Source organism: Staurois parvus, unplaced genomic scaffold, assembly GCF_062004578.1.
Source record: "Staurois parvus isolate SC_StPar_1 unplaced genomic scaffold, SC_StPar_1.0 ptg000415l, whole genome shotgun sequence".
NCBI lineage: Eukaryota > Metazoa > Chordata > Amphibia > Anura > Ranidae > Staurois > Staurois parvus.
The window spans coordinates 4,198,496-4,270,584 of NW_028318211.1; the positions used below are offsets into that span (position 1 = coordinate 4,198,496).

The 72,089-nt window shown below is 43.9% G+C and overlaps 1 protein-coding gene across 1 annotated transcript; it reads left to right on the forward strand.

Moving 5' to 3' along the window:
- Nucleotides 1–31,116: 31,116 nt before the first annotated feature.
- Nucleotides 31,117–48,765, forward strand: LOC149454891 (leukotriene B4 receptor 1-like). The gene is made up of 2 exons (XM_089687052.1): nt 31,117–31,323; nt 43,746–48,765. The coding sequence occupies exons 1-2, from the start codon at nt 31,312–31,314 to the stop codon at nt 44,796–44,798; spliced, it is 1,065 nt and encodes a 354-aa protein (XP_089543178.1). The 5' UTR covers nt 31,117–31,311; the 3' UTR covers nt 44,799–48,765.
- Nucleotides 48,766–72,089: the final 23,324 nt, after the last annotated feature.

The window sequence follows — 72,089 nt, forward strand, 5'->3', positions numbered from 1 at the left end:
CAGTGCTCTCACCTCTTCACAAATTCACTCTCCTTCCCTTAAGCGGCCCCTCCCCCTCCTCTTCAGAACCACCCCCCCCACTGGCACCTCTGTACTAGACCCCCAACCTCACTATAACTTGCTATCTGCACAAACAACCCCCCCACCCTTCCTCTCCACAGTTTTCTCTCACCAGTTTACAGAAGTTTCACAGCAGTGCAGCAGGCACCGTTCCCAGGGGGGAATCTTGGCTACACTCGCTATAACGGGAAACACTGGGCAGGACAAAACACTCAGCCTGACTAGCTGCAGTGCTGACCTGAGCTGGGGAATACACACTGACCTGCTGCACACAAAGCAGGTTGCCAGCTCAGCAACGGCTCTCCAGTGCACTGTCTGCCCACCACTTCCAGATCTCCTAGTTCAGCACCCGTGGCAGGAATGTGGGCCTCCCCTGAATCCCCCAGGAGGATAGGTGGCCGAAGCGCTTGCCGCTGCCCCATCAACCATCGCTCTCTGATCCTGGCCAGCATTAGACCTCTCCGATTTCTGCATGAATTGCATACATGGATGCCATGGCTCACTGCCCTCTCGGGGCTTGCCTAAATCTTCTTTCTGCATATAAGCTGTGGGCACATCCAAGGGACGGACTGAGCCTCTCATGGGGCCCTCTACTGACCCCGGGCCCTCGGGCAGTGCCCGAATGGTCAGTCTGCCCCTGTGCACATCTCTATGTAGGGAAATAATACAATAAATTCAGCCTCTTGTTTAGATGAGTAAATGTTCAAAGGTCAGCGTATCTTTATTCAGATGAAAAGCCATTGAGTAAAAAGCTTTTCATCTGAATGGTGAGTCATTGACCCTTAAGCTTTCACTGATCTAAAGAAGAGACTGAATTTATTGTAGAATTTCCATACATGAGGATGTGTATGGTAAAGTCCAGTAAATCACATTTTTCTGGGTTTACTCATCACTACCACTGATGTTTGCAATATGCTGACTGACTACTTCTGGGTTAATTTATTGAAGAGGGACATCATGTTTCCTCTGCTCTTGATAGCGAACTCATGACTGCACTCCATGAACTTTTAAAATAACCTCTAATTGTTTTAAGCTAGTATAACCTCAAGCCTGCATATACCTGCAGACAAAAAGGAGCAGCGCTCCAGCCTGGTGCATTGTGGAAGCCAACCAACAAACTGTGTATATTTTTAAATCTCACATTTGTTGAAGGTATAAGCCTGTTTCAAACCTTTGATTTCCATGTTTTGGCACCTACATCAGTGGATATTTCAGAGAGGAACAAGCCTAACATAGAAATGTTATTACCAAACAAAGTATTAGAATAGAAAATGTGCATGTTTACAGTCGTTTATGCGCATATGTACGTAAACTATGCCAGTAAGCTTCTCTCTAAACGCAGACTTGGGGTATTGTTTATGCCTCTAAATACTGCTCTAAAATACAAATCTAAACACCACACTGTGCATGGATGCTTTGGATAAAACAGAGTTGCCTTCAGAGGCAAAAGAAAAAAGTAATATGGCTCTAAAAGCGTTTTTTTTTTTTCGGGGGGGAGGGGTATTTTGGATAGCAGGGACATGGATTTGAATGCTTGTCAGTTTTTATTGCTGTCTGTGTCCCTGTTAGGGAGATGTACCCTATTTGTCCTGTTTACCATTATCATTGAAAGTGAAAAAAAAGCCCAACTTTTGGGTCGTCCCCAGAAAAGTAATGAAGGGGAAATCATCCAATGGGGATACTAGTTCTGGTGACCTGGGGGTTCTCAAAAAATTCTCTCAATTTCCCACAATGGGACACAGATGGCAAGAAAAATCAGACAGGGGTTATAACTCTATCCAAAATGAAAAAACCGTTTTGCCTATAGTTCTACTTTAATCATCAGGAGGGATGGACCTAAAACTATAAAGGTCTTTTTCACCATTATCCCCAGATCTCTCATAGAGAGAACATCTGGATAAGAATACCGAGCTAGTTCAAAAAGACTCTTTTCCATCATTAAAACTTCATCTCTATAAATGTTCTCAGTGTGGGAAGAACATAAACATAAAATACAATCCAAATGTATTGTGTAATGCTGCTTTATTAAAAACAAAACAAAAAATATATATATACATGCTTATATTACATAATAAAGTACAGACAAGTACAGAATGAATGTCATTTGTGTAGGGTCCCACAACAAAGCGAAAGCTGCGCCTACTTTACTTTATTATTTGTAAATCCCAGTTTTGTCATTACACTCAAGGTAGGTACCATAAACCACTGTGATGATGTAATCTACTTAATCTTGCTTTATGCATTTTGTAGAATAACTTAATCAGAAGCAAATTCACAAAAATGTATTTTTTTACACTTACTAAATATATATATATATATATATATATATATATATATATATAAAACAAAACTTTTTAGATGGTATATTTGGTGGACAAAAACTGAAAAAATAGAATACAGGCTAAGTTTATTTTCAGATTTTACATAGACTAAAACAAGTTTACTGGAGAGATTTCTCTTTATATTCTCATAGGCATATGTCTTTTCTGCCCTTTTGTTAAACAGCCCTACCTTATGTCTCAGATACATTTTAAGTAACATTTAGTGAATTAGTGAGCCTGCGTGCGATGAAATATCAGTGGTCAGACATTTGTTCTTCCAAAAATGGAAATAAGAAACATGCAATCAAATAGATTAACCAAAGATATTCTCCTGCCTCATGTGAAGTCTTACAGCCACGGTCAAAAAGTAATGATGCTTTTCCACAAATCTGGGCCTACCTCCAATAAAACAGTGTCGGCTCTGTAAATATTTCCAACATTTGTGCAATAAATTGGGAGGAAAATCAAGGACTGCTGCTTGAAATTTGCATTTTATATTTGCAACTGTATTTATTAAACATTATCCATTTTTTCCCAAACATTTTTACTGTTTCTTTTAAATTAAATAGGCTTTTGATAGCAGGTTATTATTTTTGTAATGTTGCACAAAAAAATACTAATAAATGGAGTTACTTATTTTAAAAATCATTAATGCATACAGTAAGTGCAGCCAAAAATGAACACTTCCATCTTCTCCCAGTCTTCCTTCCAGGTTAGCTCTATTTGGCCAGGAAGCAATGGCGTCACTCACATATGCACACAGGAGTCACTTCATCACGGCACATAGCGGTGCCGTAAATGTGCTCTGAGCTGCGCGTGCATGGCTCAGTGTACATTACTGTTGCCAGGGGCATTTGTGACAGAAGAGACCACTAGGGATTGATATATGGATTTGTATTCTGCGGTAAGCTTCTGTTATTATCCCTGGGGCTGTGTGGCCTATCATGCAACAGAATTTGGGATGCAGATACAGTGTTGCATTTGGATGCCTTAGTTCTGATGCCTTCAAAGAGTGTCAACTTATTTTCTTGTATTTATTGTTTATTGTTAGTTATTGTTTGTAATTGGACTTTTGTAATAGCCATTTAAATCCATTCTGGTATGGTCTAATTTTGCTATAGGGAAGACAAAGTGGTATGGATGGATATGGCCTGGTTGGGGTGTTGGCAGACTCCCTCTGAATTATTCTTGACATGTACTAAATAGAATAAAATGTCATCTCACTTCTATTTGGTTGCAATTGGCCCTTATTGTCTTTTTAGAAATGGCATCAGGGGTATTACGGCTTTTTAACCCTAATCTCACTTTCATATAAAGGATATTAAAATTGTTGAATGGTACTTTAAGTGAATTAATGCCAAGCATAATAGGTTTCTTCTTCAGTGATATGGAACTTGGGGAAAATCTTGAAGGCCTCTTCAGTAATAAATCGATTTATTTAACAGATATTTGAATTGATATTCTTCATGCTGGGTTGCACTTTATGGTGTAGAAGACTGCAGTGTTGGAGTAGGCCAGGTTTTTGAGAAACCTGATGGTTTCGATAATGTCACCAACATTGTGGACGGTGAAAAACATGATTTAGGATGGTCAGTTTTATTTGGTTTATGGTTTCCTCATTTTCTTTGAAGGTGACATCTGCCTGTAGTTTCTGGAGAGAAGCTGAGAGGGGAAGGTACAGTCCGTACAGGATTGATGACTGACATTTTGGAGGGAAAGTTGACATCCAATGATGAAATATTTGAAGTAAGGGCTTGTATCAGTTTTATATAAAAGGGCAAGCTGCTACCTACCCACATGACCACCCTGTCATAGTTTATGGGGGTAATATCACACTTTGTGGGTGAATGGTGTTTTACATGATTTATGATGGTCAATTCTGTTTCATTTGCAAGCTTTCAAAAAGTCTGATCCACCAGAAAGTCCATATCATTCCCTCATTCAAGCATGCAGCTAGGAAAGAGGGGAGGGGGGAAAGCGAGCACCCCCACCTCCTGAACCATATGAGACCACATGTCCTCAACATGTGGTGTGCTTTAGAGGAGGGGTGCTCCCTGGCCAAAGAACCGTGTCCCCATGTTGATGGGGACAAGGGCTTCTTCCCCAATACCCTGGGCAGTGGTTATGGGGGTCTGCAGGCGGGGAGCTTATCAGAATTTTGGAAGCCTCCTTTAGCAAGGGGACCCCCAGGTCCCAGCCTCCCCCATGTGAATAGGGTAGGTAGAATAGAGTAGTATCCCTACTCGTTGACCCCAAAAAAATTTCAAAAGTAAATAAAAACACAAACTCAGTTTTGATAACCCCCCCCCCCAAAAAAAAATATTCTCCTCTGAAATAGATTAATGTCATGAAAATCAATCATGATGAACACTGACCTGCACGAAAAAGACCCCACCGCCCACTGAATACGAGGTGTCCCATCTACGGACACTTGCCAAATGATAGGTTTTCTTTTTTCTTTTAAGTTTGACGCGGGGTTCCCCTTAAATCCATACTAGACCTAGGGGTCTGGCATGGATTTTGGGGAGGACCCCCACACCATTTTTTTTTAATTTTGGCATAGGGTTCTCCTCAAAATATATGAATGGATTATCCCCAAAAGATGTATGGGACGTTATAGGCAACTCAACAAGTATATAAAAAAAAAGAATTTTACTGTTACAAATATTTAAAACATTACATTTTGAAGATACAAAAACAAATTAAAACTAGATGTGGTGGCTGAATACATCTTACAGATTGAACATATTGATACATGTACACATGTACTCCCTTGGACAATGAGGAGGTAATATTAATTCAGCAAAATAACCGACGCGTTTCAGAATATCTTTATTCTTTCATCAGGGGTAGGCTGAAGAGAAATGATGACTGGATCACCCTTCTAAAATACAATGTACAACAATAAATTAAAAAACAAAATCCCATACATATATTATAATCCTTACATTGTGTGTATAGTCATTACATACCATCCAGTATGTATATTGATCTGTATGGAGCCACCAAGGAATAAAATTGCCTGAATTGCTATCTCCTGATACCACCAGGTGAGGAAATTGTGCTGGATACCCCAGATGATACAGGTCACAGAAATCTCACACTAGGGTACCCCGCAAATGGCAAACCAGAGGTCCCACCTCAAAATAAAAATTATATTTATATGTACTATAGAGACCAGGAAAGAAAGAAAGAAAGAAAGAAAGAAAGAAAGAAAGAAAGAAAGAAAGAAAGAAAGAAAGAAAGAAAGAAAGAAAAAAAATCAAAATGTACCAAAATAGTAAATCGCCGGGAAATTGTACAATGAACAGATAAATGGCTAAATTGCTCAATATTGGCTGAGAAAAAGATTTTGGGAACAGGGGGAAATGGACTTCGGAGACACAGGTAGTTATATAAGTATACTATAATAATTTGATTTGCTTATATATGTGTGCCCTTTTATATTCACAGGGCCATTTCTAACAACCTGAACAATAGATTTCCACATATATCCTCATCTTTAGCATGATATTATTCCCCTCAGTCTCCCTATTTCTCTTACATTAGCTAAGAACCGGTTCCATCTAGCACTATTCTGATGGTATTGTTTGCCTTTTTTTTCTGACTTTTTTTGCATCGGTACGCCAGGGTATGACGTTGCTTTCTGCTTTTGCCACTAGATGTCATCAGTGTGCTCCCGCTGTCACGGTGCTCTCCACTCGGCGCATGGGGGTACATCCTTTGGCCAGCCCTTATTGTACAGCAGTATGGGGAGGAAGGGCGAAGCCTGCTCGGCCCCTCCCTAAGGTGTCCCCTGGGGGGGGGTTGTTCATCCACACTCCAGTTGGCATGGCCGTGTTGTTGTTTAGGTGACGGTGGTCTGCTATGTGCATGACACTGTTCCTCCCTATTGGCTGCACACTTCTGACCCCAGGGGTTTCCCTGGCAACCTGACCCAGTGCGCTTGTTCTACTGTGCATGCGCTGGTGTCGGACACCATATTTATATCTCACAGCATCGATCTTTGAGTGCATTATCTATTGGCACCACTTACATGGACAGGGGGAATTTCTCTCCCTAGGAACGGGAGGCTTTTTTCCACATTAGATAAGATTTTTATGGTGATGCCAGTTACTGTGACCATATCAATATCCATGCTGATCTTCTTGTATGAACCATTTTTAAAGAGATTTATTTTATACTTGTACAATTTCCATTCTTGGTGCCAAAAGCCTTTTTTTTTTTTTCCCCTTTTTATAGTCTATTAATCTATTTAATTGTATGGGACAGTAGTTGCTGTTTATAGGCGCCTACCATCTACCAGTTAGTATACTTAATATATTTTCTTTCTTTCTTTCTTTCTTTTTCTTTCTTTCTTTCTTTCTTCACTATAGTACATATAAATATAATTTTTATTTTGAGGTGGGACCTCTGGCGTGGTTTGTCAACTGCGGGGGACCCTAGTGTGAGATTTTCGTGAACTGTATCATCTTGGGTATCCAGCATGATTTCCTCACCTGATGGTATCAGTAGATTCAGGCAATTTTATTCCTTGGTGGCTCCATACAGATAAATATACCTCCTGGCTGGTATGTAATGACTATACACACAATGTAAAGATTATAATATATGTACGGTATTTTGTTTTTTCACTTATTGTTGTACATTGTTTTTTAGGCGGGAGATCCAGTCATCATTTCAATGATGAAAGAATTAAAGATGTTCTGAAACAGGTTGGTATTTTGCTGAATTAATATTGCCTCCCCAGTATAAATAGTAAAAAATAGTGTAGCGCTCCTGTGATTATTAATAATATTTACATATAAACTATGTAAACTAAAATCATCAATTATAATAAATGTGAATGTGATTGAAATTAAAATATATCCTTAAATGCGTGATATATCAAAAATAAAACTCAATACTATTTAAATATCAAGAAAAAACCATCAAAAGGTGAAAATTAAATCAATAATAAAAAATCAATATACTGGGAAATTCATATAAAATCAATATAATAGGAAATTCACATAAAAAAATGTGTCTATAAATATATATAAAGAGTCCTCATTAACTGTTATTATAAAGGACCTGCTATAATGGATGGATCAATAATGCTCTTTCTATGCGTTCACCTCCTTTTTAGCCTAATAGATTTTAGGCTAAAATAGCTTTTTGTTCTATATGAACAGATGAAATGCTCCTGCGCCAGAAATCCTTCTCAGATGATATAGCGTTGTAATAATCTTATATTTCCACCTGATGTCTCTCCAATGCACTGATTCCTGTGTTGGTTATGGATGGATGGATTCCTCCTCCTCACCTCCAGGGGTCTAATTCCTCCTTGTATCACTTCCAGTACTTCTTTCTACTCTTGTTCACAGCCACCACCATATCACCTTTATTATGATCATCAAAATTTGGATTGCCGCCAAATGACTGCAGGAGAACAGGGTAACACAGCAGTGCTGACCTGAGTGTAGTAAATACCATAAAAGCATTTATTAAAATATAAGAGCAACTGGACAAAAAAGCTTAACGGCTCACATGTCACATGTAAAAGCCTCCCCTGTAAGTGATATGCTCCGGGACACTGTGGGTGCCGTGATCTGTGGCCCACTCGGCCGTACTGGTGGTTGCCAGGGCTGCAAGACACTGAAGGATCCGAAACCAACAGCCATAACGTTACTGGAAGTCAGGGATCTGGAAGCTGATTGGCGTGTGTTCGGGACATGTGTGCTCCTTCCTCAGGCTAAATATGGCCATATTGGTCAAGGGATTTTTTATACCTCACTTCATGGGCAGACTTGATCGCCCAGCATGCTCAAAACAATTAACATATACATAAAGGGGCTAATGCTAAATTTTTTAGAGAAAACATATATTCATATAATAAACTAATATTATATTTAGAGATGAGCGAAGAAATGAAAAATTCGATTCGACTGATTCGGCGAATTCGTGGACAATATTCGATTCGAGTCGAATAAATTCGCTGTGAATTTAACTTAAAAAAGGGTGTTTCTAGGCTTCAGAGAGACTTAATATTAGTGCAGAACACTGTACCTTTAATTTAAATGCCCTTGGAGTCTGCTGGGGAAGAGAAATAATACTGTCACTCAGTATGACATGCAGATGAGTGCCGTCGATCTTAGAATCACCGCACACTTCACTCATTTGGCCAGTCACGGGGCCAAAACCAGTGTTTGGAGCCACAGTGTGGCGGTGGAGGCAGCAGCAATGGGAGGCCATACAGCAACCTATGACAAAATGGAAACCAGCAGGAGTGTGAGGAGACCTGAAAGTGGCACATGGCAGAGTGGGAGCAATGGGAGGCGGTACAGGGACCCAGGTCACACTGTGGGCCCAGCAGCAGCGTGACCAGGCGGTACGGGGGTCCATGGCAGATTTGGGGCCTGGCAGCACCTATGGGAGGCCTGTAATCTGCCAGCACCCTATGACAAAATGGAACCCTGGGCTGGGGCAGGCAGAACCGCCGTATCTTTATCACGGTTTTCCCAGGCCACCGAATGGCGACGCTGCATATGCTGACGCAACGCTGTAGTCCCAACATGGGCCCCCTGGCCACGCTTGACTTTCTGGCCACATAGTCGACATACGGCTACGTTTACTTCCTCGGGCGGCTTGACGAAAAATTGCCACACCGCAGAGTAGGAAACTTTGCCTCCTCTACTCCTCACTGGCTGACTGCTACTTCCTCCGTGCACACCGGCACCACTACTGGCCGTGGTGGTAGGCTGCAGTGGAGCTGGTGCTCTACTCCGTGGCCGTTTGCCTCCACTGACACTGCTGCGACCCTGCTGCCTCCTGGCAGCAGCAATGGGAGGCCGTACAGGGACCCATGAGAGACTCTGGACTTGGCAGCAGCATGAGGAGGCGGTATATAGGGGCCCATGGCAGATTAGGGGCCTGGCAGCAGCTATGGGAGGCCCGTAATCTGCCAGCACCCTATGTCAAAAAATTCAACACAACAGCAGTGTGTGAGGAGACCTGAAAGTGGCACATGGCAGAGTGTGGCGATGGAGACAGCAGCAATGGGAGGCCGTACAGGGACCCATGAGAGACTCTGGACTTGGCAGCAGCATGAGGAGGCGGTATATAGGGGCCCATGGCAGATTAGGGGCCTGGCAGCAGCTATGGGAAGCCCGTAATCTGCCAGCACCCTATGTCAAAAAATTGAAAACACAAGCAGTGTGAAGAGACCTGAATGTGGCACATGGCAGAGTGTGGCGATGGAGACAGCAGCAATGGGAGGCCGTACAGGGACCCATGAGAGACTCTGGACTTGGCAGCAGCATGAGGAGGCGGTATATAGGGGCCCATGGCAGATTAGGGGCCTGGCAGCAGCTATGGGAAGCCCGTAATCTGCCAGCATCCTATGTCAATAAAATTGAAAACACAAGCAGTGTGAAGAGACCTGAATGTGGCACATGGCAGAGTGTGGCGATGGAGACAGCAGCAATGGGAGGCCGTACAGGGACCCATGAGAGACTCTGGACTTGGCAGCAGCATGAGGAGGCGGTATATAGGGGCCCATGGCAGATTAGGGGCCTGGCAGCAGCTATGGGAGGCCCGTAATCTGCCAGCACCCTATGTCAAAAAATTCAACACAACAGCAGTGTGTGAGGAGACCTGAAAGTGGCACATGGCAGAGTGTGGCGATGGAGACAGCAGCAATGGGAGGCCGTAGAGGGACCCATGAGAGACTCTGGACTTGGCAGCAGCATGAGGAGGCGGTATATAGGGGCCCATGGCAGATTAGGGGCCTGGCAGCAACTATGGGAGGCCCGTAATCTGCCAGCACCCTATGTCAAAAAATTGAAAACACAAGCAGTGTGAAGAGACCTGAATGTGGCACATGGCAGAGTGTGGCGATGGAGACAGCAGCAATGGGAGGCCGTACAGGGACCCATGAGAGACTCTGGACTTGGCAGCAGCATGAGGAGGCGGTATATAGGGGCCCATGGCAGATTAGGGGCCTGGCAGCAGCTATGGGAGGCCCGTAATCTGCCAGCACCCTATGTCAAAAAATTCAACACAACAGCAGTGTGTGAGGAGACCTGAAAGTGGCACATGGCAGAGTGTGGCGATGGAGACAGCAGCAATGGGAGGCCGTAGAGGGACCCATGAGAGACTCTGGACTTGGCAGCAGCATGAGGAGGCGGTATATAGGGGCCCATGGCAGATTAGGGGCCTGGCAGCAGCTATGGGAGGCCCGTAATCTGCCAGCACCCTATGTCAAAAAATTGAAAACACAAGCAGTGTGAAGAGACCTGAATGTGGCACATGGCAGAGTGTGGCGATGGAGACAGCAGCAATGGGAGGCCGTACAGGGACCCATGAGAGACTCTGGACTTGGCAGCAGCATGAGGAGGCGGTATATAGGGGCCCATGGCAGATTAGGGGCCTGGCAGCAGCTATGGGAAGCCCGTAATCTGCCAGCACCCTATGTCAAAAAATTGAAAACACAAGCAGTGTGAAGAGACCTGAATGTGGCACATGGCAGAGTGTGGCGATGGAGACAGCAGCAATGGGAGGCCGTACAGGGACCCATGAGAGACTCTGGACTTGGCAGCAGCATGAGGAGGCGGTATATAGGGGCCCATGGCAGATTAGGGGCCTGGCAGCAGCTATGGGAAGCCCGTAATCTGCCAGCACCCTATGTCAAAAAATTGAAAACACAAGCAGTGTGAAGAGACCTGAATGTGGCACATGGCAGAGTGTGGCGATGGAGACAGCAGCAATGGGAGGCCGTACAGGGACCCATGAGAGACTCTGGACTTGGCAGCAGCATGAGGAGGCGGTATATAGGGGCCCATGGCAGATTAGGGGCCTGGAAGCAGCTATGGGAAGCCCGTAATCTGCCAGCACCCTATGTCAAAAAATTGAAAACACAAGCAGTGTGAAGAGACCTAAATGTGGCACATGGCAGAGTGTGGCGATGGAGACAGCAGCAATGGGAGGCCGTACAGGGACCCATGAGAGACTCTGGACTTGGCAGCAGCATGAGGAGGCGGTATATAGGGGCCCATGGCAGATTAGGGGCCTGGCAGCAGCTATGGGAGGCCCGTAATCTGCCAGCACCCTATGTCAAAAAATTCAACACAACAGCAGTGTGTGAGGAGACCTGAAAGTGGCACATGGCAGAGTGTGGCGATGGAGACAGCAGCAATGGGAGGCCGTACAGGGACCCATGAGAGACTCTGGACTTGGCAGCAGCATGAGGAGGCGGTATATAGGGGCCCATGGCAGATTAGGGGCCTGGCAGCAGCTATGGGAGGCCCGTAATCTGCCAGCACCCTATGTCAAAAAATTGAAAACACAAGCAGTGTGAAGAGACCTGAATGTGGCACATGGCAGAGTGTGGCGATGGAGACAGCAGCAATGGGAGGCCGTACAGGGACCCATGAGAGACTCTGGACTTGGCAGCAGCATGAGGAGGCGGTATATAGGGGCCCATGGCAGATTAGGGGCCTGGCAGCAGCTATGGGAAGCCCGTAATCTGCCAGCACCCTATGTCAAAAAATTGAAAACACAAGCAGTGTGAAGAGACCTGAATGTGGCACATGGCAGAGAGTGGCGATGGAGACAGCAGCAATGGGAGGCCGTACAGGGACCCATGAGAGACTCTGGACTTGGCAGTAGCATGATGAGGCGGTATATAGGGGCCCATGGCAGATTAGGGGCCTGGCAGCAGCTATGGGAGGCCCGTAATCTGGCAGCACCCTATGTCAAAAAATTGAAAACACAAGCAGTGTGAAGAGACCTGAATGTGGCACATGGCAGAGTGTGGCGATGGAGACAGCAGCAATGGGAGACAGTACAGGGACCCATGAGAGACTCTGGACTTGGCAGCAGCATGAGGAGGTGGTATATAGGGGCCCATGGCAGATTAGGGGCCTGGCAGCAGCTATGGGAAGCCCGTAATCTGCCAGCACCCTATGTCAAAAAATTGAAAACACAAGCAGTGTGAAGAGACCTGAATGTGGCACATGGCAGAGTGTGGCGATGGAGACAGCAGCAATGGGAGGCCGTACAGGGACCCATGAGAGACTCTGGACTTGGCAGCAGCATGAGGAGGCGGTATATAGGGGCCCATGGCAGATTAGGGGCCTGGCAGCAGCTATGGGAGGCCCGTAATCTGCCAGCACCCTATGACAAAAAATGTAACACACCAGCAGTGTGAGGAGACCTGAAAGTGGCACATGGCAGAGTGTGGCGATGGAGACAGCAGCAATGGGAGGCCGTACAGGGACCCATGAGAGACTCTGGAACTGGCAGCAGCATGAGGAGGCGGTATATAGGGGCCCATGGCAGATTAGGGGCCTGGCAGCAGCTATAGGGGGCCCATAATCTGGCAGCACCCTATGTCAAAAAATTCAACACACCAGCAGTGTGTGAGGAGACCTGAAAGTGGCACATGGCAGAGTGTGGCGATGGAGACAGCAGCAATGGGAGGCCGTATAGGGATCCATGAGAGACTCTGGACTTGGCAGCAGCATGAGGAGGTGGTATATAGGGGCCCATGGCAGATTAGGGGCCTGGCAGCAGCTATGGGAGGTCCGTAATCTGCCAGCACCCTATGTCAAAAAATTCTACACACCAGCAGTGTGTGAGGAGACCTGAAAGTGGCACATGGCAGAGTGTGGCGATGGAGACAGCAGCAATGGGAGGCCGTACAGGGACCCATGAGAGACTCTGGAACTGGCAGCAGCATGAGGAGGCGGTATATAGGGGCCCATGGCAGATTAGGGGCCTGGCAGCAGCTATAGGGGGCCCGTAATCTGGCAGCACCCTATGTCAAAAAATTCTACACACCAGCAGTGTGTGAGGAGACCTGAAAGTGGCACATGGCAGAGTGTGGCGATGGAGACAGCAGCAATGGGAGGCCGTACAGGGACCCATGAGAGACTCTGGACCTGGCAGCAGCATGAGGAGGCGGTATATAGGGGCCTATGGCAGATTAGGGGCCTGGCAGCAGCTATAGGGGGCCCGTAATCTGCCAGCACCCTATGTCAAAAAATTCAACACACCAGCAGTGTGTGAGGAGACCTGAAAGTGGCACATGGCAGAGTGTGGCGATGGAGACAGCAGCAATGGGAGGCCGTACAGGGACCCATGAGAGACTCTGGAACTGGCAGCAGCATGAGGAGGCGGTATATAGGGGCCCATGGCAGATTAGGGGCCTGGCAGCAGCTATAGGGGGCCCGTAATCTGGCAGCACCCTATGTCAAAAAATTCTACACACCAGCAGTGTGTGAGGAGACCTGAAGGTGGCACATGGCAGAGTGTGGCGATGGAGACAGCAGCAATGGGAGGCCATACAGGGACCCATGAGAGACTCTGGACCTGGCAGCAGCATGAGGAGGCGGTATATAGGGGCCTATGGCAGATTAGGGGCCTGGCAGCAGCTATAGGAGGCCCGTAATCTGCCAGCACCCTATGTCAAAAAATTCTACACACCAGCAGTGTGTGAGGAGACCTGAAAGTGGCACATGGCAGAGTGTGGCGATGGAGACAGCAGCAATGGGAGGCCGTACAGGGACCCATGAGAGACTCTGGAACTGGCAGCAGCATGAGGAGGCGGTATATAGGGGCCCATGGCAGATTAGGGGCCTGGCAGCAGCTATAGGGGGCCCGTAATCTGCCAGCACCCTATGTCAAAAAATTCAACACACCAGCAGTGTGTGAGGAGACCTGAAAGTGGCACATGGCAGAGTGTGGCGATGGAGACAGATGCAATGGGAGACAGTACAGGGACCCATGAGAGACTCTGGAACTGGCAGCAGCATGAGGAGGCGGTATATAGGGGCCCATGGCAGATTAGGGGCCTGGCAGCAGCTATAGGAGGCCCGTAATCTGCCAGCACCCTATGTCAAAAAATTCTACACACCAGCAGTGTGAGGAGACCTGAAAGTGGCACATGGCAGAGTGTGGCGATGGAGACAGCAGCAATGGGAGGCCGTACAGGGACCCATGAGAGACTCTGGACCTAGCAGCAGCATGAGGAGGCGGTATATAGGGGCCCATGGCAGATTAGGGGCCTGGCAGCAGCTATGGGAGGTCCGTAATCTGCCAGCACCCTATGTCACTCTCCTCGCCAGTACTTCTTCGCCTGGCTGCTGAAAAGGCCGATGTCTCCCCCCGTTCCTGACCGCCCTCTGTTAGCTCTTCCTCACTGTACAGTGGGGCTGAGCCCACAGCATGCAATACTTCGCTTGGTGAGGGAACAGCAAAGGACAGGGGCAGGTAGAGGACATGTGATTTCAGTGGGCTTGCTCCCGGGCCATGCCAACTAACGGTTGTGTCTGACGTACCCACCGACCGTTGGCTGTAGGTGTCAGAGGTGACCTGGGAAGAGGAAGACGACCGAGCCAACCAATCAATGACGGCAGGGTTGTCGGTGGAGACACGACCGCTGGATGACACCGGGAGCACTGGCCTCTGGCTGCGAATAGTGCTGCCTCGACCCCTTCCTCTGCTGCAACGTCTGCTCGCTCCTAAAAAATTGCCTCCTCTGCCACTCCTCTGCATGTTGTCTGACATACTCTTTAATTCAACGATTATGTGTCCCTGAGTAACAATTCTCTGGCACTCAGTAACAATTCTGTCTGTCCCTGAGTAAAAATTCTGTGGCCCTAAGTAAAGTTTCTGTGGCCCTGAGTAACAATTCTCTGGCACTCAGTAACAATTCTGTCTGTCCCTGAGTAACAATTCTCTGGCACTCAGTAACAATTCTGTCTGTCCCTGAGTAAAAATTCTGTGGCCCTAAGTAAAGTTTCTGTGGCCCTGAGTAACAATTCTCTGGCACTCCGTAACAATTCTGTCTGTCCCTGAGTAACAATTCTCTGGCACTCAGTAACAATTCTGTCTGTCCCTGAGTAAAAATTCTGTGGCCCTAATTAAAGTTTCTGTGGCCCTGAGTAACAATTCTCTGGCACTCCGTAACAATTCTGTCTGTCCCTGAGTATGAATTCTGTGGCCCTAACTAGCGTTTCTTTGTCCCTAAGTAACAGTTCTGTGGCCCTGAGTAACAATTCTGTGTCTGTGCGAGTAACAATTCTGTGGCCCTAAGTAAAGTTTCTGTGGCCCTGAGTAACAATTCTCTGGCACTCAGTAACAATTCTGTCTGTCCCTGAGTAACAATTCTCTGGCACTCCGTAACAATTCTGTCTGTCCCTGAGTATGAATTCTGTGGCCCTAACTAGCGTTTCTTTGTCCCTAAGTAACAGTTCTGTGGCCCTGAGTAACAATTCTGTGTCTGTGCGAGTAACAATTCTGTGGCCCTAAGTAAAGTTTCTGTGGCCCTGAGTAACAATTCTCTGGCACTCAGTAACAATTCTGTCTGTCCCTGAGTAACAATTCTCTGGCACTCAGTAACAATTCTGTCTGTCCCTGAGTAAAAATTCTGTGGCCCTAAGTAAAGTTTCTGGGGCCCTGAGTAACAATTCTCTGGCACTCAGTAACAATTCTGTCTGTCCCTGAGTAACAATTCTCTGGCACTCAGTAACAATTCTGTCTGTCCCTGAGTAAAACTTCTGTGGCCCTAAGTAAAGTTTCTGTGGCCCTAAGTAACAATTCTCTGGCACTCAGTAACAATTCTGTCTGTCCCTGAGTAACAATTCTCTGGCACTCAGTAACAATTCTGTCTGTCCCTGAGTAAAAATTCTGTGGCCCTAATTAAAGTTTCTGTGGCCCTGAGTAACAATTCTCTGGCACTCCGTAACAATTCTGTCTGTCCCTGAGTAAAAATTCTGTGGCCCTAAGTAAAGTTTCTGTGGCCCTGAGTAACAATTCTCTGGCACTCAGTAACAATTCTGTCTGTCCCTGAGTAACAATTCTCTGGCACTCAGTAACAATTCTGTCTGTCCCTGAGTAAAAATTCTGTGGCCCTAAGTAAAGTTTCTGTGGCCCTGAGTAACAATTCTCTGGCACTCCGTAACAATTCTGTCTGTCCCTGAGTAACAATTCTCTGGCACTCAGTAACAATTCTGTCTGTCCCTGAGTAAAAATTCTGTGGCCCTAATTAAAGTTTCTGTGGCCCTAAGTAACAATTCTCTGGCACTCAGTAACAATTCTGTCTGTCCCTGAGTAACAATTCTCTGGCACTCCGTAACAATTCTGTCTGTCCCTGAGTAACAATTCTCTGGCACTCAGTAACAATTCTGTCTGTCCCTGAGTAACAATTCTCTGGCACTCAGTAACAATTCTGTCTGTCCCTGAGTAAAAATTCTGTGGCCCTAAGTAAAGTTTCTGTGGCCCTGAGTAACAATTCTCTGGCACTCCGTAACAATTCTGTCTGTCCCTGAGTAACAATTCTCTGGCACTCAGTAACAATTCTGTCTGTCCCTGAGTAAAAATTCTGTGGCCCTAATTAAAGTTTCTGTGGCCCTGAGTAACAATTCTCTGGCACTCCGTAACAATTCTGTCTGTCCCTGAGTATGAATTCTGTGGCCCTAACTAGCGTTTCTTTGTCCCTAAGTAACAGTTCTGTGGACCTGAGTAACAATTCTGTGTCTGTGCGAGTAACAATTCTGTGGCCCTAAGTAACAGTTCTGTGGCCCTCAGTAACAGTTCTGTGTCTGTGCGAGTAACAATTCTGTGTCTGTGCGAGTAACAATTCTGTGGCCCTAAGTAAAAGTTCTGTGGCCTTCAGTAACAATTCTGTGTCTGTGCGAGTAACAATTCTGTGTCTGTGCGAGTAACAATTCTGTGGCCCTAAGTAAAGTTTCTGTGGCCCTAAGTAACAATTCTCTGGCACTCAGTAACAATTCTGTCTGTCCCTGAGTAACAATTCTCTGGCACTCAGTAACAATTCTGTCTGTCCCTGAGTAACAATTCTCTGGCACTCAGTAACAATTCTGTCTGTCCCTGAGTAAAAATTCTGTGGCCCTAATTAAAGTTTCTGTGGCCCTAAGTAACAATTCTCTGGCACTCAGTAACAATTCTGTCTGTCCCTGAGTAACAATTCTCTGGCACTCCGTAACAATTCTGTCTGTCCCTGAGTAACAATTCTCTGGCACTCAGTAACAATTCTGTCTGTCCCTGAGTAACAATTCTCTGGCACTCAGTAACAATTCTGTCTGTCCCTGAGTAAAAATTCTGTGGCCCTAAGTAAAGTTTCTGTGGCCCTGAGTAACAATTCTCTGGCACTCAGTAACAATTCTGTCTGTCCCTGAGTAACAATTCTCTGGCACTCAGTAACAATTCTGTCTGTCCCTGAGTAAAAATTCTGTGGCCTTAAGTAAAGTTTCTGTGGCCCTGAGTAACAATTCTCTGGCACTCCGTAACAATTCTGTCTGTCCCTGAGTATGAATTCTGTGGCCCTAACTAGCGTTTCTTTGTCCCTAAGTAACAGTTCTGTGGCCCTGAGTAACAATTCTGTGTCTGTGCGAGTAACAATTCTGTGGCCCTAAGTAACAGTTCTGTGGCCCTCAGTAACAGTTCTGTGTCTGTGCGAGTAACAATTCTGTGTCTGTGCGAGTAACAATTCTGTGGCCCTAAGTAAAGTTTCTGTGGCCCTCAGTAACAGTTCTGTGTCTGTGCGAGTAACAATTCTGTGTCTGTGCGAGTAACAATTCTGTGGCCCTAAGTAAAGTTTCTGTGGCCCTGAGTAACAATTCTCTGGCACTCCGTAACAATTCTGTCTGTCCCTGAGTATGAATTCTGTGGCCCTAACTAGCGTTTCTTTGTCCCTAAGTAACAGTTCTGTGGCCCTGAGTAACAATTCTGTGTCTGTGCGAGTAACAATTCTGTGGCCCTAAGTAAAGTTTCTGTGGCCCTGAGTAACAATTCTCTGGCACTCAGTAACAATTCTGTCTGTCCCTGAGTAACAATTCTCTGGCACTCAGTAACAATTCTGTCTGTCCCTGAGTAAAAATTCTGTGGCCCTAAGTAAAGTTTCTGGGGCCCTGAGTAACAATTCTCTGGCACTCAGTAACAATTCTGTCTGTCCCTGAGTAACAATTCTCTGGCACTCAGTAACAATTCTGTCTGTCCCTGAGTAAAAATTCTGTGGCCCTAAGTAAAGTTTCTGTGGCCCTAAGTAACAATTCTCTGGCACTCAGTAACAATTCTGTCTGTCCCTGAGTAACAATTCTCTGGCACTCAGTAACAATTCTGTCTGTCCCTGAGTAAAAATTCTGTGGCCCTAATTAAAGTTTCTGTGGCCCTGAGTAACAATTCTCTGGCACTCCGTAACAATTCTGTCTGTCCCTGAGTAAAAATTCTGTGGCCCTAAGTAAAGTTTCTGTGGCCCTGAGTAACAATTCTCTGGCACTCAGTAACAATTCTGTCTGTCCCTGAGTAACAATTCTCTGGCACTCAGTAACAATTCTGTCTGTCCCTGAGTAAAAATTCTGTGGCCCTAAGTAAAGTTTCTGTGGCCCTGAGTAACAATTCTCTGGCACTCCGTAACAATTCTGTCTGTCCCTGAGTAAAAATTCTCTGGCACTCAGTAACAATTCTGTCTGTCCCTGAGTAAAAATTCTGTGGCCCTAATTAAAGTTTCTGTGGCCCTAAGTAACAATTCTCTGGCACTCAGTAACAATTCTGTCTGTCCCTGAGTAACAATTCTCTGGCACTCCGTAACAATTCTGTCTGTCCCTGAGTAACAATTCTCTGGCACTCAGTAACAATTCTGTCTGTCCCTGAGTAACAATTCTCTGGCACTCAGTAACAATTCTGTCTGTCCCTGAGTAAAAATTCTGTGGCCCTAAGTAAAGTTTCTGTGGCCCTGAGTAACAATTCTCTGGCACTCTGTAACAATTCTGTCTGTCCCTGAGTAACAATTCTCTGGCACTCAGTAACAATTCTGTCTGTCCCTGAGTAAAAATTCTGTGGCCCTAATTAAAGTTTCTGTGGCCCTGAGTAACAATTCTCTGGCACTCCGTAACAATTCTGTCTGTCCCTGAGTATGAATTCTGTGGCCCTAACTAGCGTTTCTTTGTCCCTAAGTAACAGTTCTGTGGCCCTGAGTAACAATTCTGTGTCTGTGCGAGTAACAATTCTGTGGCCCTAAGTAAAGTTTCTGTGGCCCTGAGTAACAATTCTCTGGCACTCAGTAACAATTCTGTCTGTCCCTGAGTAACAATTCTCTGGCACTCCGTAACAATTCTGTCTGTCCCTGAGTATGAATTCTGTGGCCCTAACTAGCGTTTCTTTGTCCCTAAGTAACAGTTCTGTGGCCCTGAGTAACAATTCTGTGTCTGTGCGAGTAACAATTCTGTGGCCCTAAGTAAAGTTTCTGTGGCCCTGAGTAACAATTCTCTGGCACTCAGTAACAATTCTGTCTGTCCCTGAGTAACAATTCTCTGGCACTCAGTAACAATTCTGTCTGTCCCTGAGTAAAAATTCTGTGGCCCTAAGTAAAGTTTCTGGGGCCCTGAGTAACAATTCTCTGGCACTCAGTAACAATTCTGTCTGTCCCTGAGTAACAATTCTCTGGCACTCAGTAACAATTCTGTCTGTCCCTGAGTAAAAATTCTGTGGCCCTAAGTAAAGTTTCTGTGGCCCTAAGTAACAATTCTCTGGCACTCAGTAACAATTCTGTCTGTCCCTGAGTAACAATTCTCTGGCACTCAGTAACAATTCTGTCTGTCCCTGAGTAAAAATTCTGTGGCCCTAATTAAAGTTTCTGTGGCCCTGAGTAACAATTCTCTGGCACTCCGTAACAATTCTGTCTGTCCCTGAGTAAAAATTCTGTGGCCCTAAGTAAAGTTTCTGTGGCCCTGAGTAACAATTCTCTGGCACTCAGTAACAATTCTGTCTGTCCCTGAGTAACAATTCTCTGGCACTCAGTAACAATTCTGTCTGTCCCTGAGTAAAAATTCTGTGGCCCTAAGTAAAGTTTCTGTGGCCCTGAGTAACAATTCTCTGGCACTCCGTAACAATTCTGTCTGTCCCTGAGTAACAATTCTCTGGCACTCAGTAACAATTCTGTCTGTCCCTGAGTAAAAATTCTGTGGCCCTAATTAAAGTTTCTGTGGCCCTAAGTAACAATTCTCTGGCACTCAGTAACAATTCTGTCTGTCCCTGAGTAACAATTCTCTGGCACTCCGTAACAATTCTGTCTGTCCCTGAGTAACAATTCTCTGGCACTCAGTAACAATTCTGTCTGTCCCTGAGTAACAATTCTCTGGCACTCAGTAACAATTCTGTCTGTCCCTGAGTAAAAATTCTGTGGCCCTAAGTAAAGTTTCTGTGGCCCTGAGTAACAATTCTCTGGCACTCCGTAACAATTCTGTCTGTCCCTGAGTAACAATTCTCTGGCACTCAGTAACAATTCTGTCTGTCCCTGAGTAAAAATTCTGTGGCCCTAATTAAAGTTTCTGTGGCCCTGAGTAACAATTCTCTGGCACTCCGTAACAATTCTGTCTGTCCCTGAGTATGAATTCTGTGGCCCTAACTAGCGTTTCTTTGTCCCTAAGTAACAGTTCTGTGGACCTGAGTAACAATTCTGTGTCTGTGCGAGTAACAATTCTGTGGCCCTAAGTAACAGTTCTGTGGCCCTCAGTAACAGTTCTGTGTCTGTGCGAGTAACAATTCTGTGTCTGTGCGAGTAACAATTCTGTGGCCCTAAGTAAAAGTTCTGTGGCCTTCAGTAACAATTCTGTGTCTGTGCGAGTAACAATTCTGTGTCTGTGCGAGTAACAATTCTGTGGCCCTAAGTAAAGTTTCTGTGGCCCTAAGTAACAATTCTCTGGCACTCAGTAACAATTCTGTCTGTCCCTGAGTAACAATTCTCTGGCACTCAGTAACAATTCTGTCTGTCCCTGAGTAACAATTCTCTGGCACTCAGTAACAATTCTGTCTGTCCCTGAGTAACAATTCTCTGGCACTCCGTAACAATTCTGTCTGTCCCTGAGTATGAATTCTGTGGCCCTAACTAGCGTTTCTTTGTCCCTAAGTAACAGTTCTGTGGCCCTGAGTAACAATTCTGTGTCTGTGCGAGTAACAATTCTGTGGCCCTAAGTAAAGTTTCTGTGGCCCTGAGTAACAATTCTCTGGCACTCAGTAACAATTCTGTCTGTCCCTGAGTAACAATTCTCTGGCACTCAGTAACAATTCTGTCTGTCCCTGAGTAAAAATTCTGTGGCCCTAAGTAAAGTTTCTGGGGCCCTGAGTAACAATTCTCTGGCACTCAGTAACAATTCTGTCTGTCCCTGAGTAACAATTCTCTGGCACTCAGTAACAATTCTGTCTGTCCCTGAGTAAAAATTCTGTGGCCCTAAGTAAAGTTTCTGTGGCCCTAAGTAACAATTCTCTGGCACTCAGTAACAATTCTGTCTGTCCCTGAGTAACAATTCTCTGGCACTCAGTAACAATTCTGTCTGTCCCTGAGTAAAAATTCTGTGGCCCTAATTAAAGTTTCTGTGGCCCTGAGTAACAATTCTCTGGCACTCCGTAACAATTCTGTCTGTCCCTGAGTAAAAATTCTGTGGCCCTAAGTAAAGTTTCTGTGGCCCTGAGTAACAATTCTCTGGCACTCAGTAACAATTCTGTCTGTCCCTGAGTAACAATTCTCTGGCACTCAGTAACAATTCTGTCTGTCCCTGAGTAAAAATTCTGTGGCCCTAAGTAAAGTTTCTGTGGCCCTGAGTAACAATTCTCTGGCACTCCGTAACAATTCTGTCTGTCCCTGAGTAACAATTCTCTGGCACTCAGTAACAATTCTGTCTGTCCCTGAGTAAAAATTCTGTGGCCCTAATTAAAGTTTCTGTGGCCCTAAGTAACAATTCTCTGGCACTCAGTAACAATTCTGTCTGTCCCTGAGTAACAATTCTCTGGCACTCCGTAACAATTCTGTCTGTCCCTGAGTAACAATTCTCTGGCACTCAGTAACAATTCTGTCTGTCCCTGAGTAACAATTCTCTGGCACTCAGTAACAATTCTGTCTGTCCCTGAGTAAAAATTCTGTGGCCCTAAGTAAAGTTTCTGTGGCCCTGAGTAACAATTCTCTGGCACTCCGTAACAATTCTGTCTGTCCCTGAGTATCAATTCTCTGGCACTCAGTAACAATTCTGTCTGTCCCTGAGTAAAAATTCTGTGGCCCTAATTAAAGTTTCTGTGGCCCTGAGTAACAATTCTCTGGCACTCCGTAACAATTCTGTCTGTCCCTGAGTATGAATTCTGTGGCCCTAACTAGCGTTTCTTTGTCCCTAAGTAACAGTTCTGTGGACCTGAGTAACAATTCTGTGTCTGTGCGAGTAACAATTCTGTGGCCCTAAGTAACAGTTCTGTGGCCCTCAGTAACAGTTCTGTGTCTGTGCGAGTAACAATTCTGTGGCCCTAAGTAAAAGTTCTGTGGCCTTCAGTAACAATTCTGTGTCTGTGCGAGTAACAATTCTGTGTCTGTGCGAGTAACAATTCTGTGGCCCTAAGTAAAGTTTCTGTGGCCCTAAGTAACAATTCTCTGGCACTCAGTAACAATTCTGTCTGTCCCTGAGTAACAATTCTCTGGCACTCAGTAACAATTCTGTCTGTCCCTGAGTAACAATTCTCTGGCACTCAGTAACAATTCTGTCTGTCCCTGAGTAAAAATTCTGTGGCCCTAATTAAAGTTTCTGTGGCCCTAAGTAACAATTCTCTGGCACTCAGTAACAATTCTGTCTGTCCCTGAGTAACAATTCTCTGGCACTCCGTAACAATTCTGTCTGTCCCTGAGTAACAATTCTCTGGCACTCAGTAACAATTCTGTCTGTCCCTGAGTAACAATTCTCTGGCACTCAGTAACAATTCTGTCTGTCCCTGAGTAAAAATTCTGTGGCCCTAAGTAAAGTTTCTGTGGCCCTGAGTAACAATTCTCTGGCACTCAGTAACAATTCTGTCTGTCCCTGAGTAACAATTCTCTGGCACTCAGTAACAATTCTGTCTGTCCCTGAGTAAAAATTCTGTGGCCTTAAGTAAAGTTTCTGTGGCCCTGAGTAACAATTCTCTGGCACTCCGTAACAATTCTGTCTGTCCCTGAGTATGAATTCTGTGGCCCTAACTAGCGTTTCTTTGTCCCTAAGTAACAGTTCTGTGGCCCTAAGTAACAATTCTGTGTCTGTGCGAGTAACAATTCTGTGGCCCTAAGTAACAGTTCTGTGGCCCTCAGTAACAGTTCTGTGTCTGTGCGAGTAACAATTCTGTGTCTGTGCGAGTAACAATTCTGTGGCCCTAAGTAAAGTTTCTGTGGCCCTCAGTAACAGTTCTGTGTCTGTGCGAGTAACAATTCTGTGTCTGTGCGAGTAACAATTCTGTGGCCCTAAGTAAAGTTTCTGTGGCCCTGAGTAACAATTCTCTGGCACTCCGTAACAATTCTGTCTGTCCCTGAGTATGAATTCTGTGGCCCTAACTAGCGTTTCTTTGTCCCTAAGTAACAGTTCTGTGGCCCTGAGTAACAATTCTGTGTCTGTGCGAGTAACAATTCTGTGGCCCTAAGTAAAGTTTCTGTGGCCCTGAGTAACAATTCTCTGGCACTCAGTAACAATTCTGTCTGTCCCTGAGTAACAATTCTCTGGCACTCAGTAACAATTCTGTCTGTCCCTGAGTAAAAATTCTGTGGCCCTAAGTAAAGTTTCTGGGGCCCTGAGTAACAATTCTCTGGCACTCAGTAACAATTCTGTCTGTCCCTGAGTAACAATTCTCTGGCACTCAGTAACAATTCTGTCTGTCCCTGAGTAAAAATTCTGTGGCCCTAAGTAAAGTTTCTGTGGCCCTAAGTAACAATTCTCTGGCACTCAGTAACAATTCTGTCTGTCCCTGAGTAACAATTCTCTGGCACTCAGTAACAATTCTGTCTGTCCCTGAGTAAAAATTCTGTGGCCCTAATTAAAGTTTCTGTGGCCCTGAGTAACAATTCTCTGGCACTCCGTAACAATTCTGTCTGTCCCTGAGTAAAAATTCTGTGGCCCTAAGTAAAGTTTCTGTGGCCCTGAGTAACAATTCTCTGGCACTCAGTAACAATTCTGTCTGTCCCTGAGTAACAATTCTCTGGCACTCAGTAACAATTCTGTCTGTCCCTGAGTAAAAATTCTGTGGCCCTAAGTAAAGTTTCTGTGGCCCTGAGTAACAATTCTCTGGCACTCCGTAACAATTCTGTCTGTCCCTGAGTAACAATTCTCTGGCACTCAGTAACAATTCTGTCTGTCCCTGAGTAAAAATTCTGTGGCCCTAATTAAAGTTTCTGTGGCCCTAAGTAACAATTCTCTGGCACTCAGTAACAATTCTGTCTGTCCCTGAGTAACAATTCTCTGGCACTCCGTAACAATTCTGTCTGTCCCTGAGTAACAATTCTCTGGCACTCAGTAACAATTCTGTCTGTCCCTGAGTAACAATTCTCTGGCACTCAGTAACAATTCTGTCTGTCCCTGAGTAAAAATTCTGTGGCCCTAAGTAAAGTTTCTGTGGCCCTGAGTAACAATTCTCTGGCACTCCGTAACAATTCTGTCTGTCCCTGAGTAACAATTCTCTGGCACTCAGTAACAATTCTGTCTGTCCCTGAGTAAAAATTCTGTGGCCCTAATTAAAGTTTCTGTGGCCCTGAGTAACAATTCTCTGGCACTCCGTAACAATTCTGTCTGTCCCTGAGTATGAATTCTGTGGCCCTAACTAGCGTTTCTTTGTCCCTAAGTAACAGTTCTGTGGCCCTGAGTAACAATTCTGTGTCTGTGCGAGTAACAATTCTGTGGCCCTAAGTAAAGTTTCTGTGGCCCTGAGTAACAATTCTCTGGCACTCAGTAACAATTCTGTCTGTCCCTGAGTAACAATTCTCTGGCACTCCGTAACAATTCTGTCTGTCCCTGAGTATGAATTCTGTGGCCCTAACTAGCGTTTCTTTGTCCCTAAGTAACAGTTCTGTGGCCCTGAGTAACAATTCTGTGTCTGTGCGAGTAACAATTCTGTGGCCCTAAGTAAAGTTTCTGTGGCCCTGAGTAACAATTCTCTGGCACTCAGTAACAATTCTGTCTGTCCCTGAGTAACAATTCTCTGGCACTCAGTAACAATTCTGTCTGTCCCTGAGTAAAAATTCTGTGGCCCTAAGTAAAGTTTCTGGGGCCCTGAGTAACAATTCTCTGGCACTCAGTAACAATTCTGTCTGTCCCTGAGTAACAATTCTCTGGCACTCAGTAACAATTCTGTCTGTCCCTGAGTAAAAATTCTGTGGCCCTAAGTAAAGTTTCTGTGGCCCTAAGTAACAATTCTCTGGCACTCAGTAACAATTCTGTCTGTCCCTGAGTAACAATTCTCTGGCACTCAGTAACAATTCTGTCTGTCCCTGAGTAAAAATTCTGTGGCCCTAATTAAAGTTTCTGTGGCCCTGAGTAACAATTCTCTGGCACTCCGTAACAATTCTGTCTGTCCCCGAGTAAAAATTCTGTGGCCCTAAGTAAAGTTTCTGTGGCCCTGAGTAACAATTCTCTGGCACTCAGTAACAATTCTGTCTGTCCCTGAGTAACAATTCTCTGGCACTCAGTAACAATTCTGTCTGTCCCTGAGTAAAAATTCTGTGGCCCTAAGTAAAGTTTCTGTGGCCCTGAGTAATAATTCTCTGGCACTCCGTAACAATTCTGTCTGTCCCTGAGTAACAATTCTCTGGCACTCAGTAACAATTCTGTCTGTCCCTGAGTAAAAATTCTGTGGCCCTAATTAAAGTTTCTGTGGCCCTAAGTAACAATTCTCTGGCACTCAGTAACAATTCTGTCTGTCCCTGAGTAACAATTCTCTGGCACTCCGTAACAATTCTGTCTGTCCCTGAGTAACAATTCTCTGGCACTCAGTAACAATTCTGTCTGTCCCTGAGTAACAATTCTCTGGCACTCAGTAACAATTCTGTCTGTCCCTGAGTAAAAATTCTGTGGCCCTAAGTAAAGTTTCTGTGGCCCTGAGTAACAATTCTCTGGCACTCCGTAACAATTCTGTCTGTCCCTGAGTAACAATTCTCTGGCACTCAGTAACAATTCTGTCTGTCCCTGAGTAAAAATTCTGTGGCCCTAATTAAAGTTTCTGTGGCCCTGAGTAACAATTCTCTGGCACTCCGTAACAATTCTGTCTGTCCCTGAGTATGAATTCTGTGGCCCTAACTAGCGTTTCTTTGTCCCTAAGTAACAGTTCTGTGGCCCTGAGTAACAATTCTGTGTCTGTGCGAGTAACAATTCTGTGGCCCTAAGTAACAGTTCTGTGGCCCTCAGTAACAGTTCTGTGTCTGTGCGAGTAACAATTCTGTGTCTGTGCGAGTAACAATTCTGTGGCCCTAAGTAAAGTTTCTGTGGCCCTCAGTAACAGTTCTGTGTCTGTGCGAGTAACAATTCTGTGTCTGTGCGAGTAACAATTCTGTGGCCCTAAGTAAAGTTTCTGTGGCCCTGAGTAACAATTCTCTGGCACTCCGTAACAATTCTGTCTGTCCCTGAGTATGAATTCTGTGGCCCTAACTAGCGTTTCTTTGTCCCTAAGTAACAGTTCTGTGGCCCTGAGTAACAATTCTGTGTCTGTGCGAGTAACAATTCTGTGGCCCTAAGTAAAGTTTCTGTGGCCCTGAGTAACAATTCTCTGGCACTCAGTAACAATTCTGTCTGTCCCTGAGTAACAATTCTCTGGCACTCAGTAACAATTCTGTCTGTCCCTGAGTAAAAATTCTGTGGCCCTAAGTAAAGTTTCTGGGGCCCTGAGTAACAATTCTCTGGCACTCAGTAACAATTCTGTCTGTCCCTGAGTAACAATTCTCTGGCACTCAGTAACAATTCTGTCTGTCCCTGAGTAAAAATTCTGTGGCCTTAAGTAAAGTTTCTGTGGCCCTGAGTAACAATTCTCTGGCACTCCGTAACAATTCTGTCTGTCCCTGAGTATGAATTCTGTGGCCCTAACTAGCGTTTCTTTGTCCCTAAGTAACAGTTCTGTAGCCCTGAGTAACAATTCTGTGTCTGTGCGAGTAACAATTATGTGGCCCTAAGTAAAGTTTCTGTGGCCCTCAGTAACAGTTCTGTGTCTGTGCGAGTAACAATTCTGTGTCTGTGCGAGTAACAATTCTGTGGCCCTAAGTAAAGTTTCTGTGGCCCTAAGTAACAATTCTCTGGCACTCAGTAACAATTCTGTCTGTCCCTGAGTAACAATTCTCTGGCACTCAGTAACAATTCTGTCTGTCCCTGAGTAAAAATTCTGTGGCCCTAAGTAAAGTTTCTGGGGCCCTGAGTAACAATTCTCTGGCACTCAGTAACAATTCTGTCTGTCCCTGAGTAACAATTCTCTGGCACTCAGTAACAATTCTGTCTGTCCCTGAGTAAAAATTCTGTGGCCCTAAGTAAAGTTTCTGTGGCCCTAAGTAACAATTCTCTGGCACTCAGTAACAATTCTGCCTGTCCCTGAGTAACAATTCTCTGGCACTCAGTAACAATTCTGTCTGTCCCTGAGTAAAAATTCTGTGGCCCTAATTAAAGTTTCTGTGGCCCTAAGTAACAATTCTCTGGCACTCAGTAACAATTCTGTCTGTCCCTGAGTAACTATTCTCTGGCACTCAGTAACAATTCTGTCTGTCCCTGAGTATAAATTCTGTGGCCCTAATAACGTTTCTGTGGCCCTAAGTAACAATTCTCTGGCACTGAGTAACAATTCTGTCTGTCCCTGAGTATGAATTCTGTGGCCCTAACTAGCGTTTCTTTGTCCCTAAATAACGATTCTGTGGCCCTCATTAACAAGTCTGTGTCCCTGAGTAATGGTTCTCTGTCCCTAAGTAACTTTTCTCTGTCCCCAATTATCGTTTCTGTGGCCCTAACTCTGTCCCTGTCCCTAGTACAGAGCGGTCTGCCTCTGTTCAATGACTGCAGGCAAATGAAGAATTCCAAAATGGCCGCTATTTATAGCTCGACCATTACACAGTGCTGGCTGGCTGGCTGCTGATTGGCTGATGCGATTACATGTCGTTGAGGAATGCATTATGGGTCAGCGCGCCTTGTCTGCGCGCCTTCCCAGACATCCCCGCTCCGTCGCACATGTCAGCCGCCATTTTCTGAAAAATTTCGATTCGCGCGTCCGAATTAGGCTATTTTTCGGATTCGGCACGAATCAAAATTTTTCCGATATTCGACTCGAATTCCACTTCGGATACTTCGATTCGCTCATCTCTAATTATATTGTTAAAAACTGTAGTACTTACAGAAGTTGATTGGTATCAAGACAGACCATAAGGGTCCTGCCAAAAATAAAAGTACAAAATACTTTACTAGAGGTCATGACCATAAATATAATTTACAAGAAAATGTAGATAGGTGCCCAGAGGCGGACTGACCATTTGGAAACTCGGGCACTGCCCGAGGGCCCGTGGTCAGTAGGGGGCCCCATAAGATGCCCCTGGTACCTTTTTCATAGGCTTTTTTGAGTTTGGGCAAGGACACAGGGGCCCCATCATCCCCTATTGCCCAGGGGCCCCATGAGTTGTCAGTCCGCCCCTGTAGGTGCTTAATATAATATAAAAATGGATGATGATAAAGATAGGAAGAATTGTACTTATGGGATATTGCAACAATTGAAGTATATTTTATATGTACACTATATTGCGTACATAAACTTTAATGGCATCCCAGTCTTTGTCTGTAGGGTTCAATATTGCTTTGGCCTACCCTTTGCAGCTATAACAGCTTCAACTCTTCTGGGAAGGCTGTCCACAAGGTTTAGGAGTGTGTCTATGGGAATGTTTGACCATTCTTCCAGAAGTGCATTTGTGAGGTCAGGCACTGATGTAAGACAAGAAGGCCTGGCTCGCAGTTTCCGCTCTAATTCATCCCAAAGGTGTTCTATCAGGTTGAGGTCAGGCCAGTCAAGTTCCTCCACCCCAAACTCACTCATCCGTGTCTTTATAGACCTTGTTTTGTGCACTGGTGCACAGTCATGTTGGAACAGGATGGAGCCATCCCCAAACTGACACCTTAAGAGTTCCCTTCACTGGAACTAAGGGGCCAAGCCCACGCCATAATCCCCCCTCCACCAAACTTTACACTAGGCACAATGCAGTCTGGAAAGTACCATTCTCTTGGCAACTGTCAAACCCAGACTTGTCCTTTGTATTGCTAGGCAGAGAAGCGTAATTCGTCACTCCAGAGAACACGTCACCACTGCTCTAGAGTCCAGTGGCGGCATACTTTACACCACTGCATCTGACACTTGGCATTGCACTTGGTGATGTAAGGCTTGGATGCAGCTGCTCAGCCATGGAAACCCATTCCATGAAGTTCTCTACGCACTGTTGTGCTAATCTGAAGGCCACAGGTCTTTAGATATTGACTCTGCAGATAGTTGGTGACTTCTGCGCACTGTGCGCTTCAGCATGCACTGACCCCAATCTGTCATTTTACGTGGCCTACCATTTCTTGGCTGAGTTGCCGTTGTTCCCAGTTGTTTCCACTTTGTTATATTACCACTAACAGTTGACCGTGGAACATTTAGTAGCAGGGAAATTTCACAGATGGACTTATTGCACAGGTGGCAACCTATCACGGTACCACAATTGAATTCACTGAGCTCCTGAGAGTGACCCATTCTTTCACAAATGTTTGTAGAAGCAGTCTGCATGCCTAGGTGCTTGATTTTATACACCTGTGGCCATGGAGGTGATTGGAACACCTGAATCCAATGATTTGGAGGGATAGCCCAATACTTTTTACAATATATATATATATATATATATATATATATATATATATCCATGCGCATATATGGAAATTATATTGTAATCCACAATAGGAACAGATGTTAAACGGTGGAAGAGGTAAAGGGAGGGATCGGGGGGAAATAAAAAGACTAGAGGATAGAGTAAACCTCTAAATCTTCATTTAACCCGCCAGGGGCAATAGTACTAAGTGTGTATATCCAATGGGTTTCCCCGCTAAAGAGACGCTGAATGTGATCTGCTTGTGGGTAGCTCTTGGGTATACTTTCTATAATCCAGACCAGAAGGTTAGAGGATGGTTTTCCATGGAAATCAAGGAAATATTTGGGAACACTTAGTTTGTCTTTCCCGTCTTCAATGGACCGTCTGCCTTCACAAAATCTTTTCCTCAGAGTTCTAACGGTTCTGCCAACATACAATAGACCACAAGGACAAGCCAGACAATATATGACACAATCTGATGAACAATTGAAGAAGTCATTAATTGTATATGATTTGCCTTTTGTTGTAAAATACTTCAGGCCATGTTGTACATATTTGTATGTGACTTCCACTGACGTCACGGCTGTCGGTTTTGGATAGTTCAGCGTCTTGGAGAACTAGGAACCACCAGTACGGCCGAGTGGGCCATGGATCACGCCACCCACAGTGTCCCGGAGCATACCACCTTCAGGGGAGGCTTTGATATGCGATATGGAAGCCGTTAAGTTTCTTTTGTGAGTTGTTTTTATATTTTAATAAATAGTTTTATGGTATTTACTACACTTAGATTAGTGATGCTGTTTCCCTTCTTGAATTCTATTACAGAAGAGCTTCAACTCTAACAGCTGGCAGCTATCTGGAAATGATTTGTTGAATTTTATATTATGGACTTTAATGATTAAATTTTTTTTATTTTTATGTCAGCACCCTCCCTCACTAATTGCCTGAGTGCCACTGGTTTCCAATTTTCTTTTTTTGATTTGCTTTTTATATTTTGCCTTTTTGGGGTGGGGTGAGTGAGGCATGTGCAATCCCTTGTTCGGAGTCCAGACTATAAATTGTTAGGCAGGCTGAACAGTAAACATTGCAACTGTCGCTGCCGTCTGTACTTGTTACAGTACTTATGAAACCAACCAAATATCCTTTCTCTTGCAACAGAGGATGATTTTGCTTTCACAGCAGGAAGTCTTTGCAACACTTTTTGTAATATCCTAGATAGCTAATAAACAACTAGTTCAAGTTATCGGTATAGTCAAAAGAATTGAAGTTTTTCATCCAACTCAACTGAAGATTGACAGCAGCATTATGACCAGCGTGGTAAGTAACGGTGGCCTCACTAATTGAAATTAGCACAATGAAAATTATATTGTAAAATATTGTATATAACATGCCACTTGTCAGAAATATAATACAAGGATTTTATAATGTAATATTAAAAGTGAGTACTGGTAAATACTTGTGCATTAATGAATGTATTTTTATTATTAACATATTTCTGGAATACTGATTTAACCTTTCCCCTGCTATGGTCATACTAATAAGTTGTAGTCGTGGTTTAACTAGTTTTTAAAATGTACAGGCTTAAAACCACATTAGATACCCAAAAAAATGTATATTGTATGAGATCATACAGAATTAAAAGAAAGTATCCAAGATTGTCTATTTCCCACAATATTGCTTCAATGATATATTTGTCAAATATTTGTTTTATAAAAAGTTACAAAATTGTTTGTAACACAGAGAAATTACCTTGCTTTGTGCACTGGTGCGCAGTCATGTTGGAACAGGAAGAGGCCATCCCCAAACTGTCTCCACAAAGTTGAGAGCATGAAATTGTCCAAAATGTCTTGGTATGCTTACACCATAAGAGTTCCCTTCACTGGAACTAAGGGGCCAAGCCCAACCCCTGAAAAACTACCTCAATTAATCCGATGCTTTGCATTGCACTTGGTAATGCAAGGCTTGGATACAGCTGCTCAGCCATGGAAACCCATTCCATGAAGCTCTCTACACACTCTTGTTTGCTAATCTGAAGGCCACACAAAGTTTGGAGGTCTTTAGCTATTGACTCTACAGACAGTTGGTGACTTCTATGCACTGTGCGCTTCAGCATGCGCTAACCTGTCATTTTACGTGGCCTACCACTTTGTGGCTGTTGTTCCCAGTTTCTTCCACTTTGTTATAATACCATTAACAGTTGACTGTGGAATATTTAGTAGCAAGGAAATTTAACGGATGGCCTTATTGCACAGCTGGCAACCTATCACGGTACCACTCTTACATTCACTGAGCTCCTGAGAGCGACCCATTCTTTCACAAATGTTTGTAGAAGCAGTCTGCATGTCTAGGTGGTTGATTTTATACACCTGTGGCCATGGAGGTGATTGGAACACCTGAATCCAATGACTTGGAGGGGTGTCTCAATACTTTTGGCAATATAGTGTATATATATATTCCAATTTAAAGCAGTAATAAACCCAAAATCGTAATATATTACAGCTTACAGATATTGCAGGTAAATCTTCAAATGGTGGTCTATCCCGGTGACAAGTCTAATACTCCTCACCTTTCTTTCAAGTGATGTAGCATTTCTTAGATATTATGTACAAATAAATTTCCCCAGTGGGATACAGACAAAAACATAAAATACACTGACTTCTTTAAAAAACCCTTCTCTATCTGCAACAAAAAATACTATACAAAAAATTGACAATAGTAAAACTTTAGACAAATTTAAAAAACTTTTATAGATGTTCATTGTCAGAGTATACTTTTGTAATGAAAAATGTTAGCTCTTTAAATATATTTTACATATATGGACATCCTGCCATTAAGGTAGGGTGACAACACTAATTCTGCTGCAGTGAATTTATTATAGTGGTGTTGCTCTGTGAAGACCCTGCAGCCACTTTTATTATTATTATTATTATACAGTGTTTATATAGCGCCAAAGAGTTTGCTCAGCGCTGTACATTATAGTGGGGGACAGTACATGAGACAATACAGTACAATACAATACACGAGGGGTTCAAGGGCCCTGCTCTTTCGAGCTTACAATCTAGGAGGGAGGGGATAGTGGTACAGGAGGAAGTGGCTGTGGGGGATGAAGTTGTAGGAGGAGTGGAGGAGATCGGTTGTTAGGTGAGGGTGGGGTAGGCTTCCCTAAAGAGATGGGTTTTCAGGGTGCGCCTGAAGGTGAGGAGGGTAGGTGACAGTTTGATGGATTGTGGTAGGGAGTTCCAGAGGATGGGGGAAGTCCTGGAGAAGTCTTGCAGTCGGGCGTGGGAGGAGGAGACCAGGGAGCTGAAGAGTAGGAGGTCCTGTGAGGAGCGAAGGGCACGGGTAGGGTGGTATTTGGGTATCAGGTCAGTTAGGTAGTTTGGGGCAGCGTTATGAATGGCTTTGTATGTCAGAGTTAGTAATTTGAATTTAATGTGTTGGGCAAACGGGAGCCAGTGAAGGGATTGGCAGAGGGGGGTGGCAGATATGGAGTGGTTGGTGAGGTGGATGAGTCTAGCCGCTGAGTTCAGAATATACTGGAGTGGGGATAGCATGCGTTTGGGTAGGCCAGTGAGAAGGGAGTTGCAGTAGTCCAGGCGTGAGATAATGAGGGAGTGTACAAGTTGTTTAGTTATGTCTGGGGTGAGGAACGTACGTATCTTGGAGATGTTGCGGAGGTGAGCCTGCATGACTTTGATAGTGATTGGACATGAGGTTGGAAGAAAAGGTTTGAGTCCAGGGTGACACCCAGGACTTTGGCGTGTGGGGTTGGATTGATGATGGCGTTGCTAGTCATGATGGAGAGGATGGGGGGGGGGGGGCACGGGCTGGGGGGAAAACTAGGAGCTCGGTTTTGGACAGGTTTAACTTGAGGAAATGGAGCGACATCCAATCTGATATGTCGTTCAGGAGGTGGGCGATGCGGGCGAAGAGTGAGGGGGTGAGGGGTGGAGAGGTAAATTTGTGTGTCGTCGGCATAGAGGTGATAGTTGAAGCCGTGGGAGTGTATCAGTTGGCCAAGGGAGGAGGTGTAGATGGAGAAGAGGAGGGGTCCAAGGACAGAGCCTTGGGGGACTCCAACAGAGAGGGGGAGGGGGGGAGGTGGCAGCATTATAGGTAACGCTGAAGGAGCGTTGGGATAGGTAGGAGGAGAACCAGGAGAGAGCACCGTCCCTGATGCCAAAGGAGTGCAGCTTAGAGAGGAGGAGGGGGTGGTCGACTGTGTTGAAGGCCACGGAGAGGTCGAGGAGCAGGAGGACAGAGTAGTGGCCATTGGCTTTGGCGGTTAGCAGGTCGTTAGTGATTTTCAGTAGGGCGGTTTCGGTGGAGTGTAGGGGACAGAAGCCAGACTGTAGTGGATCAAGGAGGTTGTTATCAGTGAGGTGGGTGCTTAGGCAATTGTAGGCTAAGCGCTCAAGGAGCTTGGAAGTGAATAGCAGCAGGGAGATGGGTCTAAGGTTGTTTAGGTCAGTGGGGTCAAGGGAGGGTTTTTCGAGTATGGGGGTGATGTGTGCGTGCTTTAGGGGGGTGGGGAATGCACCAGTAGAGAGGGAGAGATTGAAGATGTGGGTGAGGGAGCGAATGATGGAGGAGGGGGGTGACCGGAGGAGTTGAGAGGGGATAGGGTCCAGGGGGTAAGTGGTGAGGCGGGCTTCAGTGAAGACCTTAGTGACCTCCTCAGTTGTAGCAGAGCTGAAGGAGCGGAGTGTTGGGGAGGTTATAGTGTGCGGGGCGTTAGGTATGGTGGGGGGCAGTGCTGTTGTGAGGTCAGAGGAGGGGAGAGTTGAGGGGGTGATGGAGGGAGGGAGGCTAGGTGGGGAGGTAGATTGTGAATTGACAATGTCCTTACGAATTGCGTCAATCTTGTTTTGGAAATGATTGGCAATCTCGTGGGCGGTGAGTGAGGTTCTCAGTGGAGGTGGGGAGGGAGAGAGTAGGGATTTGAAAGTGGAGACGAGCCGGCGAGGACAGATGGAGAGGGTGTTGATGAGGGTTATGAAATAGGCTTGCTTGGCGGCGTGGAGGGAGGTGGTGTAGGTGAGGAAGGTGGATTTGTAGAGGGAGAACGCTCGAGGGGATCTGGTTTTGTGCCATAATCGCTCCAGCATGCGACTGCGTCGTTTGAGACATTTTGTATGGTCGTTCTGCCTGGGTTGAAGCGGTCGGGGTCTGATGTTACGTGTGGTTAGGGATGCCAGGGAGTCTAGGGCAGCTGACAGTGAGTCGTTGTACACAGTAGTGGCCAGGTCAGGGCATGACAGTGGAAGGATATTGTCGTACAGACAGTCAGCTGCCGAGTGGAGAGGGGCCGGGTTCAGGTTGTGGAGGTTACGGCTGGTGATGGTTTGACGATTGGGGGGAGGAGTTAGAGGAGGGGGAGATGGAAAACGTGAGGAGGTGGTGGTCAGAGAGGGGGAAGGGGGTGTTAATGAAGTTGAGGAGGATGCAGAGGTGGGAGAAAACGAGGTCCAGGGTGTTCCCATTGGTGTGGATGGAGGACTGTGTGCACTGTGTGAACGCGAAAAAGGAGATTAGGAGGAGGAGTTGGGAAGTAGCCGGGCTGTTGACGTTGATGGGGATGCTGAAATCCCCGAGGATGATAGTCGGTAGCTCAGAGGAGAGGAAGAAGGGAAGCAAGGCAGCAAAGTCATCCAGGAAGAAGGATATGGATCCAGGAGGCCGATAGATTACTGCAATCCTCAGGGGGGTGGGGGAGAAGAGCCGGATGCAGTGGGCCTCGAAGGAGGAGAAGAATAGGGAGGGGGGGTTAGGGAGGACCTGGAAGGTACTCAGCGGTGACAGGAGCATGCGGACCCAACCGCCTCTGCGATCACTGGGTCTGGGTGAGCGTGTGAATCTGTTAGTGGTGGCGTGTGGGTCGGCGGGAGAGTGGAGTATTAGGAGGAGGTAGTGAGTGCCGTAGTGGGGAGAAGGAAGAAGCAATGTAGAGCTGTTTTGGGGGAGTAGGGGGGTAGCGGGAGGCGATTTTGGGAATGGAGGAGAGGAATACGAGGAGGAGGAGTGCAGGTGGCATGTTAGGGTGAGCAGAGTGCTGGTCAGATCGGGGAGGTGAGAGGTTTCATATCAGGGCGTGATGATGCGGAGAGTCTGTCGTGTCATGGCGGAGTTAATCTGTGTCCATCTGTAGGAGGAGAGTGAGAGTGGTGGGTGGCAGGGTCAGCAGCTGGCTAGTTGCAGTCTGTGGGTGCTGTAGGCCGGCGTCCGGGCTAAAAGTCTGTACAGTTCTGTGGGTTAAGGACAGTGCTAGCAGCAATGACACTACTTACTGTCATAGCCAAAAATATTGGCACCCCGCATTTCTGTCAGATCGCTTAGGAAAATGTTGCAATTGCAAATGCTTGGGCATTCTCATGTTTATTTCTTTTGTTTGTATTGGTATGACACAAAAATGTGGAGGAACAAAAAGCCAAATCTGACACATTTCACGCAAAATTCCCAAAATGGAATGGACAAGATTATTCTTCTTTTGCCAACTGCTCCATGTCTCTCAGATTGGAAGGGTTCCTTTTCCCAACTGTTGTTTTGAGATCTCTCCACAGGTGCTCTATGATATTAAGATCTGGACTCATTGTTGGCTAGTTCAGTACTTTCCAGCACTTTGTCTGAAACCATTTCTGGGTGCTTTTTGACGTGTGCTTTGGGTCATTGTCCTGCTGTAAGACCCATGACCATTGACAGAGACCCAACTTCCTGACACTGGACTCCACATTGCACCCCAGAATTCTTTGGTAGTCTTCAGATTTCATAAGGCCATGAGCACGGTCATGACATCCAGTGCCTGAAGCAAAACATCAGTGAACCTCCACCATCTTTGACTGTAGGGACTGTATTCTTTTCTTTAAAGGCCCTCATTGCTTTTTCTGAAAACAGTAGAATGATGGGCTTTAGCAAAATGCTGTAATTTTGGTTCCTCTGGCTTTTTTATGTTTCTATGTCAGCAGTGGGGTCCTCCCGGGTCTCCTACCATAGCGTCCCTTTTTATTCAGACGGTGGCGTATAGTGCGATTTAACACAGTTGTACCGTGTCTGAAGGTCAGCTTGAATTTGTCTGGAAGTTGATTGAGGTTCTTTAGCCACCATTCAAACAATCCTGTGTTGCAATCTTTGATCAATTTTTCTCTTTCATCCACATGCAGGGAGGTTAGCTACAGTACCATGGGCTGTAAACCTCTTCACAATGTTGCGCACAGTGGACACAAGAACATTAAGATCTCTGGAGATGGACTTGTAACCCTGAGATTGTCCATGCTTTTCCACAATTTTTGTTCTCAAATCCTCAGACAATTCTTTGCTGCTCTGTCTCTTCTCCATGTGGCACACAGAGACACACAACAGAAAGGTTGAGTCATTTTTTCACCATTTTAATTGGTTGCTGGTATGATTTATATATATATGATTTCTATATTATCAGCACCTGTTATCACAGGTGTCAAACTGGCGACCCTCCAGCTGTTGCTAAACTACAAGTCCCATGTGGTATTGCAAGATTGACAGTTACAAGCATGACTCCCAAAGGCAGAGGCATGGTGGGACATGTAGTTTCGCAACAGCTGGAGGGCCGCTGGTTTGACACCCCTGTGTTAATTCATTTAGCTGATTTTAATTACAAATTACAGGAGCATCACAAACTTGGAATGCAATTATTTCTTACAGGTTTAAGAAGGTGCTAAAAAATTTTGTCCATTTTTGGGGTTTTGCATGGAACGTGTCAGATTTGGCTTTTTGTTTCTCCACTTTTTGTGTCATACCAATAAAAACAAAAGAAATAAACACGAGAATTCCTAAACATTTGTAATTGCAACAATTTTCTGGGCAAAGTGATGCATTATCCAACAGAAATGCAGTGGTGCCAATATTTTTGCCCATCATTGTATAATTCTTCTTTATACTACTTGTCAGTGGCAGGACACAATCCAACTACAGCTGTTATGATTGACAGCATAGTGCTGACCACATTGCATGTAGTGAAGTGCCTGCATGGCTCTGCAAGTCATGGAAGTCATGTAGGGTGCCCTCTTGGATCTTGCCACCTGCCTACCTAGTCCCTTTAGAACAGGTAAGTCCTTTGAAAACATTGCAAGATTAAGTTCTAATTTTTTTTTCCATAGAGGGATATTAAAAATGACAATACACATCATACTTGCTCCACCCAGCATGTGATCAATAGAACAATAGTCTTTACTAAGACCAATAGTAAAGACTGATTGGAAGACATTTTCCAGTATTGCTGTGTGCGATGGGGAATGACTCACAAGTGTGATACAGTATACAGATTTCCTCTTAATAAACATGTAGGCAGAAGGGACAGCTTCCCGAATTCACAGCTTATACAGTACTTCTGGATACACAGCAGCACTAGCTGTTTCCACCCACACTTCAGTGACTCAGTAACTTGGATTTTTAATGTTTCACTCATATAGAGAACAAATTATCAAATATATTTTGGGAAATATCATGTCTAAACACTAAGTTTGGTTTAATACATTAATGACATTCTGTTGTGATGTGTTACACATATTTTTTTATTGCAGGTACTTATATAGCGCTGTCAATTTACACATATATATTGTTCATTCACATCAGTTCCTGCCCTCAAGGAGCTTACAATCTAAGGTCCCTAACTCACATTCATACTAGGGCCAATTTAGACAGGAGTCAATTAACCTGCCAGCATGTCTTTGGAATGTGGGAAAAAACCGGAGTACTTGGAGGAAACCCACTCAAGGCACAGGGAGAACATGCAAACTCCAGGCAGGTAGTGTTGAAGTCGGAATTTGAACTGACAAACCTAGGTGGCTAGGTGGAAGTGCTAGTGCCCGTTGTAACACACAGTAGTGTGCATTGCATTAAGGCAGCCCTTTCTCTTTGAACAGGCTGCTAAGACACCACAATGCACCTAGACTATTTTTCAAAGCGCAGCACCACACCATACCAGATGTGTATATTGTTCCATTCATAATGAATGGAGCTGCAATGCACAGCATTTAGATGCACTATGGCATGTATTACTACAACACAATGTAGCGCACCCCTGGATGTTGACTTTAATAAGTATGCAGGTACAGCTCCTACCTAATCTGGTGACATTGTCAAAATCCCATGACACAAGGAGGGAGATATACTGAAACTGGTTCACTCGGAATCTGATGCAGCTGTGTATGGTAGCCAATCAGCTTCTAATTTCAGCTTGTTCAGTTAAGCTTTGGCAATAAAACCTGGAAGCTGATTGGTTGCTTTGCAGAGTTGCACCAGATCTTGCACTTTCCACTTTTAGTAAATAACCCCCAATGAGAAATACAGTTATAAATAATATGCAACTTTTTTTCAGTGACAGCTGCAAAGTTAAAATTAGAAAAATGGTTAGAACAAACAGAGGAACAACTTTAGTGGTCAATTGTGAAATTACAATAATGACATTTGGACGTCAACAAATTGGGATAGTGCAGTTAATTTTTCCCTGCATAACTAAGTTAAGTACTAGATAGATTTCAAACTAGTACATTGGTGAGCTCATGGGTCTGTGTTTAGGTCCTCAACAACTGTGCAGTAAAAGATTCATTCCAAGGCATTAAAGTAGCAGGTGAGGTACCGTCCCTGTCTGATGATCCATTCTTAAGAACATCTCTTACTTTATCCAGTAGACACTAATATGGTGATTGTCTGCATTGCACTGGTAGTTTCTTCTTACATCTGCAATACAGTCTCTTATATTAGGCCCTAATGAGGTCAACAGATAAATGAGGATATGGCGGTACTGTGTTGCAGAAAAGTAATGCAACTTCAAAAATCTGGGAAGCAGTCATTGTAGTACAAATATCCTATTTGTGGAAATCATGTGTCCCTTACTGTGTAGTAGTTGACTCTCCTCAGTCCTCTTAGGCAGACAAAAGACTCAGGTGAACCCTTCCAGCATCTGCACTGTCCTCAAGGCACGGTGCAAGCAGGAATCTGACCAAAAGACAAAGAATCCAACAGGCTAGTTTGTTTATTCCTCTTTGCCTCTCTTACATAAGCGGTTTGTGTTACTGCACTGTGTTACTTTAACTGACAATTGCTCGGTCATGCAACGCTGCACCAAAATTAAATTTACATCTTTTTTTCCCCACAAATTGGGCTTTCTTTCGGTGGTTTTTGATTGCCAGTGCGGTTTTTATTTTTTGCACTATAAAAAAAAAGCCTGACAATTTTGAGAAAAAAAAACAATATTTTGGACTTTTTGATATAAAACATGTCCAGTAAAAAAATGTAAAAATCTAATTTCACCATAAATTTAGGCCAAAATGTATTCTGCGACATGTAATTGCTAAAAAAAATCCCAATACGTGCAAATTAATTGGTTTACGTGAAAGTTATAGCGTTTACAAATGGCGGTATATATACTGGATTTTTTTTTCATACTAATAATAGTGGCGATCAGCGACTTATGGCGGCAATCAGCGACTTATGGCGGCGATCAGCGACTTATGGCAGGACTGTGGGACTGCGGCGGACATTCTGACACTGGGGGGGAACTGACTTGGGGTCACTGACATCCTCAGTGACACCAATACAGTGATCAGTGCAAAAAAAAAAACCACTGACACTGTACTAATGGCACTGGGGAGGAAGAGGTTAACGTCTGGAGACAATCAAAGGGTTAACTTTGTGAGGGGAGTGTTTTACTAGGGGGTGGGGGTGTGTACCTCTCTGTTACACACTATCCTGGAAGGTTGTGTCCTGCGATCCCGGAACAGTGTGCTGAAAGCTGACAGGGAGGAAAGCTGCATTGACTGGGACCCGGTGGTTGACACCCGCGGCCGCGATTGGTGCTGCAGGTAGGGCAGTCGCGCGCCTCACATGCGGCCCCTACACAGGAATGCAGGATCACGTTTATATACGTGATCCTGCGCACAGGGGCCCCCTTGTACCAGTATATTTACTGCCGGAGGTCCCCTAGTGGTTAATAAAAATGGCTCTTTCTTAGACCTTCTTCTTTTTGAACTGCCCTGCAAAACATTCCACTCTTCTATGTCACTCATTGCTAAAGAAGTATTAAGCCCAAAAAAAACATATCTAAAATTGCAGTTTACCAATTCTTAGATGTGGTGGCTTAACTAGTCTTCTATTTTAGATTTTAGATTTATTTTCACCATTTTGGGATAGTCTGAAGTCAGTCGAATTACATTGCTTTCAGGCTTCTAGTGGCAGAGACAGTGTGTGCAAAATTATTAACAGCTCTGCTACATAACAGGTAAAACTATCAGCTTTGCAAAGTAAAACAGTTCTGCTGTACAATAACAGTTACACAACAGGTAGCACAACAAAGGTTTCTACCCTTACCCGGGCAGCACAGTGGCTAAATGGTTAGCACTTAGTACCGCCTGGCAGTACTAGGGTCGTTGGTTCAAATCCCAGCCACGGCACCACCTGCCTGGAGTTTGCATGTTCTCCCTGTGACTGCGTGGGTTTCCTCCCACACTCCAAAGACATGCTGGCAGGTTAATTGGCTCCTGTCTAAATTGTCCCTAGTATGTGTATGTATGAATGTGAGTTAGGGAATTTAGATTGTACACCCCTTGAGGGTTAGGGACTGATGTGAATGTACAATATGTGTATGTAAAGCGCTGCATAAATTGACGGCGCTATATAAGTACCTGAAATAAATAAATACCTCTAAAAGGACAGCAATACAAATTTTTGTACAAGCCTATAGCTGGCTTCTCTAACTGGATGTTATCAGTAGGAATGGTTCAATAGGCACATGTGGCAAAGGGTGAGCACCTTGCAAAGATTTACATAGCCATAAATACAGCCTGAGCTGGCTTTACAGGACTTGAAATAGGTGAAATAAAAAGCAGTTACAGAACAAACACAGTAGAAATAGAATAGAACGGCCTAGGTAAAGGAAAGCAGCACTTAGGAGTGTTATGTGGATAGGTGACCTAGCTAACTTATAAAATACCATGGACCTTTACTTGAAGTTCATTCTTAGTTTTATAGCTGCTTTGGCAAAGCAAGACCTGCAATAGCAATCATACTTGATACTAAACCCAGGAAAAACAATAAAAGACACCTCTTAAGGTAGCTGCACATGCATCAGAGCAGCAATTTTGATTTAACAAGACTTAAAGTAGAACTACATCCCCAACAAACTTTTTTTTTAATCTCCTCTTTTCTTTCTTACTCGGTTGTCTTCAGTAAACGTACTCACTAACTTAGTGAATCCAGCATTGTTCTGTTGTGATCTGTTGCTCCGCTACTGTAGACCTGGTCCCACCCTGCCATCTACCTTCCTTACATCACTGAGACCCGGCTGTCTTTTCTCGGTTCTTGCAGTAGTCCCCCTGATGATCTGCGCCAGATCTTTCCTTCTCCAGTGCTGCCTTGTAAGCTGATTCCTCTGAAGACCTGGTACTGAATCTGAACCCAATTGAAGTCAATGGGAGATGAATGTTAAAAAACAGTAACGGACATTTTCTAGGTGAATAGGCAAGGGACTGTCCAACAATTAGCATGAGGGACACTGACCTGTGAAACATGTACCAAAGCAAAAAAAACTAGTAAACTCTGCTGGTAAGTAGTGATTCTAGTAATGCCTGAAGGGCAACATTAAAAAAATGCAAGGTTCCTTTAAATAACATACTTGGGAGAAGCTCTTAACCTGCCTGTGAATGGCACTACTGTATGATGTATACAACCTGCTTCAGCAAAATTGATTTTACAAAGAAAAAAAAAAGGCTGTCTAAATTGTTGGAAAATGACAGCTTTGACCACTTACGTCTGTTTGTAAACAACTACTCATGATTCTTTTCATCTATTATATCAGATCCTTTTCCTAGATAAGGGTCTGGTATACATGTTAACAGGGGAACCAATCAAAAGGAAAAAAAGGTATGTTGTTCCCTCTAAAAATACATACCAGACCCTTATCATTGATGGAGGTCTGGTATCAAGAGGGACCCCATGAAACAAAAAAAAAAGACATGGTGTTCCCCAATATCTGAGTTTAAGGGAGCACTAAATGCAGAAACAAAAGAAGAAAAGCATGGGGTCTCCCCTAGAATCCAAATCAGATACTTATCCAAGCATGCAGCCTGGTATTGTGTACCCTGTCCCCCTCTGAACCATACCAGGTTACAGGGGGTAACCTCCCTGGCAAAGCACCATATCCCGATGTTGATGAGGACAAGGGCCATTTCCCCACAACCCAGGCCCAGTGAGCTCCATGTGAATAAGTAAGGCCTACTCATTCAAAAATTAAAAACAAATACAGTAAATTTTTGTCAAGTCCTTTCTTAAAAAAAAGTCCCACAATGAAAATCCATCATCATTCATGTCATCCAGTGATGCAGTGCCACATCAATCACAATAAACAATGCCCACCAACCTGGCATAACATGACCATATTTGGTCAGTGGTATAAAAGGAATACTCAGATCAGAGTCTGCTGTGGTTTATATTTATGTTGTTTTTTTGCAATTTATTTCCCCTTAAAATCAGTATTAGAACTTTATCATGCAGATCCTCACTTCTCTGTGCCTGCCTAACAAATGGCGACACACCTCTTGTAATCATGCTATGACAGCACTGGCTGTCTGAAGAAATGCTGTGCAATGACCCATGCATGAGCAGAAGAGAGGGCTGCACCTTGAATTAGACACTGAGACAAGGATTATATGTTGGAGAGAAAAATTAAAACAATTAAGTTTGAGCTAACGTTGTTTGTTTTCTGTTGGTAGAGTACAACGATTAGCCAGATGGCCACTGAGAACTCCATTTCAAATTCCACTACAAGTTCCATGACTTCTGGATCCTCTGCTAGCCTTGGTATTGCCATTCTTTCAGTGGCTCTTGTCATCGGCTTCCCTGGCAATGCATTTGTCATCTGGACTATATTGACTCAAGTGAAGAAGCGCACTGTAACCTGCATCCTCATATTACATTTGGCTGTTGCAGACCTAGGAGTCATCCTTACAGCACCTATATTCATCCATTTTCTGTCCACAGGCAGCTGGGCGTTTGGGAATGTAATCTGTAAAACATGTCATTATGTTGGTAATCTGAGCATGTATGCCAGCATCTTTTTAATCACATTCATGAGTGTAGACCGTTTCTTTGCTGTGGCCAAACCGTTCACTTCTCAAAAGGTCAGAACAAAGCCAGTTGTTCGTATTATAGTATTCTCTATATGGATATTAGCTACACTGTTTGCCATTCCAATGCCAATATACCGCTCAGTAGAGATCCGCAACAACCGTAAACAGTGTATCACTATCCAAGGTGTGGGAGATGGGGTTAAACACCATATGGTCTTTCAGTACACATTTGAGACTTTGATAGGTTTTATTATCCCTTTTGCAATCATCCTTTCCTGCTACATATACATTGGAAAAAGGTTACAAAGTGCTAGATTTCAAACAAAGCATAAGACAAGCCGGTTGGTCATCATGATCATATTAACATTTGCCCTTTTTTGGCTTCCATACCATGTGGTGAATATGTTGCAGGTGTCAGGAGAATTGTCTTTATCAAAAAGCCTACGACAAGCATCTCAATTTGCTCGACCAAATGCTACAGCCCTTGCATTTCTCAGTAGCAGCATTAACCCAATTTTGTATGTATTTGCTGGTGGTAACTTCATTAGGACAGCTGGAGTTGGATTCATGGCCAAGCTCTTTGAAGCATCTGGTTCAGAGGCTAACAGCATTCGGAAAGTCTCTCAAGTCTTCCAACAAAGAAGTAGGAAGCAATCTACAGAACAAGGGAAACTGAAGGAAACTGTCGAGGAATAGGCATGGTTAACTGGCCACAAATGGAAACATTCCTAACTATGATTTGATGTACAGATCTCACTATTACCAGAGGTCCATCATATCTTATTGGAGGCATAGTGTATAGTAAACTTGGCTGGAAACATTTCACCTTATGGCTGGTATTTCATCACTGGAGCCTGAAGATAACCTCCCCCTCCCCTTTCCCTGCTAGGAGTGCCTCTTTTACAGAGATCATTTTGTTGTTTTACTGGTCCCATTGGCAAAAATATTTTGCCGAAAAATGTACCCATTGATAAATCTGGTCCTACATAAGCTTCAGACAGGGACAGCTAAGCAGCTCTGATTGGATCAATGACTCTAGTCCAAGAATAGGCAACCTTGAAGAGGTAGAGATCTACCTGAACAACATGGGAGAAGTCAAAGACCACCCACTGGTGAATGGGACCATCTGCATGTTTTCAGCAACTACATGCAATGCACACAGTTGCAACATGCTAGTGTGGGGTCCAAGGGTTTAAAGCAGGTGGTGAGAAAGTATGAGGCTCCATTGTGTTTAAGGTTCTCCAAATGGTGGGTCAGCAAACTAAGGACATGATTTACTTATTATTTGGCCACGATCGACTGGTAGATAGCGATCAACTGGTAGGTCACGATCAGCGGGTTGGCAACCCCCACTCGAGTCCAAGTGTTTGCAGCATAAACAGGTATCTCTTCTTTACACTGTGGACTTAAAGCATCAAAGTATCACAATGTTATTACCTCTGTAATTATGAATCAACACTGCATGTTAATGTTTGATTTTTTAAAGTGTAAAATTGTCATGCAATGCCAAATGATAATGTCAAGTGCTACCTAATTTGTATCTGAGTTTATCTTTAATGTTGAAATGTATGAAAACCCTAACAATGAACTTATTTTTTGCCTCTTTTATGTCTAGTAAATGTACCAATAAAAGTAGAAAGCATGCATTGCTAGATCTACTAATTACAAATAATAGCGATCAGGTCGCAGATGTGAAAATACGAGACAACTTGGAAATCAGCGATCACACTGAACACTGAGGAAAAAATGGGAAAACTTTAGGAACATATTAAATAAAGGTATTATCCAGTGTATTCCAATGGGCAATACATATAAAAGACTGAAAGTTAAAGAGACATATACCTGGGAACTGCAGAACAGTCAGTCTAACATCAATAGTATGCAAACTATTGGAGGAGATGATAAGGGACTATATCCAAGAATTTACAGAAGAAAATGGGAGTGAGCAGCCATCTAGATAAAGCAAGGCCGGTGGATGTGGTGTATCTGGATTTTGCAAAAGCATTCAATATGGTCCCCCATAAATGCTTAATTTACAAGCTGAGGTCTGTAAGCATGGACCATAGGGTTTGTTCATGGATAGCAAACAAGTACTCAGACTGGTCTGAAGTTGTAAGTGGGGTACTACAAGGGCTCTGTCATGGAACCAATTCTGTTTAATTCTTTCATAAATGATATAGAGGTTGGTATAAATAGCTAAGTCTCAGTGTTTGCTGACGATACAAAGCTAAGTAGGGCAATAATTTCACAGCAGGATATAGAAATCTTACAATAAGACCTCAATAAAATAAAGGGGTGGGTAAATACATAGCAAATGAGGTTTAATGTTAAAAAATGTAAAGTAATGCACTTAGATACTAAAAATAAGAACGGAAATGACTTGCTAAGGGAATAACCTCTGGGGGAATCCAGGATGGAAAGAGATCTGGGGATCCTAGTAGATGACAGGTTCGGCAATGGCATGCAATACCAAGATGCAACAAGCAAAGCTAACAAAATATTAGCATGAATTAAAAAGGGAATTTACTCCAGAAATAAAACTATAATCCTGTCACTTTATAAAACTCTGGTTCTGCCACATCTGGAGTATGTAATCCAGTTCTGGTCACCAATCCTCAGGAGGGAGGTGCAAGAACTGGAGAGAGTCCAGAGAAGGGCAACTAAGTTAATAAGGGGGCTGGAGGACCTCAGTTATGAGGAATGATTAAAAACACTAAACTTATTCTCCCTGGAGAAGAGACGCTTGGGAGGAGATATGATAGAAATATATAAATACCTCAATGGAGATTCTAGCATAGGGAATAAACTATTATGTCTCAGGGAGTGTAATAAGACACAGGGCCACTCAATGAACTGCATAGGGGGTTTTTCACTGTCAGGGCAGTAAGAATGTGGAACTCACTTCCACAATTGGTGGTGTCCATGGGAAGTATTTATAGCTTTAAAAAAACTCTTGGACAGGTATCTTAACAAACACAGTATACAGGGATATGGGCAATGTTTCTTTGACATGAACACTCACACGCTAACACAGGTTGAAGTGGACGGACTGGTGTCTTTATTCAATCATACTAACTATGTAACTATGTAAAAAATGTTTCAGTATATCTGTTTTATAACTGCAAAAAAATGTATAGTTTACTTGTCAAAAATTCAGCGCTGCCTGTGCACTCCTACTCCTGCATGCCTACCAGTTCTTCCTTTGGATTACAAAACGTCTCACCCCTATCTTGTGAAAATGAGACATGGCAATGCCTTGTAGCTCCTAGGCTATATGTAAACTGGATCTCCTGTAGACATTAACTCTACTGACAGCAGAAAAACACTAAACAGCTGAAAAAACACATGTATACGCGGTAGCGCATTTAGCACTTGGACGTTTATTCATTTCATTGGGGACACACTGGCTGTGGGTGTTTTTTTGCCTCTCAAATCCTCTAAACGCTTATGTGTGCATGACACACAGACTAATATAATGAGGCATTTAGAGGCAGAAAAAAAAACGGCAGATGCCATTAACAGCCACGTTAAAAACATCCAGTGTGCATGATGCCTGATACATCCTGTCGTGCTAGGTGGGCTCGGTGGGCGGTACCGCCTAGTGAGACTGATTCCTTTAAGTGAATAGCACCATGCTGCAACTGCGCACATGCACACAGTTGCAGCGCAGTTTTCCAGTAATTACGGGGTTAATACAAATGGTGAGAAGGTAATATAGCGCCTCCTCACCACCTGTCAATTTCTCTCTGAAGCACAATCTGAACACGTGTAGCTCCCTCTAGTGTGCTACTAGTGTTAGTGTAGGTAAATTTATTATGTTATGACTCATGGTAACTGTGTGAGTCTGTAATTAAGTTGGGTTACTGCAGGTCAGGCTGGCTGACTCAGCAGGTTGGGACTCTATAGCCTCCACCTGGTTCTGGAGGACCATGGAAGCTTCCAGAAGCCAGTGGGCAGGAGGGGTGGAGACCTAAATCTGCATGTTTTTGGGTGACCTAAGTTTGGAGACCCTGGTAGTGCAGTAAGGCTAACCTGCAAATATGAGAGAGCCATGCTAGCATGGGAATCCGGTGGAAGATGGAGTGCTTAAGAGGCTGTTGGTGGCTTGGGAGGGGTCCCTGAGGTCTAGGGGGGGCCAGCCTCCAGGCTAGCCTCGGGTTGGCTCAGGAAGATCCATTCAGAATCACGGTATGAACAGAATCTTTACCTGGGAGCAATTGGAGCAATTAGGACAGAGTAAGTACATCAGCACACCCAGGGATTCACAAGGGGAGAGACTGCCACAAGTAGCAGGATAAAGGACAGCACTGTGCTTAATCCTTTATCCTTGTCATGGGAGAGTTTCAGAGCAGTCAGGAGGGCTGGTAGTGTCTGCAGGTTGTGGAGCTCAGAGCAGTTCTAAAGGGGAGAGGAGATACTTCTGAATGCAGTTTGCAACAATCTGTGCTAACATTTCAGAAGGGCTGAAAGTCCCTAGTCCATAAGGGGCTTTTGCTACCAATCTGTAAAGACTGACCGCATTCAAGGAGAAGAACGGTCCAGAATCTTTTTCTGTAATGAGGAAGGAAGTTGTCCCTGTGCATTGATTCAGTCAAATTGGGCAATCTATAATCCCTATTACCCAATCCAAGTTATTTCTCTCTAATAAAATAACAAAAACCAAGCTCATGGGTTGTTCTCTGACTGTGGATGCAAGTGTGGAAAATGAATGTTGCCTGGCTGTGTGAAGCTTAGAGGAACCCAGGAACACAGTGACCCTCAGGAGGGTAGCACTACTCATGGATCATGCTGCAGGCAGCAAAACTGGTTTAAAAAAGGCCTAAAAAAGAACATTTATTCCTTCAGATCTACCACCAGGGGCCACATTTCTTTTCTGTCCTTTGCCTGCTTGCTAATATACACTGACCTGCCAGTTTATTAGGTACACCTGTTCAATTGCTGCTGACTTTTAAAATACAGCCACTTACTGTACCTGTCCCTTGGTTCATCAGTGTCCTCACCACAGCTGGTTTCACTGGCTGTCTTCTCTCCCTGGCGCCGGCATCTTCAGTGTGGGCACCCGGCTGTGACAGCTTGCGGCCGGGTGCCCACTGCGCATGCGCGAGAAGCACTGCGCTTTGTGAATGGCCCCGTAGTCTTCTGGGACCTGTCACGTGTCCTAGAAGACTACGGGGAAGGAGGGGGGGAGGACAACTTACGCTTCCGGTCACCTAGGTGATCGCAGCAGAAGTGGGAGCAGGTACCTGTCAAATTCGGGTACCCATTCCCCAAAGGTGCCAGTTCTTAATGGGGAGCAGGGGACAAAGGGTTAAAGTGGAACCTCCCCTTTTGGGTTGAGCTTTGCTTTAAGGACAGAGGAGCTCTCCTTTTCTCACTTGTCGAGTGATCGGTTCTTTGGTCATTCCTTATTATACATTATAACTTATAGGATGAATTATGTAATGTTTAAATAATTTACAGCAAAGTCATAATAAAAATACTGTCATAATAGATTTTTATTCCCTATAAGTATAGTATTCTGTGAGGTGTACTGAGATCTAAACCATTCAGTTCCCCGAGTTACCTGTACATAATGTTGAACTCCAGGAATTCAGCTATTTTGTAAAATTTGCTAGCTTACTATGAGTTAGGTCCAATGAGGTGCATGCCACCTGGTGTACTTGTAAGCACGGGGTAGTGATGTAGATGGACTTTCCTCCATGTTTCCCTCATTGAGTGCTATGTTGTGGGTTCTTTTGGCCTATGCTAAGCACATCGGACAGGGTCTCTTACCTTGCACATATGGTACCTTTTCTGTGCCGTGCTCATCAATGCCCATGTGACAAGGTGGAGGCTGCCTTCAGGAATAGCTTTACCTTAATGTGGTTCTCCAACTTAGAGATGGCGATACGCCGTGTACACTGAATAATAAATTAGACTCCAGTTTACTCCCTCATCTCCATGTCAATGCACACCCTCACTTTAACTCCTTGCAATCAGCAGGGACATGTTGAGCCTCTGCCCACTCCACCTGCCCAGTGTCACTCTGTTACCTTACTCCCAGGGGGTCCAGCCGTGCACCTAGCCAGGACCTTATGCGTGCTCTTTATTAACTCTTCCGTACCTAGTGACTAGGCCGAGTGCCTCTGCAGTTCTAATCTGCTCCCTTACTATGGGAGATGGACCACTCAGAGAGAGAGTGCTGGCAGCGACCCCCTCTCTGTTAGAGGATATCCCACCTGCCCTAGGTACACACTTCACAACAGGCTGTTTGTTTTAGCTTCTGTTACACCTGGAAACCACTTTTTTTATTCCTTGTTAACTCTTGAAAGACTGACTAAAATTGAGCGCCCCCCCCAAGACTAAAATCGGGCGCCCACCACCACCTGAATTTGTCCCACGCTAGCCACGGTATACCATTTGGTGCCAAATTATGGTACCTAAAAATCTCCTTAGGCAACATTTTAAAAGCCTTTACAAGTTACCAGTTTAGAGTTACACAGGATGTCTGGTGCTAGAATTTTTACCCTCACTCTGACATTCATGGTAGTACCTCACATGTGTGGTGCGATCTCCATTTACATATGTGTGAGGGACCTATGTGCATATGAGCATGGGGGAACCCGGGTGCTTTAATTTTTTTTTTGCTATTTTATTTTTTGTACACTGTATCTTTAAACTTTTTTTCTTGATCAACTTTATTTCTATTACAAGGAATAAACAACATCCCTTGTGATAGCATGGGCCATGACAGTTCCTGTTTATGGAGAGATCTAGGATCTATTAGACCCCACATCTCTCCTCTGGCCTCCCAATGCATGTGATCAGACACAGATCACTCTGATCGTTTGCATTGGGGCTGCATGGTAGAGCTTGGTAAAGATGTCGGTGGCAGGAGGGGGAGGTACGCCCTTCCGCCGCCTGTAAAAGTAATCCAATGGCTTGTCAGCCCCCAGATTACTTTTATCTCGTGCAAAATGAGAGAGATAGAGAGGGAGGGAGAGAGAGAGGAGAAGAGAGAAGGAGAGAGAGAGAGAGAAGAGGGAGAGGGAGAGAAGAATGAGAGAGAGAGAAGAGGGAGAGATAGAGGAGAAGAGAGAGAGGGAGGAGAGAGGGAGGGGGGGAGAGACAGAGAGGGGGGGAGGGGAGGAGGAGAGAGAGAGGGGGGAGGAGAAGAGAGAAAGGGGAGAGAGAGGGGGGAGGGAGAGAGAGGGAGAGGGGGGAGAAGGGAGAGGGGGGCATAGAGAGGTGGGGGGAGAGGGGGGGAGAGAGAGGGGAGGAGAGAGAGAGAGAGAGCGAGGGAGAGCAGAGGGAGAGATAGAGGAGAAGAGAGAGAGGGAGGAGGAGAGAGGGGGGGCAGAGAGGGGGGAGAAGGGGGAGGGGGGGAGGGGGAAGGAGAAGAGAGAAAGGGGAGAGAGAGGGGGGAGGGGAGAGAGAGGGAGAGAGAGGGATAGGAGGGAGAGGAGAGGGGGGGAGAAGAGAGAGGGGGAGAGAGAGAGAGAGGGGGGGAGAAGAGAGAGGAGGAAGAAGAGAGAGAGGGGGAAAAGAGAGAGAGGGGGAAGAGAGAGAGAGAGAGAAGAGAGAGAGGGGGGGAAGAGAGGGGGGGGGAGAAGAGAGGGGGGGAGAGGAGGGAAGAGAGAGAGAGGGGGTGAGGGGAGAGAGGGGGGAGGGGGGGAAGAGAGAGAGAGAGAGGGGAAGAAGAGAGAGGGGGGGAAGAAGAGCGAGAGAGGGGGGAAGTGAAAGGGGGGAGAGAGAAGAAGAAGAGAGGGAGGGAGAGAGACAAGAAGAGAGGGAGGGAGAGAAGAGAGAGAGAGAGGGAAGAAGAGAGAGGAGAGGGGGAAAGGGGGGAGAGAGAGAGAAAAGGGGGAGAAGAGAGAGGGGGAGGCTCTATTTGACAAGTAAAGGAGCACTTATCTGGGGTCCATGGTGTCTACGGCTGCACTGATACCTGACAAAATGGTCTCCTCTCCTGCACCCCCTCTTCACGGTCAGTTGACTTCTAGGCTCTGCCCTCTGACCCTATGCAGTGAATGGAATAGACGGCCGGCTGGCTGCAGAGAGGCCGGGTGGGCAGAGCATAGCTGCGATGGTCAGTCTGGGTCTGGGCTTCCTGCCGGATCTTAATAAAGTCAGTGGGTGCAGCAGGGAATCAGCGCTCCGGGAAGGCACAGAGAGGGTAAAACAGCCGGCTTGCCTTTAATTCAGGATGGCATAAGCCGAGCCCACCTTCCCCTGCTCAAGACTTGCTGAGCCCGCCCCCCTGCCTAAACCCTGCCTCCCACCCAAGTCATGCAGAGCTCTCCTGACCTGCCAAGCCCTGGTCCCTTGTCCCTTCTTCCTGGGGGCGGTGCCGCCCTCTCTGAAATCTGCCGCCCTAGGCAAATGCAGATATGCCCCTGTTCATACCACAATGCTACTGACCAGAGTTGTATACTGTGTGTGGCGTGCCCATTACTTTCATACACCCATTTGAATAACTTCAGATCAGGCGTGGCAAAGTTTTAACACTCTACTTAAATAGCATTACAGTCAACCAAAGGCAATAATCTGTCCCTAACTTAGACCCTAACTCGGACTTGGCTGCCGCAGCATACCTACGTAGGTCCAATCTATAACAAGGAAAGCCCATAGTGGCAGATCCCCAGAACGGATGTCCTCAGGGTGGACTGCAAGTCCCAGCAGCCCCCCTACATGTTGAAGAAATCCAAGACACAGACCCCAACTTTATGACTCCAGCTGCAGTTCTAAGCCCCTGAGCCCCTTCAACCCCTCCAACCTCCAGGACCTGGACCGCTGTCCCTTTTATATACAAAAGGATCAAAGGGAAAGACCCAAAAAGTCCACCAAGAAACATCGGGAACAGCAGCACAACAATTAACTCCCTCCCTCCTAGGTAAGCAAACTGGCTAAAACTAACCATAGTAACCTGCCTACATACTTATCTCTGTTATTTACAATGGACATTTTTATGGCATGTCAAGAGTACAGCAGCTACTGCTACACTCATGGAGATCTGACAGGAGAGATGCTGTCTTTGTTGTCACACAGTATCTCATTCACAGATGGCTTTGTATTTTGTAAATGGGTTCGCAAAATACACAGCACTCTCTGATTGGGCAGGATGAGGGGAGGGGCAGACACACTGGCAGCATGTGACTCTGCAGCTACAGAAGCTGAGACCAGAAAGTCCAGCATCGGAGTTCTAGAAGTATAGCAATAGCTATGCTCCCAGTACTTGGTAAAAATGTAAACTGCAATGTAAAGAGGTAATGTAAAAAGATAAATCTACGAGGTACCATGCACCTTGTTGGGCATAGTAATCCAGCACAGTTTACAAACTGGCTGAATTACTGGAGTTGAGCTTTCAAGTTAATATATCACTACAAATAGATATCATGCCCCATTAAACAATCTCAAAGAAATTAAAGTAATTTTAAAAGTGTAATAATTTGTTCTGGGTACTATACATAATTACAAATTCCATTACAAGCAATTAATATCTCCATATAACTATATTGGGTGCATTCTAAGGTAATATTTCATTTATAAATAACTAGCAATTAAATGAAATAACAGTAATGAAAAAGCAGCAAATGAAGTAGCTTTTCAGCAAAACCTACAATTCAGTTACAGAGAAACAACATGCGTCTCCAGCTCCATAACATAAATGGACTGATTTACTAAATGTATTGGGGATGTTCACACAATAAATTGTAAGATGATTCACTTCAATTATCCAATCATGTGAAAAGCAAATTCCTGTTCACTTTGAATATCCAATAAGGCTCGGTTCACATATGAGGGTGGTGCCGTTGCGGATCTGCATTAAAATCCGTGCAGTCGCACCACCCGCACAGAGGAATACGGGCCCACGGGCGGGCACCATTAGCTCTAATGGCACGCCGCCCGCACTGGAAAACGCAACAGTACTGGGAACCGAGGTTCCTGTGTGGGCTGCATTTTCAGAAGTGCAGGGACTTCTTCCCTGCATGTCATGGGGCATAGGAGTCCATTCAAATGAATGGGCTCTCGTGCACGTGCAAAACACGGCCCGCACGGCCGCATATATGTGAACCAGGGGTAAGTCGTCATGCAGTTTTTCAGCTTTTTTTAGCGTTTTTGCATCAGCGTTTAGCAGTATTTTCCCGCATTTATCGGCGTTTTCCCACATTTGCATTTTTAGCGGGTTTTTTTAACAAGAAAAAAATATTTTTTTGGTCAAAAACATCCAAAAACTTCGGTTTGTGGGGTTTTACCACATTTTGCCTCGTTTTTCAGTGTTCCAGCGTTAGAGCATTTTACAGCTAATAAACTCCTCTAGAAACCCACTAGTCCTGGGTTTTTTTCCAGCCAAAAAATTTGATTTCAGTCTAAGTGTGCATGGACACATAGGATAACATGCTGGAGGGTTGACTAAAAAGCAGCTGTAAAAACGTCAAGTGTGCATGAGGACTTATGGTCAGATAATAGAACTGCATATTCCCTCCTACTGCCCTCCTATTCCTTTCTGTATTGAACTGTGTTGTAATTGTACTGTCCTCTTTTATATTGTAAAGCACTGCACAAATGGTTGGTGCTATATAAATCCAGTATAATAATAATTATTATAATATTCACAATTTATTGCGTAAAAAACTCCTAGAGGGCTTGCTTTCCTGTGTGGCAGCTCTTGCCGCACCCTTGAAAGGTGATCTACCACAGATTGCCTTTGCCAAGCATTTGACAACGTTTTAACTTACACTGTTGCAAGATCGCAACCCCATGGTACACCTAAATGGGTTGCATTTGGTGGTGGTACCATTTTTCCAAATTTTTTTTGTACAAAGCAAAGTATAGTGACCGCAGCACGTGTATAGCTGCGCAAGTGCTGCTTTCCCTTCTTTAGGTGGATAACCAGGAGACGGTAGTACCGCGGCTCAACTGCCTGCTTTTACTGCTCCCTGGCCATCCATGAGAATGGGATCTTAGTAAATTGGTCTTGAAGTAGAACTAAAGAGAAAACCCCTGTAAGGCTTATTTCTGTTGTCTGTCCCCCATTGGGGAGATTTCCCTTCACTGCCTTTCCCATATCCAAAACAAGAAGTGAGCAAAAATCCCACTATAGTAAAAGAATACATGGTTGTCACCAGGGTAACCAGAACTAGTGTCCCAACTGGAAGATATCCCCACATTTCCTGTTTTGGGGACCACCAACTTGGGATTTTCATTCATGTTTGGGGATAATGGTAAATAGGACAAATAGAGAGGATGAAGCTCCTTAACCACTTCCCGCCTGGCCTATAGGAAAATAATGACCGGGAGGGACTCTCGTCGATCCGGAAGGGCGTCATATGATGTCCTTCCCGGATCACGCCTTGCGCATGCCCGCAGGGCCTTGCTGTGGCGAGAAATTCTTTGAAATAAGCAATCAAATTGTGTAAAAAAAAATACTGATCACTTCCCCAAAGTAGTACAATGTTACTATGTTAACATTATACTACTTTGGTCATAGTGTAATATGGAAAATAAATCTAAAAAAAAAGTAAGAAAAAAATTAATAAATAAATAATTGAAAAAAATTATCAATTTTTTTTTTCGGACTGTCACCAGTCAGTGTCCCTAAGCCCTGCCACACCAGTTATATGATGACGCTGTACTGCATTGGTGACGGTATGTAAAAAAAAAGTTGTGAAAATTATTTTTTTAATTTCTTCATTTTCCAAAAAATTATGACAAAAAAATCACAGCTTCAAACAACTTGCCATGCCTCTTATGAAATACATCAGACTGTCTACTTTGCAAAAAGGGGTCATTTGGGGGATATCTGTACTGTTCTGACATTTTGGGGCCTCAAGAAATTAAATTGGCCGTCCGTACTTCAGGATTGATCAATTTTCAGATATAACCCATAGTTTGTGAACTCTATAACTTTACTACAAACTAAATAATAAATGCTGATTTGGGTTATTTTCACCAAAGAAATGTAGCAGAATACATCTTGGCCTAAATTTATGAAGAACAATTATTTATTTGCAAACTTTTATAACAGAAACAAAGAAAAATGTGTTTGTTTTTTTCTAAATTCTCGGTCCTTTTTTGTTAATTTAGCAAAAAATAAAAACCTCAGTGGTGATTAAATACCACCAAAACAAAGCTCCAGTTGTGTGAACAAAATTATAAAAATTTAGTTTGGATACAGTGTTGCATGACTGTGCAATTGTCATTCAAATTGTAAGAGCACTGAAACCTAAAAATTGGCCTGGGCAGGAAGGGGGTAAAAGTGCCCAGTATTGAAGTTTTTATCAGGGACACAGACAGCAATTAAAACCTAACAGGTGTTTTAATCACTTGCCCTCTGGAGGATTTACCCCCCTTCATGACCAGGCCATTTTTTGCTATACGGTGCTGCGCCACTTTAACTGACAATTACGTGGTCATACAACACTGTACACAAATTAAATGTATATCTTTTTTTCACAGAAATAGAGCTTTTGTTTGATGGTATTTGATCATCGCTGGTTTTTTTTTAATTTTTTGCGTTATAAATAAAAAAAGACAGAAAATTAAAAAAAAACATATTTCTTACGCTTTGCTATAAGGCTTGGTTCACATCTGTGCGGGTGGCAATTCTGCGGGACCCGCACAAAAGTACCTGCGGCCGCACCACGCGCACAGAGGAATGCAGGACCCGTGGGTGGGTGCCATTAATACTAATGGCGCTGCCCGCATTGCAAATCACAACTGTACTGGGAACCTCGGTTCCCGTGCAGGCTGCGTTTCCCAAAGAAGTGCAGGGACTTCTTCCCTGCATGTCCCGGGGCATGGGAGTCCATTCAAATGAAAACGCAGAGCGCATGGTCACACATATGGGAACCTGGCCTAAAACTTACCCCATAAAAAAATTTTTAAAAATAAAATTTCTTCATCATTTAGGCCAAAATGTATTCTGCTACATGTGTTTAGTAAATAAAATCCCAATAGGTGTGAATTAATTAGTTTGCGTGAAAGTTATAGCAGTATACATACTGGAATTTTTTTTGTTTTAATACTAGTAATGTCAGCAATCAGCGACTTATAGCGGGGCTGCAGCAGACATTCTGACACTAACTGACACTTGGTGGGAACTGACTAACTGCCATTGATATCTACAATGACACTAATACAGTGATCAGGGCTAATAAAAAGCACAGATCACTGTACTAATGACACTGGGCAGGAAGGGGTTAACATCTGGGACAATCAAAGTGTTAGCTGTGTACTGTTTTGTGCTTACTATGAGCTGTTTTACAAGGGGACATGCTGCTTTCTATCTCCCTGAGATAGAACAACCCATGCAATCCATACATACAAAGAAACCAAAAGAAATAAGTTCAGAAATTAAGTTATGTGTAATAAAACGGAATGACACGGGGAAACAGTATTGAACACATGAAGAAAAGGAGGTGCAAAAAGGCATGGAAAGCTAAGACACCAGCTGAATCTATCAGTTATTAGAAAGCAATCCTACCCCTTGTCAGTGCAAATTAATATCAGCTGGTTCAGTTTCAACGGATGGCCTATAGAAAGGTGCCTCATTACCAAGGTGTCACACTCAAGAAACATCTCATGGTGGGTAAAGGCAAAGAGCTCTCTGAAGACCTTCGACGCCTTATTGTTGCAAAATATACTGCTGGCATTGGTTGCAGAAGGATTTCTAAACTTCTGAATGTTCCAGTGAGCACTGTTGGGACCATAATCCATACGTGGCAAGAACATCACTTCACCATAAACCGGCCCTGACCATGTACTCCTTGCAAAATTTCTGACAGAGGAGTGAGAAGAATCAGAAGAATCCGAAGAGTTGTCCAAGAGCCAAGGTTTGCTGCACAACATTTAGACAAACCTGTGAAATATTGGGAGAATATAGTCTGGTCAGATTAGACCACAACTGAACTCTTTGACTGCCATAATACACACCATGTTTGGAGGTCAAATGGCACTGCACATCACCCAAAAACACCATACCAACAGTGAAGATTGAAGATTGGAGGTGGGAACATCATGGTGTGGGGCTGCTTTTCACCATATGGTATTGGCAAACTTCATGTCATTGAAGGATGGATGAATGGTAAAATGTACCAAGGCATTCTTAACCTCCCTGGAGGTATTCCTGAGTGTAGCTCGGGGTAAAGTTTCAGCACCACAAGCGGTAACCCTGAGCTACACTCGGGAATACTTGCAGCACTGCTCCGGGATCCCTTCTGCATTTACCTTGTCCTTCGCTCCTGCAATGTCCCCCCTGCAGCATCCCCGGCCATCTCCTCCGGCCGATGCCGGCATCTGTCTTCCGGGTTCCGTTCCCTGCAACGTCGGGACGTACGGGGATTTAACTGGTGGGAAATTTTAAAATGTCAAAAAGTGACATTCACTAAATACACTATAATCATACAGTATAACATTCCTGTATCAAAGCATTTCACATACATTTTGTCCCTAGTGATTTGTTCTGTGCCCTGCCTGCATTTTTACTGTTCTTTCTGCCTGGAAACTGAGAAAAGTCCATGGCGTCCAAAAAGCGTCCCTTTAGGTCAAAAGCAGTATTAGACCAGCTAGAGAACAGCGATAGTAAATCAGAACCACTTGCAGAATTGAGCGATAATGATTCGTGGGGAAATTCGTCATCAGACACTGAAAACGATTCTGCGACTAAGATCAGTGATGTGCAAACTTGGCGCTCTATTTCAAATTTCATTGTTTTTGGTTTGATTATATTATTGAATTAAATTTATTATTATATTATTATTTTTTATGATTATTTATTAAATTCTAATTCATGATTTCGTGTTTCAAATTTTAACATACCCGGGATGTTTACTAGACTCTTGTTCGGACAGATTTCAGTGAGTTATTCCTAAAAATGACAGGCCTACAATAAAAAAAAATACATATTTCCATGCAAAAAAATGGACCGCTTTGAGCACAGAAATACTGACATAATCAGACCACTAGGAAGGTTAATAAAAATCTGCTGCCATCTACCAGGATGAAAAGGATTTCACATTTACATAATTCTCTGCATACCCCTTGTTGCACCAGTTGCCCAGAGGATAAGTCATCGAGTCTTACTTACAGTGTTGCAATTAAATAGCTGGAGCTTACTTTTCATGACTGTATAATCTGTTAAATCTTGCTAATTGATTGTTTCTATTGTACCAGTGTTCAGTGTTTTATGCGTTAACTGGGGTTGTGCACCATAAACTCATTATTCTGCTGATCTACTCTTTTGAACAAGTCTAATATAGAGGTGTTTCTAAACAATTGTGCCTCTTGCATTATTATTCTCTACTATTGAAATATGTCTGACCCAAGAGTGTCAGAGGTGTAGGGAGACTTGCAAGGTCAGGGCAACCACTGCAAATGTTTTCAAAACAGTATGGCTGACAGAATCACCCTATGCTATATGTAACTGCCAGTGGTGCACAGTGATTCTCACAGCAGGATCATGACAGCAGGACAGCACCTCATGCTAAATAGACTGACAGCTTTGTTACTTCTTTATACTAAGGAAATGTGTTTGATGAAATCTTCAGTGCCAATCTGGTTTCACTTTATATTTCTAAAGCTGTTTCCGTGTGACTGAAGCCTGCAAAGGCTGTTTCAGCACCACGACATGTAACTCACCTTTATTCTTTACCTTTTCTGTGCTGGCATTCTGTCTGTGATATTTGTTCAGTTTTATACAGTTCTTGGGTATTCTATGAGCCAGCTCTGTGAACACTATGTCTCACACATGGTTTTATTTTCCTTAAAAGTTTCTTGATGAGGTAGATTTTCATGTCTTTCCTCAACCCTTCCCATTTACATAGGCTTACTACTAGCATGTTGAATGTAATAACACATGTGAATAGCCAATTTGTAAACAAATACTAGGGCCAATTTAGATGGGAGCCAATTAACCTAATAGCATGTCTTTGGCATGTAGGAAGAAACCAACACAAGCACTGGGAAAACATGCAAACTTCATGCAGATATTGTCCTGGCTGAGATTCAAATGAAGAGCCTTGGGTTCATACATGGTTCACGAAGGATCACACTTGAAACAAAGCCAAAGCATAGTAAAGCAATTAAATATTTACTAGAAGTTCTCAAGTCAACAGACAAAGAAAAAGGATTGTTAATGCAGCTATGTTTAGTATAAACTGTTTAGTCTTTGAGGGTTTAGAGCACAGATATGTAATGAAAGCGAATCCAACAGTAACTTTATGTAGGCCCTTGAAGAACCGATGACCCCAGGTATAAAATTAAAGAAGAAGGAAGACTTACCTGTGTCAAGCCTTTCCCTTAAAATGCCTGATGCCATGGGCCCAACAATATCAACACAATGTATAATAAATCAATATGTGAATATTGCAGCAAACTATTTCTGAGTGAGAATTCCCACTAATACACACAGATATAAAGCACTAAGTCCTTTAAGTAAAGGTGGGAAGGGAGAAGACAAGAGAAAAAAGTCTTGATGATGGAGGTGTCCAAAATCTTCAGCTAGCTCAATCAGGGCCTGAAGGAATTGCTGTGAAATGGCAACCAGCAATAATAAACAGCGAGTATTTCCTATTAGAAGCCTTCTGGTCTGAAGAAATAAGTAAATGTGTCTACATGCAGTGTCTATTGGCAGATTGTACTCCGTGTGGGTTTCTGTCTGCTCACCAATCCTGACGATACCGAGGCTCAAGAGAAGAAGACATCTCAGAACAGGCTCTTGAAGAATCCGCGTCCAGTGAGAAGCGACTGAATCGTGCACCTGCCAATGATGCGTTTCAGCCAGGTCTGCCACAGTGACAATGAGAGTGACCCTAGACAGTCACTCAACCGCCAGGGGGCTGGAAACGGATTGTTTGCTTACAAGTATATAGCTCTCCTGCTGCAGATTCCCCACACTGTCTCCAGAGTGGCCAGTCCCCTCCTTCCAACCTCAGGCAGTGATGCCAAGAGAGTGAACTTTTCCCAGGCCAGGCTATATATGTCCTCTCCCAGCATTCCCCTATCTCTCCAGTTGGATGGACCTTGTTTTTTTATGGCAGCACTAGTTCCATGTAAAGACCCTGCTCTCAGTAGTGGTCCAGTTGTTGATTACTTTTGGCTGTTCTGGATCTCACAGACTGTAGGTTTAATTGCTCTCCCCTGCCTTCTAGAGGCTTCTGGAACTTAGAAGGTTGAGCAAGGCAAATGGGCAGCCTGAATATTTATTGTACTCCAGCCAATCCCTGGGGAGGTGTTCCCCAAAAGGTGCCTCGAGAGGCATATAATGAGTCTGGAAGTTGGAGCAGCAAGGTTGTTCCTTCTTTGTTGGAGGGAATCCAACTGTCTGGCTAGGGGGAGTCCACCCCAACCTGCAGCAGCAGCTAATCAGAACTTAGCCTTCTTTCATCATGGTCTCAACTGCGGCAGAGCAGGAGGGCCTATTTACTAGGATTCTTGTTTGGAGCTAGTCAAGGAATCCTCACCTGGAATCTGATCAAAAGAGCTCACTGAAGAGGGCCCAGTGGAAGTTAAAAGGAGTCTGGCTGTCCTAAGGCATTTTGAGCATTAACCTCTCCCTCACTGAAGAGTGTCCGGTGGATACTGAAAGGAGGAATTTGGTGATCATGTGGTATTGTGAGTACTGACCTGAGACCACAGGGTTCTGTGACTGCAGGCTTTTGTGACTGTGTGCTGTATCCCCTGGGTGGATAAACCAGTAGTATTCCTGCTTGGGATAACATCTAAGAAGGGGGTCTGACTCTGCTATCCACACTTGTTCCTGTATAAAGACTAAGAGATTTGGTAAAGTGAAGTGTCCTGTAAATATTTAGTGAATCTGGAGTTTTCCATACTACCCTACACCCTATCCAAGTTCCTCAACAATAAAACACCTATTAGATATCCCCTAGACTGGTCTTTGAGCCACAATGAGTGAAATGCTGCTGTATGCATGGCTGCTTCTGAACTGACTTTGAAGAAGAACTGATAAAACTACAGCGGCTCCTCTGGGGGTAGCACTACATATATTGTGCTTGTGTACACTAAAATTCATTTAAGTGATTTTTTTTCCTGAAACTTTGCATGTGATAAATGGCTGCACAAATATCATGTGACATAAAAATTGCAACAGCCAATATTTTATTTTCCAGGGCCTTTGCTTTCAGAAAATATATAATGTTTGGGGATAAGTACTTTTCTAGAAAAAAAATGCAGATTTTAACATGCATGCGAAAAAATTACTTGCCAAAATAGGCAAGAAAAAATTGATAAATATTATTAAAATGATAAATGTATCCCGTTGTTCTGGAATACATTTTGTACATATTGTGAGTACATATCAGCTCATCCCCCCACAGCTATTACCTTTTGTATCACTCAACCCTTCCTCCTAGATTGTAAGCTCTAATGAGCAGGGTCTGCTGTTTCCTCTTCTACCAAATTGTATTGTAACTGTAATGTCTACTTTCATTTTGTAAAGCGCTGAGCAAACTGTTGGCGCTATATAAATCCTGTATAATAATAATAATATAATAATAACTTGGCCACCAGAGGTAGAAAACATTAGCTATGACAGTAAAGAAGTTAAAGTGCTACTAAACACACTACAGTAAAAGCAGTCTATATATGTAGTAAAGCGTGCTTGTTATACTCACTGTGGAACCTAAGCGGTTAATCTTCTGCATTATGTAAAAAGGGCCAATCAGTGCTGTCCAGACAGAGGTCAGGGGTTCTACATCCTCCTAGAGCAGAAATAAAACTCCTCCTACAAGCTGTAACCAGTGCTCGGCTAGACACTGATAGAAGTCACAAGACTGCTATACACTGCTGATGAGAAAAGGTATTTAGCGGTTTATATTTACTAAAATAATTGTATCTCCATGTTCTGTGTACTGTGGGAGACCAGATATAGTGAATGCAGGGTCCGGGGTTTTGTAACACTTTAAGGGAAAGACTGCTGCTTACCCAAATTAGTCTATAGAAAATCTCCTTCATTCCATTTTGTAGGAAAATTGAGGACAATGGCTGAAAAGGGGTTAAAGGATAAGTTCACTTGTTGCTAAAAAAAATAATAAGTGCACATTTTTTGCGGGTAACAAAATATGCGGTTATTATTTTTTGTTGCAGTTGCCTGAGTAAACCATTGCACCAGCAAACAGCAGATCGCTGGTGTCATGCAGGTCTCCTGAAGACCTGTAAAGGTATCTGCTTGCCCGTATGGGATGTACAGGCAAGCAGATATACTGACAGGAATAATCAATGAACTACCATGGTGCTTCACTAGCTGCCAAAGCAGGGGACCGGGGTGGGGAGCATAAATATGTGTGTAGAATGTAACATGTTATGAAAGGTTACCTTATCCTTTAAGGAATGAGTGCACGAGTCAGGTCACCCAGCATTTTGTAAAGATGAAACCATAGTGTTAGGTACAGTGTCCTTTTAATTCTTATCAGTGGATGTGCAGAAGTATACTCTGATTATATCATATCTCACCATGCACAATTTAACAGCTGTATCCCTTTTAATTTTTTTTATTTTTATGACTCAAGCCAAGGTTCCCTTTATCAAATGTATTCAGTATGTCACCACACCCTATTTGGTGAAGACAGACTGAAAATATTGTTGGGTCTGGGACCTGAAAACTATAAGTTTAGGCTGGCAGCATGTAACATGGGTTAGCTTCGATTGATGGTTTGACGTATAAAGGTGCTATCATATTTAATGGGTCTGTTGTATAAAATATTACACAAATGTTTTAATTTTTCTAAAGGGAGGGTTAAGCAAGAGTGGTTTGGTGGTGCTTGCAGTAACTCTCATTCAATCAGGTGTGTCAGAGGGGCTGAGGATGTTTCTTAGAGTTGAGAAGCAGAACTGAGAACCCAAATTACCAAGAAGTTCCTGTGGGGTAGCGCTACACATACCTGGGGAAAAAAAGCAACTAATATGAGTGTAATACAGAAAATTATCAGCTAATTTTTAGCAGGAAAACAAAATGTTTTCTGTATATTCAACAAACTAAATGGGAGCAAAATTTCTTAGGGTTTTCATATATTTTAATGTCATTTAAGTTACTGTATAAACCACAAGCAAGCTGCAACTCCTAAGATCTGCAGCCAAGATCAATTTTAAGTCGTAAAGATAGTTTAACCGCCTCCTGCCCGCCATATAAGGAAATGATGGACCGAGGTGGTTCTCTCTTTCTGGGAGGACATCATATGATGTCATCCCACTCTAACCACACATGCTCGTACCCGGGGGGCACGCAACATGGCGATCGGTGGTTCACTGTGTCCCTGGGACACAGCGGATCACCGATCAGCGGAAAGAGCCGACGATGTTGCCTCTGTCATGTGATCAGCTGTGTCCAATCACAGCCGATCGCATGTAAATAAGGAAATGCCGCTTATCGGCATGCCTGTCCTCACGAGCTGTCAAGCTGACAGCGCGTGAGGAGAGGAGAGCTGGTAATCGGCATTCCACAGAGGGGACATGTGCAGTAATCATCAGGGCACTAATGATCAGTGCCCTGATGATCATTGTAGCCCCATCAGTGCCACCTGTCAGTGTCCATCAATGCCACCTGTCAGTGCCCATCAATGCCACCATGCCAGTGCCACATCAATGCCACATATCAGTGCCTACCATTGCACATCATGCCACATATTAGTGCCCATCTGAGTTGCCTTTCAGTGCCAACTATCACTGCCAGTCAGTGCCGCCTATTAGTGTCAGTCAGTGCTGCCTAACAGTGCCAGTCAGTGCTGCCTAACAGTGCCAGTCAGTGCTGCCTATCAGTGTCAGTCAGTGCTGCTTATCAGTGCCACCTATCAGTGTCATATATGAGTGCTGCCTATCAGTTCCCGCCAGTGCAGCCTATCAGTGCCCATCAGTGCAGCCTCATTAACGCACATCAGTGAAGGAGAAAAATCACTTATTTACAAAATTTTATAACAGAAACTAAAAAAAAGGCTTTTTGTCAAAATTTTCAGTTGTTTTTGGTTTGTTTAGCAAAAAATAAAAAACCTAGAGGTGATTAACCACTTGCCTACTAGGCACTTATACCCCCTTCCTTACCAGGCCAATTTTCAGCTTTCAGCGCTGCCGCACTTTGATTGACAATTGCGCGGTCATGCAACATTGTACCCATATGAAATTTTGATCATTTTTTTCTCACAAATAGAGCTTTCTTTTGGTGGTATTTAATCGCCACTGGGCGCTTTACTTTTTGCGCTATAAATTAAAAATTGCAAAAAATTTGTAAAAAAAAAAAAGTTTCTTTGTTTCTATTATAAAATTTTTCAAACAGGTATTTTTTCTCCTTCACTGATGTGCGTTGATGAGGCAGCACTGATGGGCACTGATAGGCGGCACTGATGGGCACTGATAGGCAGCACTAAAGGGCACTGATAGGCAGTACTAATGAGGTGGCACGGATAGGCGGCACTGATAGGCAGCACTGATGAGGTGTCACGGATAGGCGGCACTAATATGCAGCACTGATAGGCGGCACTGATAGGTGACACTGATGATGGGTACTGATAGATGGCACTGACTGGCATCACTGCTGGGCACTGACTGGCGGCACTGACTGGCACAACCGCTGGGCACTGACTGGTGGCACTGACTGGCAGCACTGCTGGGCTGCACTGGTGGGTGGCACTGGTGGGCAGCACTGGTGGGTGGGCACAGGTGGGTGGCACTGGTGGGCACAGGTGGGTGGGCACAGGTGGGTGGCACTTTTGGGCACAGGTAGGTGGCACTTCTGGGCACAGGTGTGTGACACTGCAGAGTGGCACAGGTGGGTGCACTGCTGGGCACAGGTGGGTGCACTGCTGGGCACAGGTGGGCGGAGCTAGTGGGCGCACTGCTGGGTACAGGTGGGCAGAACTTGTGGGTGGCACTGCTGGGCACCGATCATCAGGGCACTGATCATCAGTGGCCCTGATGATCGGTGCCGATCCTCGCTCTGACAACTGCCGGTTCTCGGCAATACTTTCCTCACGATCTGACAGCGTGAGGAAAGTGCAGCCGAGAACCGGCACTTGCATTTCCCTGTGATCAGCGTGTCATTGGACACCGCTGATCACGTGGTAAAAGGCCGGTATGATCGGCCTTTTACCACATCACATGATCAGCTGTGTCCTTAGGACACAGCGATCACGGAGATCGCCGGGTGCGCGCCCCCTGGGGCGCGCAGGAGAGCGCGTTCTGGGGGGACGTCATATTACGTCCACCCAGAACTGGCCAGCCGCAGTGCAGCCATCATTCGGCTATCTGCGGTCGGCAACTAGTTAAATACCACCAAAAGAAAGCTCTATCTGTCTCAAAAAAATGATAAAAATTTCATATGAGTACAATGTTGCATGACCGTGAAATTGTCATTCAAATTGTGAGAGCGCTGAAAGCTGAAAATTGGCCTGGAAGGGGGTATAAGTGCCCAGTAGGCAAGTGGTTAAACATTTACTGTGAATTTTGGAGACTTTTTGGAAAACTGGATTTTAGAGAGAAAGAGTGGTGGTTTGAAGACTCTTATAATTTCCTTGTAATACCATTGGATAAGAGAAATAAAAAAACATAGTCACAGCCCTTCCAGAAGGTTCAAGAGCTAAAGATGAACTCATATTGAGGGACTTGAGTGTCCATTTCTGGCTATTCACTACACCTACATTACAATCTGCTGATCGCTGGCGCAATGCTTTACAGGTTCCTGCAGACAAAAATAATAAATGCACACTTTTTTACATGCAAAAAAATGTGTATTTATTATTTTTTACTAAAAGGTGAACTTGTCCTTTAAATTCAAAATACTAACAATTACAAAGACATCCACAACTCGGCCCCCAGCTACATCACTAACCAAGTCTCAAAATACCAACCAAATAATTCTCCTCTTAAGACTTTCTGCTCTCTGTCTCCCTTGTCACTGCCTCCCACGCTCAGCCCCAGGACTTCTCCCGAGCCACTCCCATTCTATGAAACTCCTTACACCAATCTGTCCGACTATCTGCTATTCTGTCCACTTTTAGGCAATCCCTGAAAACCCTTATTTTCAAAGAATCCTATCCCTCCTCCATCTAACACCTGAACTTTTATTTTCTTCATCAGCTCATCCCCCACAGTTATCACTTTTTGTATCACTTGTCCCTCCTTTTTTGATAGTAAGCTCTAACAAGCAGGGCCCTCTGATTCCTCCTGTATTGAACTGAACTGTACTGTAAAGTTTTGTACAATCTGTAGGCACTAAATTAATCCTGAATGTCTAGCCCAAACTTCCAAAGGGAAAAGGTTAGAACCCCTGTCAAAGTTCTATTGGTATCCAGAAAGATTTACCCTCATGTCCTGTCCTGCTGAAAACATTTTACCAGAAAGGATTCTCCAGCAGCAACACAGGCAGACATAATAAAATGCAAAAATATATAAATATTATATAAATATAATAGAAACAAAAATATAAAACATAATGTTTTTCTTAACCACTTCAAGTACGGACACTTTTACCCCCTTCCTGTCCAGGCCAATTTTCAGCTTTCAGCGCTATCACACTTTGAATGACAATTACGCTGTCATGCAACACTGTACCCATATGAATTTTTTTGCATTTTTTGAGACAGATAAAGCTTTATTTTGGTGGTATTTATTCAGCAGTGGGATTTTTGGAAAAAGTCCAAAAATTTTGAAAAAAAGTGTTTTTCTTATAAAATTTTTCAAATAAATAATATTTCATCATAAATCTTGGCCAAAATTTCTTCTGTTATCTTTTTAGTAAGAAAAAAAAAAAAACCCAAATTAGTTTATAACCAAAAATTATAATTTTTAAACTTTTTTTACATATTTATTTTATTTTTTTATATTATTATTTGTTTTTTTTTTGTTTTTTTTTTACATACTATCACCCCAGCAGTACGGTGTCACCATGGTGACACTGTACTACTTGTGGGGGGTGATGAAGATTTTTTTCTTTTTTTTTTTCACTGGCTGGTTTTACACCCATAAAGGCTGTAAAAGCAATCATTTCTCCTCTCTGGCTGCATCCTTGCAGCCATTGAGAACTACTGTGTAAGCTGTGATTGGTCACAGCTTGTCAAATGGTACAAGGCTGTTGTGAATAACCTTGTATCATGTGACCTCTGCGATCATTCACAGATTTCACACATAGTAAGCAACGATGTCAGAAGTGACATCTTGCTTACTACTCTGCATGTGATCACTGATTGGCCAATCAGTGATCACATAATCGGGACCTCGCACAGTGGTCCCGTATGACGATCATTGTTCCACTGTGTCCCAGGTAGCGCACACAAGCAGGGGGCGGGAAGGCCGTTTATAAACAGCCACCCGACCCTGCACTGCCACCGTCCAGCCGTTTATATACAACGGCCGGACGGGAGGTGGATAATAAAAGTAGAAGGCTAAAGCCCCTATCAGATTGTTATTGCTGTCTGTGTCACTTTCTGTTTGGTGATATGGTGTCAGCAGGAGAGGAAGTGAGAAAAATCACTGTAATGGAGCCTGGTTAGCCGTAAAACCAGACATGGGATCCCCACTGTATCCTAAACTAGAAAAAAACTTTAGGCTGACTTACACTAAGTACACTAAGTAACAAAACTGTTATACAGCACTGAACCTTTCATCCAACTGCTAATCAACTGCAAATGTTGTTTTTAAAAGCAAAATAAATAAAAAGTACTTACCTGATCATTTTTTCACATATTCATCATGTGCCGCATTATGGGGAGCATGGCAGGACTGTGTCCTACATATTTTGTACAAAAAGCTGTCCCTTGTTCTCATCTCAGAAAGTTAGGTAGTATTCAAAAGCATTTGGCAAATGCTTTTTGGTAAACATTTAAAGTTCAGGACACTGCATTACAGAGTTTCTCAATGTTTGAACATTACATCCTGAATAATCACTATATGGGTTTGCTTATTAATGTGTTACTAAACCCACAACAGTAAAATCAGTCTGTATATGCAGTAAAGCTATCTTGTTATACTCACTGTGGAACCTAAGGGGTTAATCCTCTGCATTGTGTAAAATGGATGTTTGATCCTGACTTCTCTGAACCTCCCCTTCTTCTACTGTCCCCTATTTTTATCCTGATAGAACAGAGTTTTTTTTTTCTTGGCAGAGTGCATGTGATCAGCACAGGGCCAATCAGCACTGTCCAGACACAGGGTCAGAGGTCCTGTAGCCTCATAGGGGAGAATGAAAACTCCTCTTACAAGCTTTAACCAGTGCTCTGTTGGACACTGATAGAAGTCACAAGACTGCTCTAACTGCTGATGAGAAAAGGTATTTAGCAGTTTATATTTACTAATATAATTGCATTTCCATGTTCTGTGTACTGTGGGAGACCAGATATAGTGAATGCAGAGTTCTGAGTATAGAAACACTTTATGTGCCCTTTGCATGTATTAAGTCTTGTTTAACCACTTGCCCTCCGTTGGTAATGCTCCCCGATCACCAGGTGCCGGTGAGTAATCACCAGCCGGGACCTGGTGATTGACAGTCGAGGCCGCGAATAGCGGCGTGGGCGCAGATCGTGTGCGCCCCCTACCCAGAAATGCAAAATCACATATATATATATATATATATATATATATATATATATATGTGTGATTTTGCACACCCGTGCTGCCCTGTACCAGTATTACTGCTATAGGGTGGATAGGAAGCGGTTAAATTTATATAAAAAGAAAATAATGTGGCGCTAATACCATATGAATCCCACAAATATTGGCATGATAAAAAACAATATATAAGTAAATAATTAGAAGGTGTATAAAAGTGAAATAGTGCACAGTATGTGAATACAAAATGAATCAATGTACAACATACATAAAGCGTGATGCACAACAGTGTCTAAATCACTCACATAATACCACGTGTGACAAGTGCCAACCAACAGGTCCAAATTGGGACCAAATAAATGACAATAGTGCCCTAAATGATACTACTGGATCTATTAGTGATATACAAACAACATACAAGGAGTCCACAAATGGGACTAAACACAAAATTGTGCTACAGCCTCCCACGAGAAGACAAGAGTGCTCCAGGCACAAAAAACATAAATAACAACCACTGTGTCACAAAAATATATATATCCAACCGTGCATAAAATAAATAATAAACATATAACAAATAGGATAATTTTATATAAAAAAGTCCCGTGAGGTGAAGAACACCTAATTGCACTAGGCAGTATAGTCCACGTAAGATCTTAAACCAATAGTGATAACAGGTGTGCAAAGATATCCAAAATGGCAGGATTGCCCGCTCACCTCCCTCTTTCGACCCACACAGGGCCAAAGAGCTTTTAGGATCACTACACCTGGATCCTTAGTGCTCGGGACTCCTCCACAGCTCTCCACGCTGATCTCCCCTCAAGTACAGGCTCATAAGGTAGCAGATCTCCTCTCCAGGCAATAAAGCAGTAAGTGGCCACTCATTCCCTCTGAAAATACAAGTGAATACCTGACTTGTTGCTCCTCGCCCCCCAATACTCCGGCCACCCCTCCGGGGTGATCATACATCCACATCAAGCCTTCTCTGGCTGCTGACAACCCATGGAAGTCCGGGCTCCGATCTTCTACTCCCCGGAGAAGAACAACTACTCCTCCTCCTCCGCCACCGCCACACTTCTCCTCCGAGATCACACTGGGAGACTACAACTATCCCATCCAACTATTCACTGCCCAACAAAGTGCCACCGACACCAGGAGAGACACTCCGAGACCCAGAAATGCAAAATTATATATATATATATATATATATATATGTGATTTTTCACACCCGTGCTGCCCTGTACCAGTATTACTGCTATAGGGTGGATAGGAAGTGGTTAAATGTATATGTACATACACTAAATGTGTACAGATTTGTGCCCTAAACCATATTCTTAAAGCAGATTTGCCAGCATAAAAACTTTTGTATATTCCTCTATAGCCACAATAGATATAAATCCAATTTTTGTGCAGCAAACACCTTTGCAAACCCAAATATTACTTTTTAAACATATCAATGACATCATCACTTTGCTGTACATAGCCCTTGCAAAGGGAAGAGCTGTGGGAGGATCCCAGCAGGCCCCACCCACTACAAACTGCCTGCAGAAAACCACAGGAGAGGGCAGAGACCAGACCAGCCACCCTGCACAAGGACAGAGAACAGCAGTGACTGGTCTGTATTATAAGAAATTCCTGGACAGATGTTAAATTTCACACTGAATTACTGCATAGATCTGGAAGAAATACACAAAGCACACCAAGATTCAAGTAACAATACACATGCCTCCTATATATATACAATATTTGCTTATCCCAGAGCTTTAAAATCGGGACATCAAACCAAAAGATGTGCTAAGTCTTACACTCTGTTTTCTTTAGAAAGCAGCAACAGCTTCAGTAAAAAAGCTTTTCTCCCTGCCAGCATGCTGTAGAGAATGACCCTTGTTCTCTGTGCGGAAGCAGTGGTCTTTCTGCCCAAACAGACCTGCTTAGTCAGACCTATATATTGCAATTAGTAAAGCTCAAGTTCCCTGCTGATTGGAAACATTTAGAATCACCAGGGGTATGTAAGGCTTCTAACCACTAGACCACTGCTTTTTACACTGGGATTAAGAGCCCTTTTCCTTTTCTACAGCATGCTGGCAGGGGACAGGCTTAAATGTACTGTAAGATTAGGCACACCGTTTGCTTTGATCCACCTGTAATGTACATAGCTGATTTAAACTGAAAGTTTAATAGTCTTGAATAACAAGAACACTTAATCAGATGCTATTATATACAGTATGATTTCTGATCTGTTCATTGTGCTGTAAAAGATATATATATATATATATATATATACAGTGAGGATCGAAAGTTTGGGCACCCCAGCTAAAAATTTGTATTAATGTGCATAAAGAAGCCAAGGAAAGATGGAAAAATCTCCAAAAGGCATCAAATTACAGATTAGACATTCTTATAATATGTCAACAAAAGTTAGATTTTATTTCCATCATTTACACTTTCAAAATAACAGAAAAC